This window comes from Cryptomeria japonica, chromosome 7, assembly GCF_030272615.1.
Source record: "Cryptomeria japonica chromosome 7, Sugi_1.0, whole genome shotgun sequence".
Classification (NCBI taxonomy): domain Eukaryota; kingdom Viridiplantae; phylum Streptophyta; class Pinopsida; order Cupressales; family Cupressaceae; genus Cryptomeria; species Cryptomeria japonica.
In genome coordinates this window covers 395,653,040-395,725,128 of record NC_081411.1, presented here as the reverse complement: position 1 = coordinate 395,725,128, position 72,089 = coordinate 395,653,040, and the positions used below count along the sequence as shown (strand labels likewise).

At 35.8% G+C, this 72,089-nt stretch overlaps 1 pseudogene; it reads left to right on the top strand.

The window, feature by feature from the left end:
* Positions 1 to 18,180: 18,180 nt before the first annotated feature.
* LOC131033982 (1-Cys peroxiredoxin PER1-like) lies at positions 18,181 to 39,036 on the top strand (annotated as a pseudogene).
* Positions 39,037 to 72,089: the final 33,053 nt, after the last annotated feature.

The following is a 72,089-nucleotide window of genomic DNA, read 5'->3' as shown; positions in this document are numbered from 1 at the left end:
TTTGGGTTAGTTGTGTGTTGATAGGCACTTCACTAGCATCAACACTGACACCGGCACAGACAGGATAAAAGGATTTCTTTGTTTACCTGCAATGCAAACTGACATGGCTTAGAATCAAGTTATCGGTATTGGAGGCCGACATCTTTTGGATCAGGCATCGGCAATTGTTTTTGATATTCATGTATTTATATTATCGACAATTATTTTTGATATTCATGTATTCATGTTATGTAATATCTTTGTAAGCAAACATAAGGCATGATAAATTGTATAGGGTATATAGGTCAGTTGGATTAAATCATTTGTGATATCATGATGTGAATATGTAATTGGAAGGAAATAATGAAGAAGATGTGAAATATATTAGAGAGATCATGTATGTGAGGATATTATTGTAAAGGGTTATTCCAGTAAAGGATTTAGGGTTTCAGACCTGAATAGACAAAGCTTAACCAAAATTGTATCCTTGCATAGAAGATGTTATCTCAGCAGTTCACACACTTCTTTGGATTGTAGTTTAGATTTATATGTAGTCAATGAGGCTCCTTTTGTGATTGAACAGTGTGCTCTAGGCTGTAAGCCTTCTTGCAAGTGCAGGCCCCTTATATTTTGTAATATCTCATCATATGGCCAATGAATTGATAGTGTGGGTCACAAATCCCATCGTGGTTTTGCATCTTTGAGGTTTTTCATGTATAATTATGTGTGTTATGGTGTTCATTTATGTGATTGGCTTATTGGTTGCTTTACTTCTTTCAATTCTTTATGTACTGGTATATCAGTTGGTGTATGCATGTTTTAATAAGGTTAAAATTTATCATACTGGTAGAACACTAATTCACCACCCCCCTCTCAGTGTTCTTGGATTCCAACAATTGGTATCAGAACCTTGTGCCTCAGACGAAGTTTAATAGCTTGAGGGAGATCCTGAATCCGGAATCCATGGATATGGGTTTGGAGAAGCAACTTGAGATGGCACTTGAAGATTATGATGCTGAAAGGATAAAGAACTTAAAGCTAAAAGATGAATTGAATTTTGCTAAGGAATTCATTCTTGTCCTACAAGAGAGGTTGTCATCTGTTGAGGCTAGGAGGAAGGGACTTTTTCAAAATCAAGATGATGAAGAGAAACATGCACTTAAGGAATAGTGTCAGAAGCTGAGTCAGGAGAACATGGTCATGAAAAAATGAAATGCAAGCTATAACCATGATAATGTCTAAAGAGATTGAGGACCAGAAGAAAAAGGAAGAAAATCTTGCTATATCTTTGAAGAATGTGGTAGGTTGGTTCATGAGAATGATATGTTGAGAATTTTAGTACAATCCCAAAGTAATGAACAAGATCTCGAGAGAAAAATGATAATTCTAAGAGATGATCTGACTATTGCAAGTGAGTATAAAGAAAAATTCAAGATTAGTTCAGCACAACTAGATGAGTTATTGAAGAGACAAAGGCAGAATGGAGATTCCAGTGAACTTGGATTTGAGCAAGGATAGAGTTCTGGTATTGCTAGTGAAGATCAAAACCATAAGGCACTGGTAAGGCAGTTTAATGCTTGTAAATTTAATGGTAGATGTTTTGTTTGCAATAAATTTGGTCACATAGCTAGGCAATGTAGAAACAGAGCAAATCAGAACTCTGATTATGCTCCCAGTCAATGTTCTAAATGTAATAAGTATGGTCATAAGATAAAAGATTGCATAATGAATGTAAAATGCTATGCATGTGGAAAATTTGGACATATGGCTAATCAATCCAGGTTAAATAATTATACCGGTTTTAGCAAAGTAATTCAAAGGAACAATGTTGCATGTTATGCATGTAATGAGTAGAAGCAGAAATCCACCGGTTGGTAATGGAGGATCAAATAAGAAAGGGAAAGAGAAGGTTAATAAAATCTGACAAGATCATACCCAGAGATGGGTTAGGAAGACTAAAGATAAATCTGTAGATGGGAATGCACTGATTACTTATCCAGCAGAGGAGGTTTCTCCTACATCAACAGGTAGCTCATCTAGTAACTGAGGCAGATGCCTTAGGGGTAGGGAAAATTCATGAAGATGCTTCATATGCCCCGAGAAGAGGTTATGGAAGATGTTTCAGACATCAAAGATGCTTATCCAGCATGGAGATGTTCAATAGAGATCCGATATATTTCACAAAAAGTCATTGATGTCAATGAAAGATTAGGGTTTTTCTTAGAGAATAAAAGGTTGAATCTACTTCATTTTTTATCACCTTGCATTTAGTGCGATTAAGAGCGATTAAGAGTGATTAAAGGCGATTCAGTGCGATCAGATATCTTCTTGAGTGATTTCACCGATGACTGAAAGAGTTTCTTAGGGTTTCACAAGCAGCAATCAACAGGTACTTATCTTTAATCATGGAAGTAGGATCATCATCTATTCCTATCTTTGTTGCAAACCATCCCAGGCCAACTTTCAAGCAATATCCACATGTGGCTACCCTAGATGACTCAGTTGGAGCATTTTCCCATGTTTCAGAAGGTGTTGTTTATGTTGAAGATGTTAGGGCATACATACATTATCATATTGAGGATTTGGGGACATCTGATATAAAGGGCATGCACATGAGTGAGCTTATGGGAAATTCTGGAAAGACCAAACTTGAATACAAGCACATTGAAGACTTAGGGTTTACCAACATTCTAGACATTCCGGAATTCAAAGATGAAATAGTTAGGTATGCTTTAAGCATAGTACATGGGGAGTTTATCTGGTTGGACAGGCCATACAAGATCATCAAGTAATCCATCAGGGCAATCATCGGTTTACCATAGGTTGGGCAATGTCCAAAAAAGAAGGTTTATAATGATTATCTAAATAAAATCACTGGCACTACATCTGATAGGCGATCCATGAGAGTCAACACTATTACCGACACAAACATCAGATTTGGTATCCTAGTCATCAGTTATAAGGTAACTCAGTCAAACCAACTGAATTTTGTTTCTAGCTCCTGCATTTTTGCAGCTTACAAGATGATGAGAGAAAATGAGAAATTGGATCTATGTGCTTGGATGTTAGATGAATTATTGATAAACCTAGGAAAATTAAAGGAGAAAGTAAAGGAACTTTCCGGTATGGAAACTTAATTGTCTGTTTAATGCTATTTTTCATAAATGAGACTCCCGGTTTTGGGAAGAGGCAAAGGGCATTTGATATCCTGGTAGGGAGGCAACTGAAACAATCAATTGCTACATTAGGCACTCAAAGAGATGATAAAGTATGGGGATATTTTAAAGCATTCCAGAAGTCTATGAAATCTAGAGAAAGGGTTCCAAAGCATATTGTTGAAAAATAATCAACTGACATATGCTTCATGGTGAACAAAGATGAAACACTTACGGAAGCGGTTAAGCCCTGAAAGATCTAGATAGAGGAAATGGGCTATGAAGTTGATGGATAGATTTTAGATGCTTATGCAAAAATGTTGGTTGATGCTCCTATTGATGAAGCTGAGAAACCTTGTAGTACTGCAAAGCAAAAGACACAAGAAGTTGAAACAAAGTTCAACCAGAAGAAAAGAGAGAAGTAGGAAGGAAAGTCAAGTAAGTTTGTTGATAAGGTCTCACAGGGCATCAAAGCATTGATTGATGTTGTCCTGGAGAAAGGTAGGAAGAGAAAGGAACCAGAAGTGTTCATTGAGCCTATTGCAAAAGAGTTTAAATCTAAGGATGACACACCCCTAGCTTTCAAAAGGATTATAAGAAAGAAAACAGAGGAAACCAAGGTAGAGGCTAAAAAGAAACCGGTTAGGAAAGTTAAATTCAAGTTACCGGCACAAAAGCAAGCACCAAAAGTAACACCTTAAGCTCTATCTGGTACTGCAAGAAGGAAGAAGAAGATTGACATTGATCTGGTAATTTAATGTGGTAATGTAACTATCGTTCCACCAAAAAATTAAGCAGAATTAGTTGATGAGATCACTAAAGATGGTATGTTAAAAAACGTATAGTTTTATTATGAAAATTTAGAGGATGATGAACAAAGAGAGATAGAGGAAGCAATTTTGTTATATTTGGATATTTATAAGAAAACCTTAATAGAGATTGAAAACCAAATATTGGCAGAATTGTATAAAATATGTTAGATGCTAGGAGACTATCAGCAATTCAAGAAGACATGCATATAAAGATACAAGAGTTGTTATCTATTTGTGTTTCTATTACTCCAAAGGAAATGGATAAGACACTTGAGGTGGCAGATAGAAAAGTCTTTAACAACAAACATAGAATAACTAGTCTTATGCGAGGTAGGGTAAATAAGACAATAAAGGAAACCCACAAGGCATGGGTTAAGTTATTTGAAGAGAACCAAGGTTTCTTTACTTCACCGGAATCAAAGACAAACACTGCAGACATCCTAGTTGAAGGGAAAGGAAAGGGTATTTGTAGACACTTAAAAATGGTCAACGCTTGCGGAGTCATACTTTAACATTTGCGCATTGCCTCATTTTAGGTTTTTGCATCACATTAACATTTCTCCTATGTCACACACTTGGTTTTTATCATTTGTGAGCATCAAGTCATTCTTCTACACTCTTCATTTGTCTCATTTTCGAATTTGGTCTTGTTGATAAAAATCTTCAGTCATGATTTTGGTCGATCTTATCCTATTGCATCAATGTGCGTATTCATTTGTCATCATTTTGGACATCATCAATCCTAATTAGGGTTTTGTCCTCTTATCAATCTTGTCATTTTGTGATCGATTTGTCATCGATCGTTGTCCTCTTATCAATCTTGTCATTTTGCGATCGATCGTCGTCCTCTTTTCAATCTTATCATTTTGCGACCGATTTGTCATCAATCATTGTTGTTTTCGATCTTATCATTTTGCGATTGATTTGTCATCGATCATGGTCATTTTCAATCTTGTCGTCTTGCAATCTATTTTGTCATCGATCCTTGTCCTCTTGTCAACTTTGTCATTTTGAGATCAATTTGTCATCGATCGTCGTCCTTCTCAATCATGTCAATTTGGATCAATTAGTCATTGTTCCTTGTCAATTGGCACATTTATCAATCAAATCATTCATCAGCATTGGTCATTTATCAATTCAAAATCATGATCAAATCGACATTAATTATCTTTTATCATGACCTAATTGTCATCCTTGCATTGCTAATTCATCTTCTAGGGTTTCATGATTTAATCATTTAACCTTGTTTGTCATTTTTTCCTCTAGGATTAATAAATTATTTATTTATCCTAAGTCTTCGTGTCACAATTAAATCTTCATTTAATTGGCTAATTACTCCTCTTTTTGTGAATTAATTAATAAATGACAAATTATTAATTAATTTACCTAATTTCTCCTAGCTCCTAATTTCCTAATTTTCATCAATTTCTTAATTCCTAATTTTCCTCTTTTTCTAATTCATCTAATTTCATGGGAATGACATTTCAATTTGTCATAATTGACAATCAATCAATTTTGACATAGAAATGTGTCATAAATTGTCATGAATTGACAATCAATCAATTTTGACATAGAAAAGTGTCATAAATTGTTATGAATTATCAATCAATCAATTTTGCATAGTAAGTGCAAAATTTATCATAATTTGTCATAATTGACATTTTTTATTTGCAATTTCTATTTGAGTTTATTCATGCTAATCTTGTCATTTCTCCAATTTGTCTATAAATTGGATGAATTTCTTCAATCCCAGCTAATAATCACTTTTTCGAATCACTTTGTCAAATCAATCACGCTTCGAGTACTCTTGCGCCACTATCTTGTCTACTTGCTTTCATCTCATGTGTATGCACTTGAAGGTGAGATCCACAAACAAAGGCTATTTGGAGAAGAAAGAAGGACAATGGAGCCGCATGAAGGAAGCATTCAGATCTACATTTGGTTTGCTTAGTTTTTAGTTTTGAATGTTTTGTTTTTCATGTCTTTATTGAGTGTGTTTAGGATTGATCATTGCATTTGAGCTTTTGTGATTGGGCTAGATTAGTATTGATTTTGCTTGTGATGATTCCCGAATTCCTAGCTACATTAAATGGTGAACTCGACATGAACTAACCCTCTAATCATGCTTTTGAGTGCTTTTTAGTTGATTTGTAGGTCAAAAACCCAAGAAACAGGGTAATGCAGGGCTTTCTGGGGACTTCTGCGCCTGTGTGAGACAACCTGCACCTGTGTCAAGCATCCTGTGCTTGTGTCAAGGACATTCTGTGCCTATGTTCAACATTTTGCGCCTATGTAAGTCCAAAAACAGAGGTACAAAAAGCAGTGTTTTACTTGAAAATTGTTTTGTTTTTGCATTCTGTTTCTGCTTTTTTGGTTTTTGGTATTGATTCTCTGTGCAGCACCTTGGCAATACGCATGGAAAAGACAACAAATGAAACTAATAACATGTTTTATGCAGGTTCGATAGTCGAAGACTAAACATATCAAACTTCTAACTTGGGTTTTGCAGGTTGCCTTGGATTACAACTAAACTTTGTGTTTGCAATTAATATTTAGGCACCTAGTATGATTTCTAAATAGGATGGAATGAATATATGTTTGCTTTTATTGTTGAGTTTGACATTGGAGTAGGAGAGTATGCTCTCATCCTTCTTAGGGTGATCAGAAATCCAGATCTTCGTTACCATGCTCATGTTTTTGATTGTGTGTCACCTTTAGAGGGCCTGTCTTCCCGACCATTTGCTTTTGCAAGCAAGTGATAATCGTGAGAAGGGAATGACCCAAAGTGAGTATGGCTAGAATACCTTGGCATTCTAACTCACTATAAACAAATACCTGATGAGCGAAAGCTTTGAAGGAAGGGTTACGTGGGAATTGTAGTTACTTGGGAAGTGATGACCCTTGAACTCTTTCTCATATCAACATCTAAGTAGGACCTCATGGTCTAAATCATGCTTGTGCGACTACATTTTTTTGGTATCTTGGTGGGCTTAATGTCTCAATCACGCTTGCATGACATCAAGGAGTAACACTTAACAGAAATCCTTACTAAACACCTTGTTTTTAGAGGCCAAAAACCCTTCTAGTTGCTTGAGAAGGACAAGTTCGGATACTTGGAAGAGATACTAAGTTTGCCATGGGGAGATTTCCATGGGGACTGATGCTTGGCTGCCCTGAGAAGTGAGTGTCATGGAGGGGAGCCCATGGGGTCAAGCATCTATGTATTCACCTTGAATCTCATAATGAGTCTGCCTCTCAAGTACCTAATGTCCTTGCCTACCATAAGAAATGTGGGAATGAGCATGATTGTCTTGAGTCTAAGTTGAAATATCTTGTCTTCTTTGCTTGTCAAAAGTTGAATTGCATCTCATTTCAAAGCAAGACAAATTGATTCAAAACAAGGTTAAGCACAAGAACATTTCATCCAACAAAGTTCCAAACATCTTCAAACAAGGTTGTCAAACATTGTTTCAAAATCTTGTATCAACATTCATGTCACTTAGGTTTAGGTTCATCCTAGATTTGCATTTTGCAAGTTCATTGTCAACTATCAAGGTTAAGTCTCATCTAAGTCATACTCCTTTGCATGTCAATAAGGGTCATCCATTTGCATGTGTCCTCTTGTGTTAGAGTAATACCATTGTCATACATTCACATTTGCATGCCCTAAGTTTCTTCATTAAACTTAGGTCATTATCATATCATATTAGGGTCATTTGCATACTAATAGTCCCTTTGCATATAGTGTTAAAGCTAGGTTTTGTCATACTTGAGTAATCCAAATCTTTGATAAACCCTAAGTCATTGTTAAGAAGTCTTGACCTTATCAAACTTTTATCTTTTGTCATCTCGTCAAACCTAGCTTAGTATCGAAGCATATAGGTGAGACATTGTCAATTTGTCCTTTTGTCACTTGGTCCTTTTGTCCTTTGAGGTCTAGACATCATTTCAAATTTCCTAAGGGTCTCTTTTAGATTTGCATTCAAAAGTTTGTCAAAATCTTTAAAAACAACCAAAAACATAGATTGCATTCTTGCCATAGATTGCATTTTCATCTATTTAGTTTGCATTTAGTTACATATCATATATTATCCTTGAAAAATTCCAAAAATATTGCATTTGCATAGTGACATGCCTGTTGAAACAAGGTCAAAATCTAAGAAGATGGGCGAACCAACGTATCAACCCATTGACAACATAGCAAATTCACAGTTTCAAACTAGTCAAACAGTGCAAATTGAAGGTTCATCAAACACATCATTACCACCATATGGAATGGTTCAACTTGGACCACCTCCATTATATGAACCAGTATTTGTACCCATGAAACCAGGACATGGGAGTGTTCCACCAACACCAAAAGGAAATGCACCTTTCAATTAGAATCAACCAAACCTGCAACATGACATTCAAACTCAAACATTACATGAGGAACAAACTCTTTCACAAGGATTTGGTTCAGACCAAACCGTTCAACAAGAAACAAATCCAAATGTCCAACCAGATTCTTCATCAGATTCTGATGCTTCTGATGATGTTGACATGTTCCTTCAAGATCCAAAGTTGACAAAAAAGATGGATAAATTCTTGAACAAGGTCTTTAAGATGTTCCCACAAAAATATCTCAACATGATGAGTAATGTGGCTTCCTCAAATGAGCAAATTAATGTGCAAATGCAACAAGGCAGTGAGTTGTTAAGTTTCTCTCTGCATCCAAATGAAGAAAATGTGCAACAGGAAGTTCAACCTACCTTGATGAGTAAACGTGTTTCAAAGGCATTGACAGTGACTATTCCTCAAAAGTCACCATTTGAAACAATAAATAATCCGTTATTCAACACAACACCTATAACACAAGATCAAATGAAGATCACACAAATATTGACAATGGTTCCTCAATAAGAAGTGGTTCCTCACATGCATAAAGTTGGATCAAAGTCTAAGATGCAAGAAAGCTTCACGACTGGAATGCTTGATATCACCAATGTTCAAAACAATTGCACAATGCAACAAAGTTCTTATGCCCCATTAAGCTCAATATATTTGCCAAACACTATGGTGACAGATCCTTTAATAATGGCAACACAAAGAGCTATGGATAGTGGTTTGCACCAACAACAAATGTTGCAACAATTGAGTAATACACAAATGGTACAATCGAATGTGCAAACAAACAATGCACAACATCAACAATATTGCATTCGACAACAAATTGCAGCGCCTTCTACCTCATTATAAGTTAATGCAAACTTGCAACCACCACAATGGATTGGACAAACAACACAACAAGTTAATGCAAGTGCGATACCCCATCTTAAGGAAAAACAACAAAAACCACCCAAACAAAGTTGTTTGCAAATGATGGGATTTACACCGCGACGACAACAATTGGCACAAGGTCCGCAAATTCTGATTCATCAGCATCAACAACAACATGTGCCTCAATATGTGCCAAGACAAACAAGCTATCATACTTCACAACCACAATTGGCGCCTATGCAATATCAACAACACCCTCAATTGCAATATCAACCTAGGCTACAAGAAGTACAGCAACAAGGTCAATATCAAGGCATGGCACAACCACAACCACAAGAGATGTACCAAGAACATTATATGCCGAAGACACCAAAGATGGCAATTTCAGAGTATCAACAACCGATTGAAAACATGATGTATCGACAAAGAGTACCCACTAGGATTAATGATGGACCTCCAAAATCTGATACAATTGTGCAACAACTTGAGAAGTTGCAACGACAAGTTGACGCATTGGAAACCAAAAGAACAAAGAAGCTATATACGGATCAAGATTTATGTCCTAATCCATTTGACAAGAGCTTATACATGCCTCCATTCCCTAAGCATTTTGAGGCACCTAATTTTGAGAAATATAAAGGGAATGGCAATCCAAAAGATCACATTCGAGCATTTTTTGTGGCATGTACTGAAGTGAGTTATGAGGAAACATATTTAATGCGCTTATTTGCACGAAGTCTCACGGGACAAGCCATGGATTGGTATTCGCATCTGCTAGGAAACATAAAGACTTGGTCGGAACTGGCTCAAAAGTTTATATCTCATTTCGCGTTCAACATCGAAAGTGACGTGACCATGTCAGATTTATGTAACACCAAGCAAAAGCAAGGTGAACCATTAGTGACTTTCTTGCAACGATGGCGAAACTTGTATAGTCATTCTTCCCTAGATATACCTGAAGAACAACAAGTGAATCTGTTTATCCAAAATTTGGTCCCAGAAATGATGTATGAGCTGAAACTGAAAAGTCCCAGTACTATTGAGAAACTCATTAAGAAAGGGATGAATATTGAAACTGCTCTTGTAGCTAAAGGAATTATTAAGCTCAATAAAGATAGTGACAACGCAAATAATTCAGGGGACCGAAATAGATTTTGGTATAAAAACAAGAATGTCACTAATGATGGTGTTGTTGATGCAAGAGCGGTGAATGCAAATCAACCCCCATTCACAATCAAGTCCTAGTACTATTGAGAAACTCATTAAGAAAGGGATGAATATTGAAACTGCTCTTGTAGCTAAAGGAATTATTAAGCTCAATAAAGACAGTGACAACGCAAATAATTCAGGGGACCGAAATAGATTTTGGTATAAAAACAAGAATGTCACTAATGATGGTGTTGTTGATGCAAGAGCGGTGAATGCAAATCAACCCCCATTCACAATCAAGAAATTGAGTGTTCCTAATATGTCAACTATGGAACAAAATCAAAAACCAATGAGCAATGTTACTCAATAGCCGCAATACCAACAACATGCTCAACAATACACTTAGCCATATAATCAACAACAAGGTCAACAACAAAACCAGCAACGCAAACCTTTTCGATCAAGAGATGGACCTCCGCGATAGTTTACGCCATTGGGAGAGCCTATTGAATCAGTAATGAAACAATTAATACAAGCGAAATTCATCAAGCTACCAGATATCAAGGCAGAACCAGTGGTAAAACCGCATTGGTGGAATGATAATGCATATTGTGAGTACCATCGATCAAAAGGACATAAAACCACGTCATGTTTTCAATTGAAACATATGATTCAAGACTTGTTAGAACAAGGAGTAATTGAGGTAGATCTTCCCAACGTGACCTCTAATACTGATCATACCATTTTCAAAACTGCTTTGCTTGATCATGACAAGGGTAAAGCATCTTCTTCAAACCCCACCCAAATAGAAAATTATGCAAACACTGGTTATAACAATGTCATCAATTTTTTTCGAGTGTCAAATGAGTATGTTTCCACCATACGAATAAAGGAACAAGATCCTTCTTGCGTAGTCACCACTCGTCGATCCAAAATAGTCTTGAAAGGAGCTCCTGCAGCTCCTCCCAAACCAACTCCTGCAAGTCAGTATAATCTCTTGGATCATCTAGGAAAGACACCTGCACAAATATCAATCCTTGAGTTGTTGAAAATGTCCCCCATGCATCATTCCATCCTAGATAAAGCTTTAATTGAGTCCACTATCCCGACAGACATTGATGTTGACCAGTTTCAAGCCCGAATTGGACATCTAGTTGTTTCCCAAAATGTCGCATTTTCTGATAATGATATCTCGCCTGATAAGCTCCCTCATAATGATCCTTTACATCTTGAAGTCTTTGTCCATAATTGCAAAATCCGATGAGTCTTGATAGATGGCAGAGCGGGTCTTAATATTTGTACCTTGAGAGTTGTCATTGGCCTTGGTTATATAGAAAATGACATTGATGCTTCCAAAAGAATAACAATCAAAGCATATGATGATGTTGAGCACCCATCTAAAGGGATAATTACATTACCTATCAGAGTCGGTCCAGTGATAGAAAACACTTTCTTGTAGGTCTTAGGCCTTGATCTCCCTTACAATATGATTCTTGGTCGTCCATGGATCCATGCAATGAAAGCAATTCCATCCACCAATCATCAATGTTTAAAATATCCTTACAATGGAGCTGAGATAACAATTCTAGGAGATCCTAATCCATTTCAATTTTGTGCTACTCTAAAGGATTCCCCTCAGCAGCAAGTCCCAATCAATAGAGAGGCCCACTCAAATAGCTATGTGGATCCTAATGAATTGTTAGATGCTGTCAAAGGAAAATTGAAGATACAGGACCAAGGATGCAGAGAATATTCAATGGATCAAACATTCCTCATCAGGAATTTACCAATATCTCCAAAATCATATGGCAAACCACATTTGTTGCAAAAGGAACCTAAAGTAGTCATTCAATATCAACCTCCCACCACATTTACAAGATGGGGTGAACTTGACAAAGAAACTTTAGATGATGATGTCATAGGCTGGCTTTATAAGGATCCAAGTGAGACCCCTCCTGTCAGGTTTCTAGTGGAATGGTATGGCAAAGGATTTATTATGCTGCAAAAGAAAGGATATGACGGTTGCAGTGGCTTAGGCCCGGACAAGAAGGGAAGGCTAGAACCTATTATACCCAAGATGCGGCCTCCAACTTTAGGGTTAGGTTTTGTGCCATTGTGAATTGGATCCTCATCTACCAAAGTGACCACGTGTGGAAAAGGGCATAACTCTGATGATGAAATAACACCTGAGGATACCCGACCCAAAACTGATTCCAATGAATGGGAGTGGAGTTCTTTCTCTTCTAGCTCCTATGCCCTTGACAATATTTTCCTTGATCCTGATAATTTGCTTATGGAAGATAAACATGAAATAACTCCCCTTCCTAAAACATGTCCTAATGCTTGGATAGAGTCATTCTGGGACCCAAGGTCCGAATCAGATACGAGCAATTCTAAGAGTGATACCATGGATGTTTACATCTTTACCATCTCATCCCTCTCTCTCCTAAAAACTAATGATGACATGCCCCTCGTTTATCCCCAGCTTATCCAACATGACCAACAAGAACCACTCACATTGGATTGTTTTCAAAATGATGAAGAAATTGTAGAATTCCTTGGACTACGGGAAGGCATACCACAAGGTGATCATAAGGAAGGATTTTCTATTGATTTGGATTCCACAACATATTTTGGGGAGTCAACTCCATCTTCTAGTCATCAAAATGAAAAAAGAAAAGAAAAAGAAAAAAATCAAAAGAATAGGTCTTTGAGTGAAAACCGTAAGGCACTCTCTGATCATACAAAAGTAAAAATAAAAGATGTACCTGTGGGTGAAAACCTCTCTAAGGCGCCCAAAGGTGGAAGAGTGGACATACCCCTATCAAGTCAGGACAAATCAACATTGCTTGTGGAAATGACTGAGGAAATCAATTTGGGTACACCTGACAACCCTAAGGTCATTCATTTTGCTGCTTCTCTATCAAAACAGGAAAAGATAGATTTTGTCAATTTCTTTCTTGAGAAGAAGATCAACTTTGCATGGTCCTATGCAGATATGCCTGGCCTCGATCCAGAATTAGTCCTTCATCACTTGCCAATGAAAGCAGATGCCAAGCCTGTCAAACAAAAACTTAGAAAGATGCATCCCCAGGCGGCTCTTTTCGTCAAGGTGGAACTGAAAAAATTACTAGATGTAGGCTTCATTAGACCCATTGATTATGTAGACTGGATTTCAAATTTGGTACCAGTTAGCAAAGTAACTGGGGGCATCAGAATCTATACAGATTTTAGGGATCTCAATAAAGCATGCCCTAAAGATGATTTTCCACTGCCAAACATAGACATCATAGTCGACATGACTGCTAGATATGAGATGCTCTCATTGATGGATGGTTTCTCCGGCTATAACCAAATTTGCATTGCTCCTGAAGATCAACATAAGACAACATTCACCTATGATTGGGGTACCTATTGCTAGAATGTGATGCCCTTTGGCCTTAAAAATGCAAGTGCAACATATCAAAGAGCGATGACGACAATTTTTCATGATTTCATGCATACTTTGATGGAGGACTATGTTGATGACTTGTTATGCAAATCTATCACAAGAGATAGTCATTTAGCCATCCAGGGCAATCAAGATATGGCCTCCATGTGAACTCTCTCAATCTGTCTAGCTCATGTCGCCAATACAATATGTATCCAAAAGGACCCTGTCTCAGTGCTCCCCCATAGTAGTACACATATGGTTGATGTGGTACTACCTGTCTCTCTGTAATCAGTCAACATATAGCTATGTGCTCAAATGCCCATACCTGTAACAATGTGACTCCACAGCTCAAAGTTTGAACTCCCTGATATGCTATCTGAAGCAACTGAAAATATAGCATAGCCAGTACACATGGTCCCCATGCGTACACCATCCCCTCTGTCGCCATCCACTCTAGCACTCTTCCCCATCCAATAGGGAATCCATGTCCTCATTTGTCCCCTACCAGTAGGCATGCTATCACCACTGCTATCACCACATATCATCGATCATACTCTGATGCCATGCTCTCCCAGCCAATCTCCCTCTCGATAATATCCAAATCCTCTACGTCGCACTCAAATAATCTGCATAACGCGTCTCTCCCTATCACTGGGTCATACTCTACCATCTCCCCATGAATCAGAATGTGGAGGATGCACCATATGTCCTTTAGTGTCACAGTCGCCTCTCCAATCGCCAGATGGAAGGAGGAAGTCTTTGAATGCCATCACTCTGCCAATGCGGTAAGCAATCCTGTGTTTGCCCTAATCTTGGGCATGAATGTGATGTAATATATCCCAAGTCTTGCTAATGTATCTATGTCCGTGCTCCTGAGTCTATGTCGTAGCATGAAGCAGTTTGGTCGGTTCTCCCGCGTGATCAATGGATACTGTCGACTCTACATCACAATTGGGGCATATTTTGTCAGTATTAGGGTTTTCTCCTATGGGCTGCATTTCCTTGTTTTATGGCCAAATTAGGGTGTTTTTACTCTATTTTGACCTATCCTACCCTTATCCCCCCTTTTTGGATCATTCGCATGTCGTTTTGGACCAAAATTGAGTTGCTAATGCACAACTGCACCTGTGTCAAGCAACCTGCACCTGTGTCATGTAACCCGCACCTATGTACCCTACACAAGTGTAGAAGACCTCACACAAGCACAAAATTCGCACTACACAAGCACATAAGTCAGTTTCTGCATCCCCTATGGGCCCCGCAATGTCCCACAAGCAAGTCAAATTCATGAAATTGAAAATATGGGTTTTTGAGATACATACCATTGCTCCTGCATCGTCTGATCATTTGCAGGTGCATACACATTCTCCTAGGTGATCCACCATTGGAATGTTTTCCATCTCTCTGCAAGTGTCCTTTTCCAGAGCAACAAATTCTCCTCTTTGGCTAGTGCAAATGAGCAATTTTCACTCTCTTGGTCTCATTTATAGATCTTTGTCAGTGCATAGATGGACGTGCACCCTTTCCATCTTATGCTGGTCACGGTCTTTTGTACCATCAATTGCTTATCCTTCATGCATCTGATCTCCGATTGTCAGTCCATTCGATCCTATCATTTTTATCAATTAATTGGCCTCTTTTCTGCATGTTTCCGGCCAATTCCTCGAGGGGGCATGCATGTCATTGTCATTGTCTGGGGCATTTTCATTTAAGTTCTTTGAAACAATGCTTAAAATCGCATTGTCTCAAAGAGGGGCAAAATGTAGACACCTAAAAATGGTCAACGCTTGCGGAGTCATACTTTAACATTTGCGCATTACCTCATTTTAGGTTTTTGCATCGCATTAACATTTCTCCTATGTCATGCACTTGGTTTTTATCATTTGCGAGCATCAAGTCATTCTTCTACTTTCTTCATTTGTCTCGTTTTTGAATTTGGTCTTGTTGATAACAATCTTCAATCATGATTTTGGTCGATCTTATCCTATTGCATCAATGTGCGTATTCATTTGTCATCATTTTGGACATCGTCAATCCTAATTAGGGTTTTGTCCTCTTATCAATCTTGTCGTTTTGTGATTGATTTGTCATCGATCGTTGTCCTCTTATCAATCTTGTCGTTTTGCAATCAATCATCGTCCTCTTTTCAATCTTATCATTTTGCAACCGATTTGTCATCAATCGTTGTTGTTTTCGATCTTATCATTTTGCGATCGATTTGTCATCGATCGTGGTCATTTTCAATCTTGTCGTCTTGCAATATATTTTTTCATCGATCCTTGTCCTCTTGTCAACTTTGTCATTTTGAGATCAATTTGTCATCGATCGTCGTCCTTTTCAATCATGTCAATTTGGATCGATTAGTCATTGTTCCTCGTCAATTGGCTCATTTATCAATCAAATCATTTATCAGCATTGGTCATTTATCAATTCAAAATCATGATCAAATCAACATTAATTATCTTTTATCATGACCTAATTGTCATCCTTGCATTGCTAATTCATCTTCTAGGGTTTCATGATTTAATCATTTAACCTTGTTTGTCATTTCTTCCTCTAGGATTAATAAATTATTTATTTATCCTAAGTCTTCGTGTCACAATTAAATCTTCATTTAATTGGCTAATTACTCCTCTTTTTGTGAATCAATTAATAAATGACAAATTATTAATTAATTTACCTAATTTCTTCTAGCTCCTAATTTCCTAATTTTCATCAATTTCTTAATTCCTAATTTTCCTCTTTTTCTAATTCATCTAATTTCAATTCCCTCCTATTTTTCTCCTAATTTCATGGGAATGACATTTCAATTTGTCATAATTTGTCATAATTGACAATCAATCAATTTTGACATAGAAATGTGTCATAAATTGTCATGAATTGGCAATCAATCAATTTTGACATAGAAATGTGTCATAAATTGTTATGAATTATCAATCAATCAATTTTGCATAGTAAGTGCAAAATTTGTCATAATTTGTCATAATTTGTCATAATTGACATTTTTGATTTGCAATTTCTATTCGAGTTTATTCATGCTAATCTTGTCATTTCTCCAATTTGTCTATAAATTGGATAAATTTCTTCAATCCCAGCTAATAATCACTTTTTCGAATCACTTTGTCAAATCAATCACATTCCCCTTTACGATTTCCAATTTTGTATTTTACTATGTACTAGTTACTAGTAAATAATGTTTTCTACCATATTCGTATTATAATAAAAAAAATTGATAAATAGAAGAAAAAAAAATACTTTTGCAAGTAGGTTATACTCAGAAGAACACCTATGTTCTATCTACATAAAGTTCCTTTTTCCAGAGATATATAAAAATGATTAGTTTCGCTTTTTTAATCAGGTATTGATAAAAAAGTACCCATGAAACAAATGATAATTTAGATCTACTTATACTACCCCAAACGTCAGACTGCATTTTCCAACTAAAATGAAATATTACTACCGAAATTGCATTGTACATCCAGAATAATCCTAGGAAGACATGATCCCAGGCAGATACTTGACATGTTCCTCCTCTACCAAGCCCATCGCAAGGAAAACGAAAACCAAGATTCGCTTTATCGGGTATTAAATGAGAACTGCGAGCAAATAAAACACCTTTCAGTAATATTAATACAGTCACATGGATAGTAAATGCATGAATATGGTGTACTAAAAAATACTCTTGCGCCACTATCTTGTCTACTTGCTTTCATCTCATGTGTATGCACTTGAAGGTGAGATCCACAAACAAAGGCTATTTGGAGAAGAAAGAAGGACAATGGAGCCGCATGAAGGAAGCATTCAGATCTACATTTGGTTTGCTTAGTTTTTAGTTTTGAATGTTTTGTTTTTCATGTCTTTATTGAGTGTGTTTAGGATTGATCATTGCATTTGAGCTTTTGTGATTGGGCTAGATTAGTATTGATTTGCTTGTAATGATTCCCAAATTCCTAGCTACAGTATTATGGGTACTTCACCCTCAATTTTGAAAAATATTAAGATAGTGGAACTTAAGCCCCCGATAGATACAAATGTACAGACAAATGTTGAGATACCGGCAAATACAGAGAGTATAAAGGATGATAATGTACAAGATACTAATGTTGAGGATAACAGTCCTCCAGATATAGATGTACAGGATGAGGTTACAGTTCCTAGGGAGGAACCGACAGTTACTGAGACTGCACCAAGTGGTGAAGCCACTGGTGCAAGTGAGGAATCTATAAAGGATAAATCATCAGAGGAGAAGAAAGGGGAATTCGACAGGGAACCGGTAGTGACTCCATCATTATTGTCAATGAACACCTCACATGTTGTAAAGAAAAACATAACTGAGATGAGTTCTATTGAACTCATGATGATGACTGCACATAAATTGATGAAGGAGCGATCTATGGATAAAGGAATTATTGATCAGTCTATCACTGTTTTGCATGGAGTAGTTCCAGATTCCAAGTTTAACAGAGAAGCGAGCCCATCCAGTAAGCTTAAGACAATTACAAAGCACATTTCAAAGGATTTTCAATCCTTGCAAAAAATTTCAAACCGGCAAGCATTGGAGAGGTTCACACAGGCTAAAAGAGATGCATTTGATCAAATGATTGAGTCTGAGAGAAAGGAAATTGATAGATAATTCTTTGAGGCAGTGTACAAATATATATAGAGTATGTTGTAACATAGATGCTCTTACATTTAATTTGGATAAGAAGATTAAGGAATTCCAAGAGAAAATTGCAAGTATAGCTAATTCTTTTGATGGATTGACTTCATTAACTACATCCATTGATGGTCAAATTTTCATTTTGAAAGCCCAAATTTTTGTTTTTGAGAAAGAAAAAGACAAAATCATAAGAAGAGTCAAAAGTCTGATAAGTTTGGTGAGTCCCCGGTTGGATTCACTCAGTGTACATAAGAAGGAATGTATGGATATGGTTGGAAAGCCCACACTGGTAGAGTTAAGTGAGAAAGAGTCCTTTGCCCATATGCTAAATGGACTTGCATCTATTTCAGGCACTTTCAAATATGGTTGGGATACTTATCTTGAGCTTTTGGAGAAGGCATACCTAGATATTTTCAAATATATTAAGCTCCGATAAGATATTTTTGGGATATTCATTGTACAATATCTTTCATTCTTTGTCTCAATTTTGGATCTTTGGCATCTTCTTTGGAAATTTTGATGGCATTGATGTCAAAGGGGGAGTGATATAAATGTGAAAAAGAAAAAAGGGAGTTGCATACATTAGGGGGAGTATGGAGTATTTTGTATTGATGAATATTTAGCTTAGGGGGAGCAGGCAGGATGAAACCATGATCATTTTTCACATGAGTGTGTCATCAATGCCAAAGGGGAAGATTGTTGGCAATTGACACTCAATTGGTTGGTTTCACTATGTTGTCATTGATGGCAACATGATATCTTGTTGCGACTTCATATTTTGGGTCAGTTGTGTGCCGACAAGCACTTCACTGGCAGGCACTTCACCGACACCGGCACAGGCATAGGCACATGCAGGATAAAAGGATTTTTTTGGTTACCGACAATGCAAACCAACTTGGTTTAGAATCAGGTTATCGGTATTGGAGGCCAACATCTTTTGGATCTGGCATCGACAATTGTTTTTGATATTCATGTATTTATGTTATCTAGCTAACATGTATATTCATATTATAAATATCTTTGTAAGCCGACATAAGGCATGATAAATTGTATAGGGTATATAGGTCAGTTGGATTAGATCATTTGTGATATCATGATGTGAATATGTAATTGGAAGGAAACAATGACAGAGATGTGAAATATATCAGAGAGATCATGTATGTGAGGATATTATTCTAAAGGGTTATTCTGGTAAAGGGTTTAGGGGTTTAAACCAGAACAGACAAAGCTTAACAGGAACTATATCCTAGCATAGAAGATGTTATCTCAGTAGTTCACACACTTCTCTGGATTGTAGTCATGATTTATATGTAGTTAGTGAGGCTTCTTTTGTGATTGAGCAGTGTGCTCTAGGCTGTAAGCCTTCCTGCAAGTGCAAACCCCTTATATTTTGTAATATCTCTTCATATGGCCAATGAATTGATATTGTGGGTCACACACTATGATTTTTCCTCTTTGAAGTTTTCCGCGTATAATTCGGTGTGTTATGGTGTTCATTTATGTGATTGTCTTATTGGTTGCTTTACTTCTTTCAATTCTTTATGTACGGGTCTACTGGTTGGTGTATGCATGTTTTAATAAGGTTAAAATTGATCATATTGGTAGAACATTGATTCACCCCCTCCCCTCTTAGTGTTCTTGGAATCCAACAAGACTATCCCCCTTTCGGAGGTGAATCGGGTAGCTTCTATCTTAGGGTTCATAGTAAGGATTTATGTCTGGAATTACCCCTTGCATTCGCGCAAGCGCGATTGAGGCCTATAGCCCAACAAGGTACCGAAAAAAGAAGTAGTCACACAAGCATGATTGAGACCATGAGGCCCTACTAAGTGTTCGATATGAGAGATCTTAAAAGAGAAAACTCAAATAATCCCATCCTCCAAGACTTTAATTCCGAGAGGCCTATTTTTTAGAGTGAGTCGGAATGCTTAGGTCTAGCTATACTCACTTGGGTTGTTCTCATAGTGTGATTACTTTTTCCGACTATGACAGGCCTGCTAAAGGTATTCAAATCTCAAATATAGAAGTGCATCAAGGGTCAGGATTTTTGATTGTCCATACGGACAAGAGCATACTCTCCTACCTTTTAGACAGCTTCTCAAGAATAGAAAAAAAGATTGTTCATTTATCAATAGCAAATTAAGTGTGCCTAGAAAACTTTAAGAATGCACAAAGTTTGGTTGGGTTCCCTTAGGCAACCTGCAAAACAAATACATTAGTAATCATTTTGTTTTGGAGTAATTGATTCTTTGGCAAGCGTAATCTTTGACAATCATCTTGTAAAAACCAGTTAGGTTGCTAGAAAAATGACAAACAGACCAGGGTTATCATTAGTGATATCAAATTTCAAGCACAAAAACCCTAAAATGCAATCTGTTTTGAAACAACAGAAGCAGAAAATCGTACAAGTTTTCTCACCTGATAGTACGAGTATTCCAACATACCTGCATGAGTGCACAAAGAAACTCGTACGGTTCTGTAAAGGTACTCGTACGAGATTCTGAAGTAGATACGACTAGAAACCCATGAGATTAAAGATTTTGATGATGCAAGGGGCCAAAAATGATATTTCAGGCCCCACGGTGGGCGCCAGAATGTCGTGTGTGTGAAGTAGAGTACCTGTAGTGAGAACACAAACACTCAATAGATCATTACAATCATGGTTAGAAAATTGAAATCAAATGAAAGATAAACCATGAAAAAGTGACCCATCACCTCCTAAGAGATGCGTGTGGATTTTCTCTTAGATCGACATGAGCAATCCCAGTGACTTGACTACACCAAGAAACAAGATTTAAAATGATATGATGTGTAAGCTAGATGAATGTATGATTAAACTAGATTGATCCAAGAAGCTAATTATGCTAATGATATGCATTGATTGTGCTAAATGATGATGCAATTAAGCTAGATGAGATATGGATTAGGTTATATGATTAAACAATTATGCTAGAGGATGATCAAATTAAGCTAGATCTCAGATGCAATAAATGATAACAATACTAAACTAGAATGCTAGAAATGATATGCCTATAATAACCATGCTTGAGATGAGATGAGATAGGATCCATTGTGCTCCAAAATGGGAGATATTTATAGGATTTCCAAGGCCAGGGGTGAGGTGGTAGGAATCAACGGTCAAGATTGAGTCTAAAGATATCAAGGGTCAAAATGGGGGAGGTTGGAGAAGAGGTTGGAGGGAGGGAAACTTGTCATCTCTGTGGTGACAAGTGTCAAGGAGCCTTGCTCATGAGAGGGCAAGTGTCCAAGGGAGGAGACATGTGGCATAAGTGCCATGTGTCTCAAGGGGAGAATATCCAACTCCTATGAAGTTAGGATAAGGAGGTTAGGATGTGCAAGAGGATAGGGTTAGTTAGACCCTAGGATTAGATGGAATGGGTTAGGTTAGGGGGTGGTTAGGTTAGGTGGTTAGAAGTTAGGAGGCATGTGGGAAATTTGAATTTAAAAATTCAAATAATAGGAAAAGTCTAATTAACTTTCAACAATTCATAAATTGGTTTGTTTTAAATAATTAGGGGATTAGAATAAATGAATTAAATGGGGGGAGGATTAATTAATCAAAGGGACTATTGAAACAAACTTATTAAATAAATCCTTAGATTTATTAATAAGTAGATGAATGAGGAATCTAATCAAATTTCTATTGAATTCAATTAAATTGGGAAGGGGGATTAATTAAATAATTGCTTATTTAATTAATTATCTTCAAACCATTTTTTAGGTGTATATAATTACAATGTGGAGCAATGCAGATCAAAATACCAAACACTGGTATCATTGAACAACTAAAGAACTGGCCACAACATAGATACTCAAATCATCACGTGGACCTCTGCAAATTTAAATGAATCAACTATAGTCATCCCACTAAAAACCCTTTAATATGCAACAATAGATCATCAATATATAGCACAAACCAACTAAATGAAAACCACTGCATTACTACACCCGACCAAGAAATATGTTGACATCAATGTCAACGCATCTCTCAATCATCCTCAAATATATCACAAGCACATACTTGCAACACTCATTCAACAATATCCAACAATCTCCCCCTTTGGCATTGATGGCAACATGTGATGTGAAAAACAATCAATGACAAAGAAAGATTCTCTCTCCCCCAAATTATGAAGAAGGAAGGATTAGCAACTCCCGCTTTGACCTTGCATATTACATTACGATTTTTCACATGATTCTCTCCCCCTTTGACATCAATGGAAAAGACACATATTTTCAACAAACTACAAAACTCACAAATCTGAACATTTGACTACTTCGCCTGAGTAGCAACCACCTCATCAATCTGGATCACAAGATATGACTATGAAATGCACCAAACTGGTGCATACCAATGCACCTTAGTTCTGATCTGGAGGGGAAATCACCCCTAACTTATTTATGAGATACTCAAAAGTATCCTTAGGCAAAGGCTTTGTGAAAATATCTACAATTTGTTCCTTTGTGGATACATATTCCAGCCTGATTTCCTTCTCATTTACCTTGTCTCTCAGAAAGTGAAACTTGATAGATATATGCTTAGTCTTAGAATGCAACACCGAATTCTTAGAAATGTTAATAACACTTGAATTATCACAATAAATAGCAATAGGCTCATCACACACTACTCTGACATCCTTCAACATTTGCTTCATCCAAACTACCTGAGTACAATTGTTAGAAACAACAATATACTTTGCCTTTGTAGTAGATAATGAAATAGAATTTTTCTTCTTACTTAGCCAAGAAACCAATCTCTTACCCAAGAAAAATGCACCATGACTAGTACTCTTCTGCTCATCAACATCACCTATCCAATCAACATCAATAAAAGAACTAAAAGTAAAATCATCATCTTTAGGATACCATAAACCAAAATGAACTATGCCCTTCAAATATCTGAAAATTCTTTTCATAGAAACAACATGATAATCCTTAGGATCAACTTGAAATATAGCAACAAGACATACAACATTCATGATATCAAGTCTAGTCCAAGTCAAATAAAGTAATCCACCAATCATTGATATGTATCTGGTCTGATTTGATTCAGGCGAATCATCATCCTTAGTCAAATTGCATCCAATCACCATAGAAGTACCAACTAGCTTTGAATCATCTAATCCAAACTTATTCAACAATTCCTTCACATACTTGGACTAAGATATGAAAATACCTTTTTTTTACTATGTAATTTGCAATCCCGAAAAGAATTTCATCTCACCGATCATAGACATGATAAATTCATTCTGCATCTCATCAATAAGATTCTTCCACAAACTATCATTTCCTCCAAAAATAATATCATCGACAAAAACTTCAACAATAAAAATGTTATCATGATCAATCTTGAAATATAAATTACTATCAACAATACCTTTGTTGAATCCTAGCTTCAACAAATACTTATCCAATCTGGCATGCCATGCTCTTGGGGCTTGCTTCAATCCATACAATGCTTTCCTCAACTGGAAAACCATGTCTTCTTGATCAATTAGTTGAAATCCATCTGGTTGCTCAATGTACACCTCTTCTTCCAATTCACCATTTGGGAATGTTGACTTGGCATCCATCTGATAGACTTTGAAAACTTTGTAAGCAACATAAGCAAGAAATAATATCACAACTTCAATCCTTGCCACCGAAGCAAAAGTCTCCTCAAAATCAATTCCTTCCATCTGAGAATAACATTTACAAACAAGTCTTGCCTTATTCCTAACAACTTCACCTTTCTCATTCAATTTTTTCCAGAAGACCCATTTTGTTCCAATTACATTTTTGTCCTTAGGTCTAAGAAAAAAATCCCATGTGTTGTTCTTCTCAATCTGATTCAATTCCTCTTCCATAGCTTTTACCCAATGTTCATCTTTACAAGCTTCATTCATATCTTTAGGTTCAATCTTAGAAATCAAACAATACTCAACTTTATTTTCTACAATTCTTCTCCTAGTTTGAACACCTTTATTCTTATCTCCTATAATCTGATTTTCTAAATGATTCAATCTTACATACCTAGGAGTCTTGGGATTTTCTTGATTTTTAGACTCTTGTGTTCTTTATTTTGCACTTGCACTAGCTCCTTGATTCTTTGGATTCACCAAAACTATCTGAACTTGATTTTGATTCTAAGTTTGCTTCCCATTACTTTAACTATCATTTTGATCATCTGAATCATATCCGCAAGATCTAGGTTGATACTCGTTACCTTCATCAACCTTGACATTTGCACTTTCAACTATCTTTCTCAATCTCTTATTGTAACAGAGGTAGGCTTTTATTTTAGTAGAATAACCAAGAAATATTCCTTCATCACATCTAGTATCAAACTTCCCTAAATCTTCATCTCTTTTGATATAGAATTTACTTTCAAAAATTCTGAAATATCTAATAGTATCAGTATGACCATACCATAATTCATAAGGAGTCTTACCAGTATCACCTTTGATATGTACCCGGTTAAGAGTGTAAACAATAGTACTCACAACTTCTCTCCAATAGACATGCAAAACATTTCCTTCAATCATCATTGTCCTAGAAGCTTCCTGAATTGTTCTATTCTTCATTTCCACCACTCCATTCTGTTGATGGGTTCTCAGAGCAGATATATGTCTCTTTATCCCATGCTCTTCACAATATGTATTGAACTCACCAGAAGTGAATTCACCACCTTTGCCAGATCTCAGACCCTTCAACTTCAAACCTATCTCAGTCTCAACCATAGCTTTGAAGATCTTGAATTTCTCTAAGGCTTCAGACTTTTCCCTTAAGAAAGTAACCCACATCATCCTAGAATAGTCATCAATAAGCAACATGAAATATATATCTCCTTGCAAGCTTCTGACTCTAGATGGACCACATAAATCAGTATGCACAAGATCTAGTAATCCATTAGAAAAATGTTTTTTTACTCTTGAAAGAAACTCTGGATTACTTCCCTAATTGACATTCCTTGCATATAGAGTTAGTAGGTTTCATCAACTTAGGAAGATCTCTCATGGTCTAAGTATAACTTATCTTAACCATACTATCAAAATTCACATGACACATTCTTCTATGCCATAACCAACTTTCATCAATCTGACCAATCAAACATCTTTTACCAGCACTATTCAAATGAAAGATATTACCTTTAGTCTTTGTACCTAATACAATCTCAATACCGGTCCTACCCAATATTCTACACTTGTCATTCTTAAATTGAAGATCATATCCCTTGTCAACCATCTGACCAACACTTAAAATATTATGCTTTAGACCTTCTACATATAAGACATCATTAGTATTATTCTTACCATCAAGAGAAATAGAACCTCTACCACAAATTATACCAGCTTTGTCATCACCAAACCTAACAACACCACCATCATACTTTTCCAAGCTCACAAACCTACTCTTATCACCTCGCATATGATGAGAGCATCCGCTATCAATCACCCATTCATCTTTCTCTTCAACTTGTGCAGCCAAAGCTTTTTCCACATTCCTGCAGCTAGTAGGATCACTAGGTTTTGGATCATCTTCCTTGATAGCAATAAACACCCATTCATTATCACTTGAATTCCCTTTCCCAGATTCGTCATCCGTCACACCTTCATTAGTAGCATAATAACATTTCTTCTGAAATTTAGGCTTGTATTTCTTCCTAAGAACTCTTTCCGGACACCTTGAAGTAAAATGCCCTATCTTATTACATGAAAAACATTTAAGAGGCAACTTTCCTTCATACTTATCAGCTCCCTTAGGTAATCTTTTGGCAATAAGCGGTTCAAGCTCCTCAAGCTCTTTCTCTTCTTCCTCAAGTTCCTTCATCTCTTCCTCAACTAAGGATATCTTCCTTAAATAAATTTCACCTAGATCATATCTTTGATTATCCTTTCTAGAAATAGAGGCTTTGAATGTAGATTCTACCTTAGGAAGAGATTCACCAAATTCACTTAACTCAAAGGCTGAGAACTTACCAATCGACATATCCCTAGTGACATTAGTCATAGTCTGAATCTCCTTAATAGAAGCAACTTTGTGTTGGTATGATGCAAGTAAGGATATGAGCACTTTAGCAGTAATCTTTGATTCTTCCAATGTTCCACTAGCACAACTGATATTGCACACAAGATCATTCACTTTTTGCATAAAAGAAGTGATATTCTCATCTTTAAGTTCTCATATTTACCCTTAAGACTCTACAACTTGGAAATCTTCACATAGTTGTCTCCTTCATACAAGGTTTCCAACTTCTTCTAGATCTCATCAGTAGTCTACAAATCCATAACATTTGTCATTCTTGAATCCGTCAGAGCACTCAACAAATCTTCTTTAGCCCTGATGTTGTATTCAACTTCCTTTATCTCATTTAGAGTTGAAGGATCATTTGCAGGAATAATATATTTGTCTTTGGTAATTTTCCAGTAATCTTCGCCAATGCATCTCAAGTGACACTCCATCTGATTCTTCCAAAGTGAGTAGTTAGTTCTATCAAATCTCAGACTATCCTTCTCAAAGGTCGCCATCCCAAATCACCTCAAGCTATTAAACTTCACTGGAGGAACCTGCTCTGATACCAATTGATGAAATTAGGGCAGACAACTAAGAGGGGGGGTGAATAAGTTGTCACCATATCTTGCAACAATTTACTTTAAACTTGGATTTGATAAATAACAACAAAAGCATGAAACATCAACACAACATGAACACACATAACACTAAGATTTTTGAAATGGAAAATCTAATCAAGGGAAAAAACACGATGGGAACCTTCCCACAATATGATGATACCCTATTAGAAGTATATGAAATATTGCAATGGGGAATGCACATGCATTCAGGCACACTACATAGAGTTCACTGCTCAAAACACATAATAAGGAGGGCTACAACCCTTAGGAAGACTCACTGTCTTACAAATAGATTCAGATAACATCCGAAAAATCATGAACTGAGAAATAACATCTTCAATGCCTAGTTACAGTTCTGGTTAAGCACAAAACAACCTTCACTTACTTTCCAACACTCATGCTCTACAACCGAATGACTAATAAAATATTTGCACACTCATGATACCTCACACATGATTGTTACATTTATTTATACATGGCATCAACCGATTAATCTTTATCTAAGGTCAACTCAACACACATCACCTAATTACAAAATATAACCATACACGACACAATATCATATGTGAACCAAAACAATGTTGGCTAAGACATAACATGGACCTAAATCACCACCATGAACACGAAACACCTCCAATAATTAAGCCTCGTACATTGGCAACATGCTACAATCATCATGTTGGCCAAGAACATGAAGAATAGCACCTGATCGAAGAAATCATCAATAACATGCACAATAATCAATGTGGGCCACCAACACGAATGACACACAATTTAGAAACATCCACAAGCACCATGAATTGCTACAACAACATCCACACCAACTCAAATTACTAGAGACATCGATATCATCATACCAGACCTCAAGAACACCAACCGAACTGACTGTCAACTTGAAATATTCACTTGCGGACCTCCAAATCATGAACCACTTGAATTGAGGACACACATCAACATCCCAAACATATTCCACACATCTACATAACAAGATATTACAATGCAGATCAATGTAGATCAAAATACCGAACAGTGACATCATTGAACAACTGAAGAACTGGCCACAACACAAATACTCAAATCATTATGCGAACCTCTGCAAAAATTGAAATGAATCAACTACAGACATCCCACTAAAAAACCTTTAATTCACAATAATAGATCATCAATATATAGCACAAACCAACTAACTGAACACCACTACATTATTGCACCAACCAGAGAAATATGTTGACATCAATGACAAAACATCTCTCAGTCATCCTCAAATATCTCACAAGCACATATTTGCAACACTCATCCAACAATATCCTACAGACCCCATAACACATCAAACAATATTCCACAAATCATATCTAGACCTAATGATAGGTCTAACATAGAATATCACAACCAGCTATGAATAATGCCACAACACCTGGAGAACACAACGATATTTCCAAACCACAAAATTATCATATCCACGATACCAAAACTATATCCAAAGAAGATAATTATAGCAAACAACATTAGAAACACTTTCTAGATCTGAACACTTCCAAAACAACCAATAGAATAGCCGCCACACCGACACAATAAGATATCTTTGAACCACAGGCATTCCAAACCAACACCAATCCAGAACAACAAGTTTGACATCAATGACAACCACAACAACACCTACTTCCAATAGATGAAAACTATCATTTCAACCTATTTGATTCTATTTCTTTCATTCTTCATTTAAAATTTGCATAGTCATAGTCCTCCACAACGAAGGACCACTTAATCCACTTTGTGCTTAAGTCATCTTGAGCCTAGTGGATCATTCTCCTTCCAATGTAACTAGTAGTATGAAATAGATTCCTAGTTTGCATGCATACACTTGTGAAGCCTATTTCCCCCACCTCATAATATGATGGTAGTAGGCTTAGAAGAAGTTTATAATTGGCTCAATCTATCCTAGAACCTTAACTAGTATGAAGCTAAATGGTCCCATAGGTTGCTCCATATGTAGAAAAACTCAATATAACCCAAAAAAAATTGGTTTCTCATTCACATAAAAAATATTGTTGGACATGTATTGCATTAATATGATTTATCTACAAGAACATGCGACCTTTGTGATATGCCTAAAACTTTTGAACATTATTTTTTTAATTGAAAATATGCCATTAACATTTGGTCTTTACTTTTTGGTCAGCCTGTGAATTGGAATGATAAGCTTGGTTTCTCTTGCCATGAGATTCTTGTTGGGCATGTTGATGCTTTCAACTTTGACTTGAATAAATTTTGGCTTGTTCTTACTAATGAGATTTTGTGGTTGATATAGAAGAGAGGAATGATGAGGTCTTCAAGGGCAAAATGGGGCATCTTAATGAGTTCTATAGTGAACTTACCTATCTCACTATCATGTTTCAAGTCTCTACAACATTGGAGATTCCAAAACACCATTTCATGATCTTGTTGATAGAGGGCATCACAATAGTTTACAAAACAAAAATCTTCACACACTTCTTCCTGTAGGGTAGAAACAACTTGAATGAAGAAGAGATTGAGTTGTTGAATAAGCACTTGGAGGAGAAAAAGATCAACAAACTAGTTCTTGAAGACGAACTTAAGAAGCAAAAAATAGGATTCTAATTTGAACCCAAAGATAGTGATCCTAACTTGATTGTGCCACCTATTAACACATACAAATCATTTATTGGCTAAGTTTACTTGATATACTCTTGTACATTCTCCTTATAATGTATTTCTATTTTGATAAACTATACTCAATAAAAAAAACATATCTTTCATCTTATTATGGTTTTATAGCTTTGGTGAATTTAATACCAAGTCATCATCATAGTACCCACTCTTCATTTTCTTTCATGTCACCATCATATTTTTGATTTCTTAGATATTCTTAAACTTTGTCTCTTTGTGATTCTCTATCTATCCGAATAATTTAATCTAGATCGGTTTATGTTGTACATAATTTATTTAATTAATATAAATTATATTTAAATTTAATTTCCAATTTATTTAATTATTAATATGACTTATATGTAAAAATATTTTCTAATTTATTTATTTATCCTATTAAGTTTAGTTATAGCAATTCTTATCTAAATTAACTATCATATTAATATCTTTTGCATTTAAGTCATTTTAATTTGTTTTTGTTCATCCAGTGTTTAGTGGAGCATGATTTAATAGCTTTAATCAAAATTAGAGCACACAATGCTAAATGTATATTTGTTAGCTATGTTGTTGGTGTGAAAGGGTATAAGCTTTGGGATCTTATAGATGCGAAATTTCTACATAACATAACTACTTTAAAGATATCAAGTATTCTCTTATTATTTTGCAAATAAAGGAGGATAATAAGAAAGATGTGCTCCAAATAAGCTCCTAGATTAATAAAGTTTATCTATAATCTCATGAAGGACCTAAAGAAGATAATAAGTTCTCATATAGTTCAAATAATTTCAAACCAAAGGTAGAACCTCCATGCCATCTCATGAGGATGTCCACTTGATACAAACAACAACTAGACATGTGTACTCCTCTTGATTGGAGATGCAGTTTTTCTTTGATTGCTAACATAAATGAGATTATAAATACGAAGAAGGTATTAAGTATGGATGATTTTGAGTCTTGAAGAATGGTTATGGATGAGAAGATGGATACATTGAAAAAAAAAAAAAAGTACGACTTAGTACATTGCCTTAATGTTTATTTATTTTTAGTTGTAAATTGATGTTTGAAGGGAAGATCAATTCTATGTGAATTTTGATAAATATAAGGTTAGAATTGTTGCAATGAGATATTCCTAAGTTGAGGGAATTGACTATAGTGATATTTTTCTTTCAATCGTTAAGCTAAAATCCACTTGGTTCTTATTATCTTTTACAACATCCTTTGATTTTAAGATTGAGAAAGTGGATGTGAAGAGAGCTTTCCTTCATGATGATTTTGAAGGAAGATTTGTTTATGCGACACAACCAAAACATTATGGAAAGAAGAGAAATATCATTTAGTATGTAAGTTAAAAATATTTATATGCTCTCAAACAATTTCCTAGGATGTGGTAGGTTAGAATCTTGATTCATTTGTGTTGGGTTAATTTGTGGGATCCAAATAAAATAAGTGTATCTATTATAAGATGGATGTTGATTAATTTATTGTTATTGCATTGTATGTTGATGATATATTATTTTTTTGGTAATAGTAAGGATATGGTTTGACTTGAAATATGAGCTTTTATTATAGTTTGAGATGGATTTAAGATATTTTTCAAGGGTAGAGATTAGAAGAGATAGAGTGAGCATAAAGATTTGGTTAGGTTAGAAAAACTATGTGAATTTAGTATTACATAGATTCAAAATGACGACATGTAGACAGTTTTTTACATTTCTTTATAATGTGACAACTTGTAGATCATGTTTTAGATTCAACCATCATGTTTTATAATATTTTTTCACAAATATTTTTAATTTTAATTTAGCATTTAACTTACAAATTCATATTAATTTAAGTTTTATTTTATTGCATAATTGAACATTTATATTATTTGAAGTCTTAATCTCCCAACTCAATTATAAATTTATTTAAATTTAAGCTTAATTTGTCACCTCATTTAAAATTTATGAATGTTCTAGACTTAAATTGTGACGAAAAATTTATGAAAACTTCAAACTTGATTGACAACTTTTATTCCCCCTTTTTTTTAACTAACTTATTTCTAAATAAATTATGTTGTAAACAAAAGTAATTTATTTAATTGATTTAAGGTTATTTTTCAATTTATTCTTTTCCATGTGAATTGGTAAGTTTGTAACTTAAAGATAATTTTTTTGAAGAAAATGTGTTCCCGTGATTTTTTCTCCAGGTTCATCGAGATTTAGTGGAGTGGAGTCTGGGCCAACGGCTCTGAGAGATTTCTTCATTGCTGTTGGCTCTTAAGGTGGGGAAAAAAGCATTGTTACCGTTAAAGGAGTTTCATGCAGGTTCAATGGATTGGAAAGTTGGCAACGGCAATGAAGGAATGTCTAAAAAAACACTGTTACCGTTGATGCTTTCAGTTACACCTCCTATATATTAAGATAATCTGTTTGTTTAATTTGTCTGTGGCATCTGCTTGTTGATTTCTCTTCAAATTGAAATGTATGTCAGGCTTTGAGGAATTAAGCTTTATGACTACAATGGGGACAGCCGGACCATTATCTTCTCACACCCTGGTCAGTTCTCAAAACTCTTCAAATTATCATTTTGTTTCTATGTTTTTGTCTGATTTATGTTTTCATTCTTTTTTGGGTCAGCTGATTTTACACCAGTCTGTACTAACATACTAACAAACTGGGAAGGATTGTAGTTATCATTCTGTTTTTTATGTTTTTGTTTAACTTATGCCTTCATTCTTCTTTTGGGTTAGATGATTTTATATCAGGGATTGTAGTTATCATTTTGTTTCTACGTCTTTCTCTAACTTATGCTTTTATTCTTGTTTTGGGTCAGCTGATTTTACACCAGTCTGTACTACAGAGCTGGGAAGGATTGTAGTTATCATTCTATTTCTATGTTTTTATTTAACATACCTTCATTCTTCTTTTGGGTCAGCTGGAATTTAGTTATCATTTTGTTTCTATGTTTTTCTCTTAACTCATGCTTTCATTCTTCTTTTGGATCAGCTGATTTTACACCAGTTTGTACTACCAAGCTGGAAAGGATTGTAGTTATCATTCTGTTTCTATTTTTTTTTGTTTTAACTTATGTATATTCTTCGTTTGAGTCAGCTGATTTTACACTATTCTGTACTAACAGGCTGGGAAGGATTGTAGTTATCATTCTGTTTCTATGTTTTGTTTAATTTATGCCTTCATTCCTGTTTTGGGTCTGCTGATTTTCTATGCTTTTGTTTAACATATACTTTCATTCTTGTTTTGGGTCAGATAATTTTACACCAGTCTGTACGACTAAGCTGGGAAGGAATTCCAATTACATTGGGGAGTTTGAGAAGCGTGGAGTTTAGGTTTTGAGCTTGTCCTCTGATGAAGTGGATTCACACAAAGCATGGCTGCCTGATGTTGAAGCATGTAACCCTGGAAGTAAGGTTACATACCCAATATTGGCTGTTGCCAAAACAGAGATCATGGTGAAGCTTGATATGTTGGACTCAGATGAGAAAGGTGAAATTGGAAAGCCATTGGCATCCAGAACCCTGCATATTGTTGGCTCTGACAACAAGGTATATATGCAATTAGATTTTGTTTTAGGGTTTTTTTGTAGCTGTATAAAATAGGCTGTTTTACTTAGGTGAATGTATTTGCTTATTTGTATTCAGTTGAAGTTGAGCTTTTTTGTTTGTTTGCTTCTAGTATAGAAGAAGATGATTTGATGTGCATGAAATTTATATCAAGGTTTGAGGAATTATATGGTTTTCAACTTGTGTTCATTGCGTGGGTCAATATATTCCGTAAAGATTCTACTGAAAGTGTATTATGGGTATGTAGAGTTTGGAATGTTGTTTAGGTCTGCAAGCGGACAAGGCAAATGCTAGTGCAATTTTAGTAGGTGATGTTGTTGTTAACTGAATATGAATGTGTAAGGTTTTCGTTAGTTTTTCCTGCTGCTTTTGTTGTCCATCCTATGCCTGTGTGCCTGCAGCTGTTTGGGAAGTTTTTGCATTTTGTATCCGGTGATTTATGAATTCTCTGTCTCGGTTTTGACCACCCGGATGCCCTAACAATCCACTATAATAAATCAATCGATTTGTGGGAGTTTTCTGCAAATGTTTGTCACTGTTGAAGTATTTAACATTTGTTCCACATTGTGGGTGTATGGGTCTCTATCTCATGAATTTGTGCACCTAGAGTGGTCAAGGAATTGTGTTAATTTTTTCATATCCATAGTTCAGTGTGTTGCCTCTGTATTCTCAATTTGGTTTCTCAAGGCAACCTCTTCTGAATATGATTTTGTTTAATTTTCTTGTGATGTACTTTGAAATGTGCTTTGGATTCTTGATGCCTGTATAAGTGTGCATGTCTAGGTTTGAGGCTTCTAGTATTGATTATGTCTCCATTTGTCAGTCAATATATGTATTCATTTCTCTTTATCAATGTATATTTGGATATTTGTATCTATATGGGTTTGGGAGGTTTTTGTACATTTGCATGGTTTTTGGTACTTTTGCTTGTGGTTTGCAAATTACGGCTCCTCGTAACTTTCATGAGGGTGCATTGCAGGTATAGCTAGAGACCAGCCACTGTTACCTACCGCTGTGATTCTTGGAAATCTTTTTCTTCTTTCCAATGAAATCTCCTCCATCTAGTGCATTGCTTGTGAGCTACTGTTTAGATTTTGCAGTCAATGGATTGGATGCCGCATTGGTATCTCGAAGCACTTTGCTTTATATCGTAGGGAACAATCTGTCCTCTCATCCCAAATCCTCTGCCATTTTACTCTAGGGATTCAACAGACTGCTTCACAAAATTAATCTTTATTGCGTCCAGGAGGACAATTCAGATCATCTTCTGCTTGGCCTTCAACTTACCATTGTATTCATTTCTCTTTATCAATTTATGTCTGGATATTTGTATCTATATGGGTTTGGGAGGTTTTTGTTCATTTGCATGGTTTTTGGCTAAGTCACAAAGTTCGAATTCGAATTCGAATTCGACAGCCCTGAAATTCGGATGAAATTTGACAAGGGAAAAATTCGAAAAAAAAATTTGGATAAAATTCGCCTTCTATAATTTTGTTTATTTTTAAATATATTTTACTTCTAATAAATTATCAGAATAGGAACCCTTGTTGGAGAAAATCCGAGGGTGACCCAGCAGTTGCAGACACCCATGACCCAATAGATACAAAACATATACAAAGAATTCCCATGACCCAATAGATACAAAACATATACAAAGAATACCCACGACCAGCTGAGTTGTGTTTAGAGGCGGATGGCAGTGCTTTATAGAGGAAAGTCGATTAAATTCGATTTTTTTTATAGAAGTTTGAAATCCGATTAAATTCGAACCTCATCCATGAAAATTGCCATATCCTGTGACTTAGGTTTTTGGTACTTTTGCTTGTGGTTTGGGAGGTTTTTGGTACTTTTGCTTGTGGTTTGCAAATTATGGCTCCTCCTAACTTTCATGAGGGTACATTGCAGGAATAGATAGAGACCAACCACTGTTACCTATCGCTGTGATTCTTCGAAATGTTTTTCTTCTTTCCAATGAAATCTCCTCCATCTAGTGCATTGCTTGTGAGCTACTGTTTAGATTTGCAGTCAATGGATTGGATGCCGCATTGGTATCTTGAAGCTACTATATCATAGGGAACAATCCACCCTCTCATTCCAAATCCTCTGCCATTTTGCTCTAGGGATTCAACAGACTGCTTCACAAAATTAATCTTTATTAAATCCAGGAGGACAATTCAGATCATCTTCTGCTTGGCCTTCAACTTACCATTGACTCATGGGATGACCAGGTATGCCTTCCCTAATCAGATGGCTATATCTCTTGATTTGACTAACTAAAATTAGCCAAGATTTATATAGAATTTGCTAGAGCTTATTACTTAAAGTAAATACCCTGTATTTTACCCTTATTTAATATTAATCAAGATAGATTTGAAAATCATTTTTTTGTTTGCTTCTCTCCCCAATAGCTCAAGTATGCTCATGGATAATGAACATTAATTTTTGTTATTAGTTATTAGTTATAGAATGGCTTCTCACGCTAGAATGGCTTTGAAAAACATAAAGAGTCTTTCAAGGATAATGAACATTAATTTTTGTAATTAGTTATTAGTTATAGATGTAAATTTCAGTTATATTCTCAATTCTATATACAGTAATGTATTTTCAGAATGTTATGAAAAAAATAATGTAATAGAAATTATTGAATCATCACTAATTATTCTATATTACTTCAGCCAGTGCCCTCCACTCAATCGCTACATGGCACTGCTGAAGAAATATTGTTTTTTCCTTCTTATTCTTAGCCTCTGCTGCCTTGAAAATAAGTCAAGGTAAAGTAGTGTTACAGTTTATGAAACAAATTTATACTGTGTCTTTAGTTGAATTGCAGTTCTTGATAGTATAAATTTTCTTTTCATGTATCTAGATAGCTTTCAGTGTGAAACTTCTCTCTCTATATATATATTAAAAATAAACAGAACAAATTAACTCTTCTATCATACCGTAAACAAACTCTGTCCAAACAAACCAAATAAAATAATTCAATACATTAGGGTAGCACATATACATGGCACCAACATCCCAAATTTATCAACTATCTTCTCCAGGCATACACAGGCTCTTTATCATCAATCCACTTGTGTCTAATTTAATATCTCCCAATGGGAAGATTGAGTGAGTGACAAGGTAGTTTGGTCGACCTGTCAGCTTAGCAGGAACCCAAAATTCAAGAGGCCCCATAAGTCCCGTCACTTATAAAGAGTCCCCAAGGAAAACAATCCCTTAAATTGTCAAACAATCACCCATTGTTTTCATTGGTTTTAGTCATTACAAATTCATATGGTGCTTTTCCTGATAGAAGCATCTGCCAGGCTGCCCAGGCTCTATTTCCTTACACGGAAGAAGAGCTATTGGCCTCTGTTGCAAATGCAGTCAAGAAGCAGCAAACGAACTGGTATGCCCGGAGGCGAGTCAGGACTCATCTTCAGTTCTAGTGATTTGAACCATGTTGTATCTGTAGTTGAATCTTCCATGAGAATGAGTGTTGAGAGTGGCACGGGCTTGAAAGATTTGATTGACACTGACAGTGCTGCTAAACATGGGCTTGCTCTGCCTCATTCTCCATGCTGGTTGGGAGTAACTGTTGGAGGCATGTTAGACACTGGGGCTCATGGCAGCTCTCTGTTTGGGAAAGGCAGTGCAGTTCATGAATATGTTGTGAGGATGAGATTGGTAGTCCCTGCTTCTGAAGAAGGATATGATAAACAAAAATCACACAATAGTGGCTTTGGGCTCATGGCAGCTCTCTGTTTGGGAAAGGCAGTGCAGTTCATGCATATGTTGTGAGGATGAGATTGGTAGTGCCTTCTTCTGAAGAAGGATATGATAAACAAAAATCACACTATAGTGACTTTAAAATCCATAAGAATCTGTCAAGAATGATGAACATTAATTTTTGTAATAAGTTATTCGATATAGGTAGTTGTAAATTTCAGTTATATTCTCAACTCTATATACAGTAATATATTCTCAGAATGTTATGAAAAAATAATGTAATAGAAATTATTGTATCATCATTCATTATTCTATATTCTTTCAATCAGGACCTTCTGAGAAAACTAAAGACTCTACCTAATCGGTACATGGCACTGCTGAAGAAATATTTTTTGCTTTTCATTCTTAGGCTCTGCTGACTTGAAAAACACAGCTCTCCAACTTTTTCATATTCTTCTCTTTATATTTACTGTTATCAGTAATCTGGTTGAGTCTGAGTGAAAGCGAGGCTTCTCACAGTTTTTATATATTGCTTTGAAAATGTTTGTACCAGTATTGTTTTGACTGTGAGAAAGCAAAGCTTTGCAAATTTTCTATGTTCTTCTTTAGATTGCCGTTATTGTGATAATGGTAGTAGGAAAAAAGCCAGGAGCAGCTACTATTTAGGGGTGGCATGTCTAGCTGGTGCTCTGAGGTAACATTGAAAGTTCTCAGAATCTTTTGAAAATATTTAGTTGTCAAGTGGCAGTAATGTAGTCTAAATCTAGGATTCCTCATAATTTCCAGTTACTCTAAATTGTAGAGAGACTTTCGAAATCCTATAGTAGAGCTGACATATCACATGAAACCTTTTTATTTCAAAAGAAGCTTCCAACTTTTGTATATGCTTCTTGGGTCATATACTCGTGGTTACAGCTGTGGTATGCACTGGGAAAGACACTATTGGAGAGGACAGCATGGACTCTAGCCATGGGCAGCGGCGTAAATATGGTGACAATTGTTTATGGTTGTTTTAATTTATTGGATTCAATGTCATCAGCTGTTTTTCCTCTGTTTCACTAAAGTTGTATTGAGAGAAACCCTTTAGCTGAAAGATTTGGTGGTTGAATCCATTATCAATTGTTTTGTTGGGTTTTAAGATTGATGTATCAGTGGTAATGTGGCAGCATCTTTGATTGAATTTATAAGTAGCGCATCTTTTATTTAAGTTTTCTGTGAGCTCTCTCATTCATCATTCATTATCAAGGAAACTGGTTTTTACCTTTTTTTTTTAATAAATTATGACTCAGTAATTATTCTTGTGATGTTAGGAGGGGAGCTACATGCGCTACATATGGTGACAATTGTTTATGGTTGTTTTAATTTATTGGATTCAATGTCATCAGCTGTTTTTCCTCTGTTTCACTAAAGTTGTATTGAGAGAAACCTTTTAGCTGAAAGATTTGGTGGTTGAATCCATTATCAATTGTTTTGTTGGGTTTTAAGATTGATGTATCAGTGGTAATGTGGCAGCATCTTTGATTGAATTTATAAGTAGCGCATCTTTTATTTAAGTTTTCTGTGAGCTCTCTCATTCATTATCAAGGAAACTGGTTTTTACCTTTTTTTTTTAATAAATTATGACTCAGTAATTATTCTTGTGATGTTAGGAGAGGAGCTACATGCTGATCAAGTATGCAGATTTACTTCAAAAACATTTCGATCAGCTTGCAACATTGAAAACATGAGACGCTGATAATTTCTAGATCTAGTTCTAGATCTGGTTCAAGCATTTGATGTGTCAGAGACAATTGGCATTCTCTGATACTATTGATTACTATAGACATAAATATCTTTGCCATGTTTGTAGACATAAATATCATAGTTATTGCAGTCTATGCAAAACTAATTTTAATTTTAAAGTTGCACTTTTGAATAAAATTGATCAACTAATTTGTAAGTTGATATGTAAATGGATTTGTTGTTTAATATAAATTTTTTTATTTAGGAGGGGTTGAATTTGCCCCCTCCTTTAGACATAAATATCTTTGCCATGTTTGTAGACATAAATATCATAGTTATTGCAGTCCATGCAAAACTAATTTTAATTTTAAAGTTGTACTTTTGAATAAAATCGATCAACTAATTTGTAAGTTGATATGTAAATGGATTTGTTGTTTAATATAAATTTTTTTATTTAGGAGGGGTTGAATTTGCCCCCTCCTTTAGATTGGAGGGAATGGTCATTGATCATGGTCATTCTTTTCAGTCTAAAATCTCTGTGTTGATTTTAATATTTTAATATTGTATAATATTCAAATGTACATTTTATTTATTTTATTTTTACTTCATTACATTTAAATTTTTTTTGGTGTAGTGTAATTATTTAATTATTACAATATCTTAACATTACGTTGTGATCTAATTGTTGTGTGTTCTTGAAATGACATTTCATACTTTGCTATCTGTATTCTATACCACTGTTGTTTTCAGTTTTCACCGTTGCTAGTTTATCCTTCTACACTTGGTAGCTAAATATCTTTTTTCTCCTTAAGCATTTTTTTGCAATTTCTAGTAATTTGGGAAGATCTGAAAAACATATTTTGTCTTTGAGCATTTGTGTTCAATTCTGTAAAGTTATATTCTCTTCAATCTTGAAGAGGAATTGTGTGTTCTATAATTTCTGCAAGTTGTTGTCTTCTGTGTCTTCAAATCTGATTTTCTGAGGTTTTTGGTGGGAAAAACATCCTACTGAAGACGAAGACTTCCTAAAATAAACCACCTTTGATGAAAATAACGATGAAAGAACCTTGAAATACAGTTGCCTTTGTTGCCTTTGATGAGAAATACTACTGTAAGTGTCTGAAAACAACAAAGACTGCTGATTTATGATATTAAAATTTTCTCAATGATAAAAGCTGCAGCTGGAATAATGCTGCTGATTTACTGCCCCGTATTGTTTTCTTCTCTTTAGAGTCTGTTTGCCTGTTGCTGGGAAGGTCTGCTCTAATTACTTTAATGGTAGTTAAACGTTGCTATATAATGAAATTGCCACGGTGCCGAAGATTGCTGTTACCTGTTTTTATACAGTGTCCTGCTATTTTGGATTTTTACTTTGTAACTTGCTATGGCGTTCTACTTTGCTTGCAGAAAACTTACATAATATAGATTTATACTTAAACAAAGCCCACACCTAAATCAGGTGCCTTTTAATGCTAAAATACATGTGATCTAGTTTCAAATCTGCTATGAATACTAATTTCTGCTATTATAAGATTGAGTTGCATTCTGGTGTACCTTCAAATAGGATTATTCCATATTTGGAAAATGGACTTTCTTGAATGGGTGCCGTTCACAAGCAGAGTTAGCCCTGTCAGTGTCACGACCTGTTATGTGCCTACAGATGGTATTCATCTGAGTAAATGCCTTCGTATCAGCGTGCCCCTCATAACATGATTTCATGTAGATTTGAAACATAATTCCTCCTTGCTTAGGCACACAGTTGTGCATGCATTTTGAATCTTTGATTTTAACTTTGGTCTCTTTACCCAAACACTTTGTATATGTGAATGTAGCATAGAAAAGGTAAAAATTTTCCAAAATTACCTAGGTGCTGTTGCCTGTGCACTATTGAGCCTAGATGCAAACCAAAGTTATGTCAAGGCCACAAAAGTGCAACATAAACTATATGCAACCTAAAGGTCGTCTCAAACCAACCAAACTCTGATTTTACAACCACCAAATGAGCTACGATATGTAATGCAATCAAATGATGATTGAAACTAAGCTAACCAGTGCAATAAGACTTGAAAACTGTGTAAATGCTATGATATTTTATGGAAAAGTAGGGTAGGGAGGGTCAAGATGCATCTAGATTAAAAATGGTCAGCTAGGAAAAGTTTTGGAAATTTATTCTGGAGCATCTGGTAAAATCTACAGAGTGGTGGCTAAAGGTGGATGGCCTATAGGAAGGCCAAGTTCATTGTTGAATGGCCAAAAGGAAAGGCCAGGTCTTCACTGAATGGCTGGTGATTGGTGGAGGTTAGAAACTAGTGGCTTTTTGGGTTTGTAAGGACCTGTCAGATGCACACTCTTATTAGTTTAAACCTATAATTTGTGAGTCCATGTATTATGATGAGAGGCCTTTCAATTGCAGCTCAATTGCTGCAATGGCTTCGGATAGAACTGCCATTTGATAATGGGTAGTTATTGAGACCACACAAATTAGATTTGACGGTAGGTAGAGTATTGTACGAGTAGGAATCATTGCTTTTAAAACTTGTTGGGAAGGATCTTTATACAACCTTGGAGTATATCCTCTGTAATGGTTTCAAAAGTGACCCAAGAAAAGTTTGAATGATCTACAGGTCAATAAGATTTCCTGAAGATGGTGGTAGTAACCTGATTTGCCTAAATTCTTTTTGACAAGAAATTGTGCATGCTTTAAAAATCTCACTCTTTGATTACAATTGCAAGGAATGACATATGACATGAAAAGGAACAAGAGACTCATGGTTCATAACAGTCAAGAATATAGTTGACAATGTATTCTTTTATGAAAAAGATCATTAAAAAAGAGACAGACATAGAAACAATAAATAAGGTTGTAGGATTGAATGATTTAGTTTCAAATGGTTCCTCCTTCAGTTGTTCTCACGAAGAAGGATATCATTATTACTGCTATTGCATGGTACATCTTTAAAGGTTTCTCTTATCAACTCTGCGTCTTAAGGAATAGTTTGCCTAGTCTTGTTAATCAATGGGGAAGTCCACTCCAATCTAGTCAAGGGCTCAATAGCTACCTCAGCAAGCAAAGAGAATGCAAATTGCAAAGAACAAAATGCCTCCTTCCAACAGCAAATACGGCTCTCAAAGGATTCAAAAATGTCTTCCAACAACAAATCAATGCAAGTAAATGCCCTTTTAAAAATACCTCAACACGACACGAAAGGTGGCTCGAGGACCAAAAAAAATGGGTTATGGGATCCAAAATGGGTTCACTTTCAAACTGGGAAAAAATCAGTGAGCCAACACAAAACTAGCTCAAGCAAGCAAATTTCTATGTCAAATACAGGTCGAACAAAAAACCACGCCCCATAGAGGATTTATATTGCTTCAAGACTGGCATTTACAATGTAAATGTAAAAAAAAAAAAAACTAACGCCTTGTAGAGACAGATCAGAACACACAAATAATTTGCCTTTTATCCAACCTGTCAAAGTAGTGTTTGACTAAAAAATGATATAGAAACATTTCATATTTTTAGGAAACAACAATGAAAAATCATTTCCTCAAAGTTGTGGTCTAATTGGAGATAAAAACACCAGCTCTCTTTGTTCTGTGCCTGAAAATCAGGGTTAACAACAAATCTCAGAAAAATCCAAGATAGCAAGAATGTTAAATAAGATTGATAGACAGTCAAAATAGAAATCAACTTTCAGACCATTTAATTCCTTACTATTATAGAATATGCACAACTCTAAATCACACATGTTGCCTTCTTATTATAGAATATACACAACTCTTATGGTTCAATGTAGTCTTGAAGTTTTGCACATACAATTTTTGTAGCAATTTGTAATAGCCCTATATATGAAACATAGACATATATCATCCTTGGAGTTGGTCTAGATAACAAATTGATGACTCTTAACACTGATATAGTGGTTTTTAAATAACAACAATGTCTAGGGAAAAAAAAAGTACAAGAATAAAGTCAAAAGTGAAAACAAAAGTCAATTTTATTAACCATGAACATAGATAGTCTTGCATTAGACATGTTGGATAAATAAATTTTTTTAATGATTACAAGTTCATAAAAAAATTATACGAGACTAAAATTCTCTCTAATTTTGGCCCAAATGTTCTCTCTTATCTATCTAGTTTACTTTGACCAATATACTTACCTATCTTCTTTTTAGGTAATCTCCTTATCTTCATTTTAGGCAACAATTACATCCACCTCCAATTATACTTATAATCTTTAATTTTTATTTTCTCTCTCATAAGAGAGAATACCATATTAAAATTTGGTTAATCCTTTATTCCTTTAAATATCTCCATCCCATAAACACTAGTTATTAACTTCCTTAAGACCCTACATGGTTTTATTACCTTGTATTTTAGTAGAATTTAGAGTAATCCCTTAAGTCTTCCTTCAAATGTTTGATAATTTTTTACATATAACCACACCCTTCTATATTATTTGAACTCCTCAAAATTTTCACTTCTTTTGAGTCACACCTTAGTTGTTTAATTATTTACAATAATTTTTTTTCACTCAAACATATTTATATTATGGCCTTTATTAGAAGACTGATGGAACTCCATAGTCATAAGATAACGTAACAAGACATGATGGAACTCCATAGTCATAAGATAACATAGCATAAATTCTCATAATTTTAAGAATCAATTTATAAAATCACTAAGCATTAGCATTTTACCATAATTTGATATTCATTTATAACTACAAAACCTTATATGGGGTTGGATGATCATTTAGTTTTAAACCTAAGGGTGTTTGCAAGAAGTTGAGTCCACTTTTTTGCCAAAGAATGGAAGCATTGCCCCCGTTTTTTAGAATTTGTCCTATTCGACATAAATTGGAAGCACTTAAAAGAATGAATCTTGAAAAAAGTTAGTAATAGAAAATGTAGTGCTCGAAGTCTAGTTTTTAAATATGTAATTTATTTTAATATCCATATGATAGAAATTAAGTTTGATTATGTATTTCTAAAACTTATATTTTAAAAGTCAGTTTTTCAAGACCATCACATGCTCGTGTATGACAAGCATAATTTGACTTAAATGAAAGTATTTTTTTGACTTATATGGGGTTGGATGATCATTTAGTTTTAAACCTAAGGGTGTTTGCAAAAAGTTGAGTCCACTTTTTTGCTAAAAAGTGGAAGTGTTTTCCCCATTTTTTAGAATTTGTTTTGTTTTGACCTAAAAATTGGAAGCACTTAAAAGAATGAATCTTGAAAAAAGTTAGTAATAGAAAATGTAGTGCTCGAAGTCTAGTTTCTAAATATGTAATTTATTTTAATACCCATATGATAGAAATTAAGTTTGAGTAGGTATTTTTAAAACTTAGATTTTAAAAGTCACTTTTTCAATACCATACCATGCCCGTGTATGACAAACATAATTTGACTTAAATGAAAGTATTTTTTTGAATCATAAGGATATTTTTTGTAAATTTTTTTTGACATAATTGTTTTTTGAAAAACCCTCCCGTGCAACAAGCATGTTGACATTTTTTGCTTTTTTTTTTTTTGAAACTGTGTAGAATTATCTGTAGTTTGATACCCTATATAATTTGTTTTTTAAAACTTAAAAGCAAAAAAGTTATTAAAAAACTAAAAAACCTTGTTATTTCACATTTATGGATCTTTTTCATTAGAAATTATTTTAAAAATAAAAAAAATTAATCCAATTTTAAAACAAATTACATATTTGAAATCTAGATAGTCTCTTCTATAGTGAGTTTTCATTGTTTAAAAAAATTCAAAAAAATTGGTGTTCAGATATGTTCAAAGTCATTATTTTGTATGGACACTAATATGACCTTCAAGTTGCAGGTCAAACTAGGTCCAAGGCTAAGGGTTGACACTCCAAGCTATTTTCCAAACCAAAATTCAAAAGACAAATCGGGTCAAAATTTGAATTTTTTATGAACGGGATCTCGTTTATAAATTGGAATTTTGTTTAGGATTTGGGATCTCGTTCATTTTTTAAAAATAATTAAAAATACATATTACAAACAAATCGGGATCCTAATTAATAAATGGGATCCCATTCTTTTTTTACCTTTTTAATTTATTTATTTTGTATTAATAGAAATTATTTTCACTAATATGACATGTCCTATTATATGGCGTTTAATGCATTATTTTATGGTTCTTGTCTTTTGGATTCTCTTTTCTTGCAATTTTATATCCATTTTTTGAAGGTGTCAATCATTGCATACTTTTAAAGTCGTAATTTATTAATCATGGGATCTAAATAATGTCAAAAGAAGAAACAAAGCGGGGACATGATCGCAAAGGAAATTCAAGCACAAAGAGAGGAGACAAAATGTCAAAGAGATAGAAGAACGAGGATTTGAGAAATGAATAATCCTGATGCTTGTTGATCCACGACAATGGGAGAGACAAACATTCAAGATGATCCCATGGGGGATAAGATGGATGTAGATGATGCAATTATGGAAGATGTTTATGTGCAGGATAATATGATTATAGAGACTAATCCTACTACATCCTCAAATCTAGGTACATCTTAAAATCTTTGTTTGAAAGACATGGATAATATGATTATAGATGATATTCACGGTGATGATTTATTAGAAGCTGGATATAACAATGTTGAGATTGATATTGTTCATGACAAAATGGAACAACTTAGAGGCATTGAAAATGAAAACTCGTGTTGATGAAGGTGAAATTCCTTTGGATGTTGAAAATAAAAATCCTTCTGAACATGGTGAAAATGAAAATCCTCCTATTGTTGAAGATCAAGAATTTTTTTTTTTTTAATTTTAAAAAATGTTATGAATAATCTTCCTGGTAAGATTTCTTGGAGACAGATAAGAACTTATGCCACTAGAATATACAAAGATTTTTTTTATCAAAAAAACTAACAATTCAATGTCAACTAATGATGCAATTGATGAGAATGTGGAAAATGAGAAAAGTGATGAAAAAATTAAGCATCTTTATGAAACCAACAAAAAAAGATGAATCGGTTAAGCATGCTATGTCTATTGTTGCAAGTGCCATTGAATCTACTTGAAAAAAAGAGTCGATCTAAAGATAAGGACGTTGTACGACAAGCCATAACAACTGTTATAGTGAGTAAAACAACCTTGAATAAAAGTGAAATTTTAAAGATGCATCCTAAAATATTGGTAAGAGCAACAAAGAGAAGAGAAAATATTGAAAATGATCCAATCAATCAAAGTTAGAGTTTTGGCGATCAACTTCCAAGGTTAGATATGAAATTGAATATTGAAGCGAGATCTTTGGTTGAAAAGTATTGGCATGATAATACTTATTGTCTAATGCTAGAGATGTTTTGAAGTTGAGAGTGGGGTCGAAAATTCACGATCCTCATCCAAAACACCTATTAGACACAACTCAAACTGAATTTTATAGAATATTTTTGGATGATGTTTTGTTACCTGGAAATATTACCATAATTCAAAGATCATTTGAGAAATACAAGCCTTGGTATGTGAAAATTAATAAGCAACGAATCTTTTGTTGTTGTAAAATGCATGTGCAATTTCGTTATTATTATGATGTTTTTAGATATATACCTTGTGTTTTGCATAGTAACATGCTTATCCAGGAATGTGGTATTGATATGCCACTTGAAACAATCAAGGAGTTTGTAGCAAGTTTATTTTGTGAAATATCTAATGGGCAATTATTTTATTTAAGTTCATGTATCTTTGGACAAATATCTAGTTGTGGCAATTTTTCATTATTAGTAAAATGTATGCATGAGAGTAGTGAAAAAGATTTTGGACAACTAGTGGATGTTAGAAGATTTAAGAGTACTGAGTACCCCTTAAAGGATTGGAAAATAGGAAAGCATGCCGATTTAATCACGGAAAAAATTAGTGTACATGCATTCATGTCAGAATTTAAGAGTAATATTGTACCAAAATATGTGAGACACTCTCAACATGCTAGATGGTTTGATATTTAGTTTTGCACATGTAGAAATTCATTTCTAGTTAGAAGCATACTACCAGTGGCAGACTTTGCAAAAAATTACTCTTAACCCACAAAAGGAAATTCAATCTCAGTACTACAATTCCACTTAGGTTGCTATTTTTGTTCATATTGTTTATAGACATACAGATGATAGTACATAGGATGATAATAATTTTTTAATAAAGTGTCATTTCTATGTGAGAGATGATTGAATGCACTCGTCAAAGTTTGTTCAATATTGTTTCAACATATTTTAATACAAATCTAAGAAAAAGAGGAATCCATATGAAATAACATTTAATATGGTTAGATAATTGTACAAGACAATTCAAGAATGCTCAAATGTTTTATTGGTTAAGTAGGGCTCACAAGAAATACAATATCCAACATATATGGAGTTTTTTTGAAGTTGAACAAGGTAAAGGAGAGCATGATGGAGCTAGTGCATGTGTTAAGAGAGTTCTTGCTAGAGAGCAATTAAAATTTGAGGATAATGCAAAATTTAAAGATGCATGTGCAATTGTGGATTGGTGCAATACAACATTATCTACTGGATCAACTGTGAACTCTACAATTCAGTGATTCTTTTGGTTAGTTGAAGAAGAAACATTGTGTCAAGACTTGTTTGTGGGACAATTAGTGGATCAACAAAATGACATTCATTTAAGAGTTCAAATGCAAGCGCATGGACTATCTCGACAAAGAAGCTTGCATGGTTTTGTCACTTTTGTATTTCGGATGATTCTAATGTATTTGAGAATACTGAATGGGTTGAAGAGTAGAATCAAAGATCGCTGACACCTACTCAAACACAAGATCAGATTGACACAACAATTGAATAAAATGATCAATTGTTTGCATCATATGATTATGACCATGTTTTAGACCTTGTACAAAAAGGTAATTTAATTATTTTATTTCAATTTATGATGAACATGTTTAGTTAATTTCTTTTTTTGTATAATGTAGATTGGTGAAATTTATTAAAAATTGATTAAATTAATTTTATTTTTAGGACATGTGTATGTTGTTGTTGCAACTGAGGACAATGAAGATGAAACAGAATATTGGTTGGCTCAATGTGTTGAGACTAAACACAAGTTAATTAAACCTCAACAAGATGATGATGGCTATCATTATCCGACTAGTTTAGTGGTGGTTGTTGGAACTTGGCTAAGGAAATATTTGGCAAGGAAGAATGGTTTGCTTGCTTTCAAAGATTAAGAAACGCATAAGAAGATTATACACTACTCACATTTGATTGTTGCAATAAATATACAACTAGTGAGATATCGCAGGAGACTTGCTAATAAAGAGTTGTGGACAATTTCTATGGAAGATCATGAGCCATCCCCTTAAGAGCTTACTTGATGGTACAATGGAATAAGTAAATAGATGTATGTATAAATTTTTAAATTTACATGTTTTTCAATATTATTGATAGTGCTTTAATACATGGTTAAAATTTATTTATTGTCATTTTGTACTTTTGTAGATTCTAATTTTATGTTCCCTTAAGCCATGTCCTAATTAGGTTCATCCCCTTAAGACACATGTCCTACTTAGGTCCATCCCCCTTAAGCCATGTCCTAATTAGGTCCATCCCCCTTAAGCTATGTCCTAATTAGGTCCTGAATGCATGCAAATGTATCAAATGGAATATGCATATAACTTAGCCCATTCAAACAAGAACATGCAAACCTCAAAATGATTAATGCTTGGTATGTTGATGATTGGTTGGATGTGGTTTCTCATTGATCCATCAACACGATGGTATGATAAGGATGATTAAATGATAACATTGACAACATAATGATAGCACATGAAGGGATGATTAAAATGAGACAAGAGGCCTCAATTTATAGATTTTTCATGAGGAAAATCAAGGGCCAAGATTGAATGTTGAATTGGATGGTTAGGATTGAATAGGAGTGTGGTCCCAAATTTGGAGTCTTAACCTTGTGACACTTGTCATAAGGAGAAGTGAGGTGCAAGGGTAAGTGTGCTCACACATGTGCGAGCACACATGGGGAAGCTCATGAATGGGACATGTCTATGACATGTGTAAGAGGTGAGGTGGCTATATTGGGAAAATCATTCTCACACGTGTGAGCACCCATGGTCAAAGAGTGAGGTGGAGAGGTGAAAATGACTTGTGCATGCAAGTCATTTATGAGGGGAGTCACATGTGGACTTGGGTAGGTGTGTAACATTTAAAAATAGAATAAATGTTAATAGAGATTAGGCTTAGGTTAATTAGCTTAATGAAGGGGGATTAAAAGGTAGGTTTGTAGGAATCACCATATTAATTTAATTAATTGGGATTGAGAGGGAGATTGACATATTGCCTAAGGTTGAGCTTGATTTATTGAAATAAATCAAAATTTATAGGAAAATGAGACATACATAATTAATTTATAAATCAATTATATGGATGGAAGGGAGGAATTTATTAAATGTGATTTAATTAATTTGTGGATAATAAAGGGCTAACATGATTAATAAGATTAATCATGCGACATGGGGTAATTAATTAAATATTAATTTAATTAATTTTATGTGTCTATAGGTCCATCCCCTTAAGTCATCCTAATTAGGTCCACCCCCTTAAGCCATGTCCTAATTAGGTTCATCCCCCTAAGTCATCCTAATTAGGTCCCCTTGAGACATCATGGATGAGTTCATCCATTTAAGCCATGCCCTAATTAGTTTCATCCCCTTAGGCCATGTCTTGATTAGTTTCACCCCCTTAGGTTCTATTTTTTTATATATCTAACTAATTTTTTTGTTTTAGGTCCTATACTTTGATATCTATTCTAATTAGATATATCCCCCTAAGCCATCCCTTTAAGCAATGTATATCCTATTTTAATATCTAACTAAGTTTTGTTGTAGGTAGGTGGCACGTTAACGAGTTTGTGAATTTAATTAAATCAAGAATTCCAATAAAATGGTAAGCATAAAATTTTGTTGAATGTTTAATTAATTTTTATTTTTAGTGTGTGTGCTTAATTTAATTCTAATTAGCTCATTTTTTATTGCATGGGTCTCCTACATCCAAAATCGTCTCTACGAGGATCAATTTTAATGTTATTTCTTAGATAAAGTGAACTTTTTAACAATGTGTATGAATTTTAAACATCGAGTTCTATTTTTAAGACGTGGATCAAATTTTTAATGTTTTAAATTGAATCATAGATCTATAATTTATTGCTTCATTTTTAATTTAATTTAAACGTGTATATTATTTAATATGTGTACATTATTTATTGCTTCATTATATATATGTGTGTATATATTATATAATCTATTGCTTTATTTGTAAACTTAATGTCTGTATATTATTTATTGCTTCATTTATAATGAATGTTTATATATTATAATATATTGCTTCATTTGGAATCTTAATGTGTGTGTATTATTTAATTTAAATGTGTACATATTATCTAATATACATGTATATTATTTATTATTTCATGTTTACAATGAACTAACTAATTATATGTGTAAATATATATTATAACTATCAATTTTGCTTCATTTGTAATGTTTTAATTGCTTCATTTGTAATATTTTAATTGCTTCATTTGTAATCTATCAATTACTTAAATTGTAAGATCTATCCCCTTAAGCCATGTCCTAATTAGTTTCATCCCCTTAAGTCATCCCAATTAGGTCAATCCCCTTAAGCTATGTGCTAATTAGTTCATCCCCTTAAAAGCCATGCCCTAATTAGTTTCATCCCCTTAAGTTGTCCTAATTAGGTCCCCTTGAGCCATCATGGATGAGTTCATCCTCTTAAGCCATGTCATGGTTAGTTCATCCCCTTAAGCCATGCCCTAATTAGTCCATCCCCTTAAGCCACGTCCTAACATTTGTGTGTATATATTTAATTTAAATGTGTACGCATATTATCTAATATACATGTATATTATTTATCGCTTCATATTTGTAATGAGCTAACTAATTATATGTGTACATATATTATAATCTATCAAAATTGCTTCATTTGTAATGTTTTAATGTGTTTATATTTAATTTAAACGTGTATAGCATTAATTTATGTGTTTATTATGTATTTCTTCATTTGTAATCAAGATACAAGCATTGTTAGAATCAATAAAACATGTATATAAGAAGACATTATAAAGCCTATACATGTAGATCAAAGTACTAGAGAAAGCATAGTGTCCATGAAATGTAAGTTTAGAAAGCACATACAATTATAATCTATCAATTGCTTCATTTGTAATATTTTTATGCATGCATTTTTTATTTAAATTTGTATAGTATTTAATTTATGTGATTATTTGTTATTCTTTCATTTGTAATCAAGGTACGAGCATTGTTAGAAATCAATAATTAATGCATACATAAGAAGACATATAAAGTCTATTCATACATAGAAAGCATAATGTCCATACATGTGTAGTAAACATAATGTCTATGAGATAAGTATAATGTAGGTCATGAAATGTACTAAAGCATAACGTCCATGAAATGTACTAAAGCACATACTTTAATAAAGTCAAACTAGTTGTACGTACTGAAATAAGTCTGTGAAACACATGTACACATACACATAAGAACAAGTCCATGATTAAACAAACTATGAAACATGTACTAAATCTATATCCATCCCCTAAACTCAAGAGGACTCCCTAAAATCTAGACTCCTCTTCAACCCACATGAACCACGACGAAGAGAATCACCCTATCGGACAAAAATGAACTTGAAACCAAAATTTTAAAACTATTTAGAATGATTTAAAATATTTAATTCAATTTTTAATTTAAATTATAAAATCAAAACTAACTAAAATGTACCATGTGTGTGGTCATCTCCTCTTTCATCTGGGTGCTCTGCATCTCCAGGTTCTATGGGGACTCTCAAATTCTCTCCTCTCATGCTATAGAATAAAAAAGAAACAAAAATATTTATTTAATGATTATAAATAAAAATAGGTCCTAGAATTACTAGGGACCCATCCCCTAAGCCGCATGTCCTAATTAGGTGCTTTAAAATTTGTAAAATCACATACAAATATATCGTGTACCTGATCATCTCCTCCACGCACATCCAAGTTCTCTACATTAGTATGTGTAGGTGTTGTGACCATGGTCGTACCTATCTCAACCTATAGTTCAATAATCTAAGTAAATTAAATATTTGTGTTCAAATTTATGAACATGTCGATAAATAAATAAATTTTATTATTTATATATATAATCAAAATTAAAAAATATCACAGGTTGTTGCTCTTCTTGAGACATGGTTTGAGTGGCTCTATTAGGAGCAAAAGTGGTATTAACAAGGTCCTATAAGGTAAAAAAGATCACATACATCGATGTCTACTACAATATCTATACATGGTGTTGGCAAGAGACACTACACAGGTCATCAGATGTTGTCATTGATAGAAACTCTAGTAAGAGATTCTATCCACAATTCATAAACTTCCTATACTAGAAGTCAAATTGTAGATTTGGTTAAGTTCGGTAAAGTTAGAACATGGCATCTGGTGTTGGTAGAGTTCAACATTTCAGCTGGTATTTCATCTCAGTCAAATATTTTGCGTTGTAGAGATATGGGAAGCTTGATAGATGTCTAGAGTACCTTATCCCATGATCTTAGCCTTCAGTGACATGTGTTGTGCAAGTTTGAAGGTTCGATACATCATTTTTGGGTATAACAATATAGTATGGCCGACTTGTGTGGTTGATCATTGTGCAGAATTGTTGGAGCTAATTTGGTGATTGTTTTTTTATTTGAGGATGTTTAGCTAACTTATGGGAAGCATGTGGATAATTCTTTTTGGTTCGCATATGCATTGGAGATCAGATTCAATTAACTATTCACATGTTTGGTGAATATGGTAAATATTCTTGAGCTGACATGTAGCCAATATGATTTTGTGTTGCGGATAAATAAGATTGATGTAATTGATCATTTTGGGTATTGAAAAGTGTTAGCAATCAGTGGTGCATAATTTCACGTGCGCAAGTCAGAGATTTGTGTTCCAGATTAATACAAAACAACGAATCAGAGCAGTATAAGGCAGAGTATGAAATATTTGTAAATGTGCTTAACCAGAACTATTTTCAGGCATTTGTAGATGATATCTTTTAGTTCAAAAGCCTCTGTGATATTTTATAATTGTTCTAAAGGTAGTGAGCCTAACTCTTTGAGCAGTGAGCTCTAGGCAGTGTGCCTAAATGCATTTGCATTCCCAACTGTAATATTTCTATACTTTTGCAGAGTATATTTATATTGTGGGTTCATCCCCATCGTGGTTTTTCCCTTAACTGGGTTTCCACGTATAAAATCTTGGTGTTATGGTGTTGTGGATATTTGGTTTATGTTTTTGCATCTTTCTTTTATTCATATTCATTAAATGGTTGAAGTATCAAATTAGTAAAGTTAAAAATTGCAGAACACTGATTCACCCCCCCTCTCAATGTTCCTTGATTCCAACCCATGGTACAAATTTTAAATAAAAAAAAATAAAATTGTTCACTTGAAATGCAACCAATGTCTTTAGAAATCAACCAGGAGGACCATATGGGTGTGAAAAAACCATCCTCATAGTCATATCTGCCTACAAAATTCAATTTTTAAGTTTAAGTTAAATACATGTATATATATAGCCACAACTGCATGTGGTTGATCCGACATGGAAGTCGGTGTCACTCCCTAAACATGTACCAACATCAATATATTTAAAAATTTATCAAGTGTGATAAAAAAACAAAAGTTACGACTTAAAATCAATCGTTTAATTTAAAACATCAATTGAATTAAATATACCCCAAAAGGTGCACTGAGATCCAGGTGTTGATAGTAGATTAAATCAATCAATAGATGAAGTCGACGTACTCCTAGCCATGACCTAGAGACACAATTTACATGTATGAAGTTATTAAATATAACTTTTATTTAAATAAATTATATTTAATTTATATGAAGTTATTAAATATAACTTTTATTTAATTTATATGTATTTACCTATCTATCATGGTGATCCATTGGATTATCGCCAACACATTGAAAATCAACATATGAACCAATATTATAATGACTGGATGCTCCATGTGCAGCTGAAGTGGATAGATCATATGCACTTGAAGTAGATGCACCTAGATCATCGAGGCCATAACATAATTGATTACAACTTGTACAAAAAATGGGGTGTTGATGTGCGAGGAATGGATGTGATGTTGCCATCTCACGCTCCTCCATCATCAGGGCAAATTGCCAAATTAGATGTCAGCGCAGTAAGGTTAGTAGTGAGTGCAGTCAATGCTTCCAATGTCAATATCATGGAACATTGATGAATAGGAATAGGAACAACAAAAAGGGGACCTACGATAGGCTAACGAGGGATAGGCCGATTGGGGTCAACACATGCCCCCAACCTTTGTTGTGGCATGATGCCACCAACATGTAGTGCCCCTCCCTGATTCATTTTGCCTTTCTGTACTCTAGATGATTATATTGATCTAGCTTAGTCTACTTTATGATGATTTGTTGGCATCATGCTATGTACTAACCCTATTTCATGATTGAATTGGATGTGAAGATGGATCTACATTCAATGATTTATATGTGTTCATTATTCATGATGAATCATATTGCTTACGGGATTTTAAGGATATTATGATTACGCTTCTCCTACTCTATGATTGTGATGTTTGAATTGATGTTACGATGATTGAGATTGTCTTCTATTGTCTTCGTGATTAGAGACGATGTCATATCACTCATTGCGAGCATGATATGATGTTGTGATTCTCTATCACTAGCATGACCATTTATGATGTATATGTGTTGTATATGTTGCATTATGTGTAGTGGTGGATGCAAGATTGTAGGTAGTAGACATCAACTCCACCTGCTCTCACAGGTCTAAGTGTGTATTATCCCAATAGCAAGTTGTCAGAGATGGCATGTGTTTCCCTCTCATACTTTAGTCTTAAGTTGTCTACCTTGTCAATTGTGTCATGGTGCAAATTAGTGGTTAGAGTCTTGTGTCGATGTTCGACCCTACGTGGGGTTGCTTGAGGTGTTGTGAGTATGTGATTTATGCGTAATTAATATTTGATTAGTATAGTATTAATATTATAGGTGATTTATTTGATGGTTTGATTATTTGATTATCACTTGGTTGGTTATTTTATTTTATTTTATTTTTAATAGGCAATTGGCTGAAGCCTAAATAGCTTTTGACTGGAGCTATGAACCAATGGGGCCACAGTAGGGGGCCCCATCCCCATTACATATCTTTGAATTATTATTATTATTATTATTATTATTATTATTATTATTATGTTTGATTAGATTGACCCCAAGACCTTCCCCATCCTATGGAAGGCCATGAGTCACAACTTAGAATTCCACTTTAGATGTCCCTATTGGGAATTGAACTTGGGTCTCCACAATGAGAACCTATTGTTTTAACCAATTAAGCTCAACCCCTTGGACTATTTAATATTTATTTTTATTAGCTTGGTTAATGGTTAATTGATCTTGATTTATTAATTAATTGACTTATTGTTTATTGGATATTTATTTATTTGGTTTATTTATTGTTTAATTGATTATTTCATATTTATTTATTGTTGAGATTTTATATTTATTTAATTGAGTTGATTTATTTGATTTATTGATTTAATGCTTTATTGGTTTATTAATTATTATTTAATAATTATTTATTTATTATTTAATATTTATGCTTTATTGTTGATTTGATATTATATTTAATATTGAGTTTCTATTTATATAAGCTTTTGATTATTTAATTATTAGTGGGATTTGATTTGTTATTATCCCATTTATGTTTATACTATTGCATTATTATTATTTGCATAATTGGTTATATTATAAGTTTACCCGTTGACGACTGTTTTGAAACACCCGCCAATAGCTCGGTAGCCAATGTGAACACTCACCACCTCTCTTGAAAAGCAATGAATTTGGGAAAACTCACTACCCCAAGGTCTCTATAGTCAGGTCACGACGGTGATGGGTAGCCCAATGGTTGATGTGGTTGTACTTGTAAAGGGGCCTGCTGGTTGGAACTAAATCTCGCTGGTTGTGGATAACTGCACTTCCTTTCTTTTTTGTGTTTTTATGGTTTAAGATTCTCTGGGAAATAAAATGCGAAGGTAAAGGGGAACAAGAAAATAACAATAAAAACTAATATAATAACAACTTAATGAACTACTCAATTAGTTCCATGCAATCCAAGAAATTATCAAATATTATCCAAGTTAGCATTCAACAACGGACCTCCAGAAAACCTGCAAAATCATCAATTTCACAAATTTATGGAAATAAAATCATCAACAATATAGCCTATCACAATAATTCTCATACACCACTAATGTGCGCAATATGATTCAAAAAAAGATAAACAAAAAGATTAAACCATGTTGCTAACTCCAAATAATAGACATTACTAGATTACACAGAATAGTTTGGTAGAATATAGACGTAGATCAGGCAATCTACAAGCTTCTTTTCATATTAATCTCAATGAATGTATAACAAAAATAACTCAAACTTCTTAACAATCTGCAAAATATTCTAAAATCTCTAAGTGGGCCACAAATCATCAATTCGGGACCCTTACAAATGAATCCAACTTCTCAATTTATAGTTCTCTGCCCTATTATCTAGGAAATAAACCTACCCTAAATTAAGAACTGAAACTAGGAGTCGCAGTTAACTTGCAAGTTTCTGCCTTGACACTCCACTTAACAACTATGAAACGGGGACTGCATGAGCACAATGAAGACCATGCTGGGTGAGCCATGTTTTTTGTAGTCATGCAAAATTTCTCTCAAAATTAGAACTTGAGTAGGATCTGCAGTTGAAAATACAAGATTAAGGCTTTATGAAAAAGCTTTGCCATCTTTAGCAATTATGCGTTTATTCCTTATTTCTTGGTAAAAGCTCTATAATTAACTACTATACATGCAACTACTTGAACTGGAGGATCAGCTACGTGCTTAACTCTAAATTTATATTTCTTCAAAACTTCATCTGCATGTGTTCTTCCCTCCTCTAACTCCTTCATCGTGCCTACCACCTCCTGACACTGAGTAATCAGATATGTATACCTATCAATTTGGGTGACATCAAATTGGGCCGAGGGTCCTAGGTGTTGCGCCTCATATGCATCCCACTAATCCAAAACTTGTTGTTGCTCCATTATTCCTATATTAGCTAATCCAAGGCCAAAAAATCCTAGCATATCCTTTACAAAGCTCTCATACGACAAAATTTCCCTAAGGAGAGGGTCCCGAATCTTCGTCATATCCTTGGTATATTGCTGAAGCATTTCAATCTTCAGCTCTAATATGTACACATATGACAGCAAGTTTTCGTAACTGTCACCCCCTAAAAGGCCCTCCTCCATTATCGTCTCTTCCCCTAGCTGCAATATCTTTTTCAAAATTCGGAATTGTTTACTGAAAATGTTCGACTTTCGTTCCCATTGTGTGGAATAGGAAGCCAAAGCTCCACTTGCCTGTACTGCCTTATGATCTCCACAGTATTTTGCAAAAATAATCCTATCTTGGCTGCATTTACTTGGGCCCATGACTTGGCTACAGCGGCCACCCGTCTCACCTCCATTACTGCTTTTACTTCTTCCTCTGGCGACAATGAGGTAGAAGATAGGTCATCAGCTTTGCACGAGTCCAGGGGTTTGCTCATTTCAATTAGCAGTTTTTTATATTGCCCTAGTTACGCTTTGAGCTCCATGTTGGAAGTATGCTCCTTCTCTACACACCCTCTGACGTTGCTCGTGGCTAACTCCAAAGTATCTAGCTCCCCCCACTTGGTTTGTTTACCCAAATTTATCTAGGATATTTGATATTTAGGGGAAGCTTGTCCCTCAGCTTGGGATGGAACTCCCACATCTGCAATCACTTCACCAGAACCAATTTTTTACAGATGATGAACAGTTTTCAGCTTCTTAAGCTTTGGTGGCTCCTCTGTGATTGCTTGTTGTAGAGTGACCTTAGCGAGCTCTACTTTTCTCTTTTTCTTCTCAAATGTAAACTCCAGCCATTGCAGTATATCTTCATCCTTGTCACCTTGATGTGACACTATATCCGCAGTCATAACATGGACCTTTGCCTGCTCCTCTGCTTCGTCTCTCACTTCTGTTTCTATTTGCCCGGGGTCTTGAGGTGGGATAATTTGACAGGCTAGATTGGCTTGGAGAGCCTGTTGCTTATGTAGCTCTCCTAGTTTGCCATTGACCTTCTCATTAAATGTTGTCTCTTTCCCACCTGCCCCTATTTCACCTTGCCCAGCTGCAATATCCTTGAGGAGGTCCTCTTGATCTTGAGGGGTTAGCACTATCTTTCATTCAATAGGTCTCTTGCATCATCCCCTTCTTGCTCGCTTTCTAGCGGTCACTGTTTCTCAAGATCTTCTTCCTCCTGATCTAAATCCGACTCGATGTTTCTAACTTTTATTCCTTCAGTGGTAGACCTGAAGCCTTGCACTCCAGGTTGCCTTGTGGATATATTGACTGGTGGTACAGGGGCGTTTGTGCCTGGAGCATGTGTGACATCTGTTCAAGGGGGCTGAGTAGGTATATCCTCAGTAATGCCGAAAAATGCCAAGGAAAGCTCGAAAGTCCGGAGGTTCGTAGCTTGGAGCTAGGGAGGAGGAGTTCTGAATGCACAAATGAACTTTAAAATTCCATCATCCCTATTTATATCTCTTCCCAAGCCCATCTGTACAAAGGCTTTAAACACGACCTTCGGACTCCGGGGTCCCGGGGTTCCGAGCTCGACACAAGAAAGGAAAGACCCCACCCCAGAACTCCGGGGGTCCGGAGTTTCGAAGTAAGCAGAAGGAGGTTCCACCTCGGGACTTCGGAGTTCCGAGGCAGAAGACACAAAACCTCAGGACTCCGAAGTTTCGAGGTTCCGAAAACCAAAGAAAACAAAGGGATCTCAGGACTCCGGGACTCCGGAGTTCCGAGGTCAAAAACCAAAAAGAACAAAGGGACCTCGGGACTCCGAGACTTTGGAGTTCTGAGGTCAAAAACCAAAAAGAACAAAGGGACCTCGAGACTCTGGAGTTTCGAGGTTAAAAAGAAAAGAAAAAAAAACAAAAGGGACCCAAATTTCGATGCAAGGAGACTAATGGGGAAATAGATATGCATGGCATAACAAATGGCGACTATCTGGGAAAAATGACTATAGGCAATTTAGAACTTCAGAATCTCTAGTTAACCTGATGCCTAAGGCTATAATCATTCAAAAGGATGTATAAGAGAAAAAGATGAGTGAACCAATGAACAAACAACCAAGAAGAGAAATAGACATGATTAACTCTTAAGTGTGTATGTATGATTTATTACTCCATCATTTCAATAATGCAGATAATTAGAGGAAACTAGACACAAGCTACGTAGATGAAGTCATCAATCGTGTTTCATGCAAGGTCATCCTAGGCATAGCTCTGCTGCCAGTCAGGCATGTATAGCCGTGACAAAGATCCTCTGGTTCCCGTTAAGCAGTGCTCCATTGCCAGCCAGGCATTTATAGCGTCAATGGAGGTTACTTGAAACACCCATTTGAGTTGCTTAAGAGGATTATTTCTTTTCTCTCTCTCTCTCTTTTTTTCTGAAAACATTATAGGATATAGAATGACTTATTTCTTTAATAACCTTTTAAGCAACTTTTAAACATGGAAGTTTGATAACTGGATTGGGACCCACGATGGATAACAAAACGCCCTGACTTCGGATTTTTCACTTGAAAACCAGTTTATCTGATATCTTACAAAGCTTTATGATGTATCTTAATGTGACATTTGTGTTGACTTTATCAAGCTAGCCTTTTGCAATGGAAAGCTAAAAACTCAAATCATATTTAAATGATTATATACCACTTTGAACGAGTATAGACAAAAGTTTCAAAATTAACCAAATGACAATGAAGTCGTAAATAGCAAAGAGTTGAAGTCTCAGAATTTGGCAAGATGTTATGCAAAGGATACCTTCCTTTTAGAATCTTTCAGAACAAAATATGTATATCCCAACTCAACAAACAAACAAACAAACAAAATGAAAGGGAAACAAGCACACAGCAAAAAAAAAAACACAACAAACAAACAAAAACCCAAAGAAACAACGAAGCAAAATAAAAGAAACAACTAATCTATTATATACAACAAGTCAAGCTTCACTGAGGATTAATCGAAGTAATGCTTGAGGAACTAACCATTGACGGGCAATGGTACAAGTTCTCCAGTCAAAGAGCTTAACCTAAAAGTGTTTTCGCCTAAAATTTCAGCTATTTGGTAAGGACCTAACCACAATCTTTCAAATTTGTGGTGATCACCTTTCTTGTCCTTGGCCTTGTCCCATAATAGGACTAGGTCAGAGATCTGAAAAGATTTCACATTGGCCCTCTTATCAAACCATCTCTTAATAGCAACTTGGTGCTTGGCAAAGTGTTGTAGAGTATTAATCCTTTTTTCATCAAGTCTTAATAAATTTAAGAGGCGAACCTCTATCTGATCCTCAATGTCAAGTTCTTTCATTAATTGGAGGACCGATATTTGTAAGTTGATTGGGAAGACAGGGGTCTGGCCGTAGACAAGGTACTACAGAGAAGTTCCCAAGGCGGCTTTTACTCTAGTTCGATCAACCCATAAGGCGTATCTTAATTGATTATACCAGTCCCTGGGGTTTTACTCAAGTAGTTTCTTAATGACATCTAGGATGTTCTTGTTCATAGATTTAGCTACTCCATTACCTTGTGGGTAATAGTTGGATGAAAATTTTAATATCACTTTATATTCGTATGACCATTGCATCAATTGTGCAGAAGTAAAAGCAGGGCCATTGTCACATACCAAAGTGAATGACATACCAAACTTGGTGACGATGTGCTCTTCAATAAATTTCAAGACTACCTTAGTAGTAGCATTCCGACATGCAATGGCTTCTGTCCACTGGGTGCAATAATCCGTCATAGTAAGAATAAACTTATGTCCTGCAAATGAGTTAGGATTAATAACACCTACGAAATCCAATGCCCATTGAGCAAAAGGTCTTACCTCGAACATTGGTTGGAGAGGCATGGCAAGATTTCTTTCTCTAGAGGCTGCAGTTTGGCACATATGAAAGTGATGCACATGCTCATAAGTATCCTTAAAAATGCTAGGCCAATAATATCCAGCCTTCAAGATTTGATGTGCAGTGGTATCCGTTGACCCATGACCTGTACCATATTTCCCGTGAAATTCCTCAATCATATTATGGGTTTCTTGATGATCAAGACACCAAAGGTAAATACCTTCATAATTCTTTCTATAAAGTGTTGAATCCTTGATCATATAATTGGCACTTTTGATCCTTAATGCTCATTTTTGTGTGGTTGTCAACCCCTCAAGACATCTATTATTCAGCAATATAAATACCAAATCTGTGTACTAGGGGTCCTGAGTGAATGACTCCAACGTATACTATTGGCACTGGATTTGAGGGATGTCAGTCGCCATGACCTGAGACAATCCTTGGCCTCGGACCAACTTCATTGGATGCATCTCTAAATCAAATTCTTGCAATATTGCCATCCATTTCCATTGATGTTCTCCCAGCTCGAACTGCATGAGTAGTGACTTCACCGCTTGATCAAGGACAATTGCATAAATTTTACTCCTCAGGATGTAATGTCTAAATATCTTGACTTCTCTTGAGTAGAATATCTAACCTCAGCACTTTTGAAAGGAGAGCTCATAAATGCAATAGGTTTCTCATCTCCTGCTTGCTTCTGCATCAAAATAATCACTCTTGAGTGTAGCGAAGCAAAATAATATATGTAAAGTGACAGAGTGTAATCAGGGCTAGTTAGAACAGGAGCTTCCGCGATGGATTTCTTAATCTAGGCAAAAGCCTCTTTTTCTTCAGTTGTCCATTCAACCTTAGCATCCTTCTTCATCATTTCATTCAATGGCTTGACTATCTCTACAAACCCAGTAATAAACTTTCTGACAAAATTGATTTTCCCAAAGAAAGATCTCATCTCCTTTTTACTGTCAAGCATTTATAACTTCAATAATGCTTCTACCTGATCTGGGTCTATAGATATCCCCCTCTCAAAGATTATGTGGCCAAGTAGCTTTCCTTCAGCCACTCCAAACACACATTTCTTGGGGTTAAGGGAAATCCCATATCTGTGACATCTTTCCAATACCTTTTGGAGGTGGTCTGGGTGGTCTTCTCTGACCTTGGAAAATATCGTCAAGTCGTCCATATAGATAATAATGCATTTTCCAATCAATTCCTTAAAAGTCATATCCATCGCTCGTTGGAAGCTCGCCCCAGCATTAATCAACCCAAATGGCATTCTTTTGTATGCATATGTTCCCCACTTCGTCCTAAACGTTGTCTTCATACGATCCTCATAATTCACCAATACTTGTTTATATCCTGAATAACTATCTAAGAACGACATCATTTGCGAACCATTTACTATTTGTAGTACTTAATCCAAAGAAGGAAGCGGGTAATTATCTTTCTCAGAGGCTTTGTTGAGACTGCGAAAGTCCACACAAAGTCGTATTTCTCCATTCTTTTTTCATACTAGTACCAAATTAGCAACCCAAGTAGAATGTCTACTGGAAAAATAATCTTGGCGGAGAGTAACTTTTGTACTTCCTTGAAAATCAAGGGTTCTATTAGTGAATTGGTCAGTTGTTGCTTTTGCCGGAACAACTTTATGTTAGGTTTTAGGGGGATCACATGGGTGATGATCGTTGTATCGAATGTCTTTAAATCTTCATACCCCCATGCTATTACATCAATGAACTCTTTCAAGATTTGTATCAGTTTTTCTCTTTCATTTTGAGTGCAAATCTTCCCAATATAGACAATCCTCTCTTGTCCTTCTGGACCAATATGATGGGGCTCGTACTTTTTGGCATTTGAATATGTTGTTAGCCTCTCCTTTACTCCAGGGTCAGAATCAAAAAGTCTCTCTAAGGTGACCATCCCTTTAGGAATAATGTTAGTTGGTAAATCCAAAATATCAGCATTACTTTCGACATTAAGATCATCCAATTTATCTTCCTCATCAATAATTTGCTCTTCAAAAGCCCCTGAATTGGCCAGAAAGGCTAGAATGCGGGCATCATCTCGGAAGACTTGGAAGCGTTTGATATTATCAGGTACAACAGGTATAGAGATTAATTCCACAGAGAACTTATTCAAAGGGGATTGGCTTACTGGTTCTAATGTATTGGCAGCTACGGCCAGTGCATCAGGAATTTCGTTTACTTTCCTAGGTACCAACTGAATGTCGAAAGCATCAAAATCCTCAATCAGATCCCACACTCTATTCTGATATGCTGCTAACCTTTTGTCATGGCACGCATATTGGCTTCGCACTTGTTTAACCACCAGCTCAGAATCTCCTTGCACCTTCAAGCATTTTGCCCCCTTCTTATGGGCAAAAAGTAATCCTCTAACTAAGGCCTCGTACTCCGTCATTTTATTAGTACAAGGGAATTGGATTCGGTAAGAAGCTAAGAGGGTTTTCCCTTTTGGGTTGGTTAGCTCTACGCCCACTCCACTGCCTTTCTTAGATTTTGACCCATCAAACTTTAAAAACCATATTTCATCTTTTGGTCTCTTTACATTTTTCACCTTAGGGTCAATAATCAAATCAACTTCCAAAGATGATTGTTGCTTCTCTGACTCAAAGTGTTGTGATAATTGAGATTGTTCCATTCTTGGTTGCATGAATGCTTCATTAGTGTTAAGAACAATTTGTTCTGATTGAGGTTGAAGTTGAGATTGTGTTTTATCATTCTCTTGCTCAAGAGAGATACCTTCCTTCCCATTTTTGACAATCTCAACTGCAAGAATCTCCTGGTTGTATTCTTTAGGTTAGGTATTCTTACTTATAGAATCTATTGTTTGGGGCTCTAATCCTTCACAACTTAGACCTTCAACTTCTTCCATATTGATGGTATGATCATCTTCTTCGTATGAAACCAGACTCATCAATTTCGTAATCTCATTCTGACACTGGATACATGAAATCTCTTAGTGCTCCTCATGATGTATCCGACACCATTTCAGAAGCAACAAATCTTGTATCTTCATAGTGTCCCCCAACAAACACAATCCTTTTTGTACTACTGTAGCGAAACCTTTGACTCGCCTTTTATATGAGATCATATCTGCTCAAAATAACTAGAAAGGAGTTGGTGCACAGAAAGTGAGAATCTCATTGACCCTGTAAACTCCTGGACTCACTTCAGAAAATGCCACTTCATTGGGAGCACCATAATCCATTACCAACTTTTTCAACTTAGGTTCACTATCGATTTGGATCTAGTTGCTTACCCTCTTCCATGGAAGCCACAGGTATGTAAAACAAGTCAAGAAATATCCTCCCAAAGTCTTTGACCAATCCCTACTAAGGAGCATCCCATATACTTCCAGAATATCCACTACTTGAATGTCAATATAACGAGATATTCGGGGATCAGCACCTAATTGGATGTATACATCTTTCAATTCTCTGATTACGTTAACCTCAGTTTTGTCTAGTTGTACCACCTTACTATTTGCACGTACTAGTTGAAGTCCAAACTTCTGACATATAGAGTAGGGCATTATGTTTCCTGAAGCCCCTGAATCTACCAAATAGTTATGTAAATTATTTCCACATATCCTCAAACTCAGTAAAAATGGTGGATTTTCTATTGCATCACTGCTGGCGTTGGCGTTGACTTCATTAAGGTCTGCCATCTTAACCTCATTGCTCTGTGACTCTAACAATTCCAACTTTCTAAGGAGGGCCCTCTTCTGTTCAACGCAATATCTCAATACTTCCATCAAGGACATAGTGCTGGCAGTCATTTTTATCTCCTTAGTAACGTCAAATGATCCTTTTAGAATATAATATTGCCCTTGAGCTTGTCTAGGGTGTGCTCCTTGGAAAGCTTGAGGAGGGTGAGGATTGTTAGTGCATTCGCATCAGAAGGTACAAACCCACCCATCGGGGGAGGTGGCTCCATTAATGGAGCTTTTCCTTGACTCCTAAGATTGTAGTTGTTTCTGGCTTGAAAGGCCTAAGCATTGTATACACATGGTTCACCTTCAGCCTCAGCCTGAAATTCTTTGCACAAGAAGGTATTGACTAGCATGGCAATATTAACCTTATCGGGTTCATCATTGGAACAATCTTTTGGCTAAGAGTCAGCTTGAGCTATTCTTATGATTTTCTCGAACTAAGCACAATTAATCTCAGCATGCGCAGCTATGTCATGCAACCTGCACCAATTTGTTAGCAAATTCATGTCCGCAAGGCTAACACTTTGTGTGTGGTTTGGGTTATCTTGTGCATTGGGGTGATCATGGTTCACCCCACCGTTACTCGGACCTGTATTCCTCTGCCTATTATAAGGTTTGTTGTTATACCTTTGATTTTGGTTCTGGTTATTGTAGTTCCACTGATTATTATATGGCTGGGATTGACCCTCCCGGAGGATTCATTTTTAGCTGGCTCAAGTCTGAAGTAACCTGTGAGATCATTTTCTTCAAGGCTTCTACTTCAACAGATATATGAGATCCTTGATTCTCAAGCGCCATGGTTGGAGGTTGGTTTGCTGAGTTAGTATTGTCAAATTTTTTACTTCCCCCTTGCGCTTGACCAACATATTGTGTTTGAGTGGGGGCGGTATTGGTACCATTTTTCCAAGTCAAAGCTTGGGCAGTAAACTATTGATTTGCCTGAGGTTGGGGTGCATAGATTGGCATAGGGTTCATCGTTGGGGCACCTACAAGTAGAGATGAGGGTACACCTGGGAGTTGATTGTAGTTTCCTTTATTCACCCCTATAGCTAGATTATATCCGATCCCTCCTAGGGTTTGATTCAACTCATGGTTCGTAATTGCTAATGTAAAGACTTTTGCCAAGGTGTCCCTTTGATCTTGAGGAACACTCTTCTTAATAAACATAGCAGTCCAAGGGTCGATAGCACTTAGATATGAGTCGATGGCTACGTTAGGCGCTACCTGGTAAGGAGCTTTTAGCCTCTTGAATGCCCTTTGGAAGCTAGTATTAAAAGTCGTTAATGGCTCATTTGGCAATTTCTTAACAGAAGCAAACTGGTGGTATAATGTCTCGGGGTCTACGTATACTCAGAATTAATCAATGAAGGCCTTCTCCAAGACGTCCCAGTCTGTGATAGAGTTTGCAAGTAAGGTTAAGTACCAATTGTATTCATTCTCCCCAAGTGAATATGGGAAGAGTCTACATACTACATCTTGGTGTTCAATATGATTACAAACGACTGCATCTTTGAATGCTTCAATATGTTCATCAACAATTTGTCCTCCTAAATAGTAAAATTTGCTACAAAATTATCCAGGTTTCTAGGTAGGTCATGTATACCCCCTGGTATGGTTCCTAGTGGTGTGGTGTCTTGGTTAAAATAGGCCATTGAAGGTGGTGACGGTGGACATTGAGTCACGAAAGGTGCAATGATAGGCTAAGGACTAGGAATCGGTTGATCTTCTACGTTGAGTGTGGATGACTGTACTGGTGAGGATGTTGAGGGTTGTTTCTTAGCTTTGTTCCTCTTTCTCCTAGTGGCAGGTCCTAACTATACTAAGTTGGATGGTGAACTCAATTCTCTGGTTAAGGAGGTGGTTGTGGATTTTCTTGTGGGTTTGCCTGAGGATTAAGTTGTCTTTGTACCTCTGCTTCTATGCGTATAGCCTTTTGTCTCTCGTTGTCCAAGACTTGTCATGCCCGTAACCAGTCATTATGATCTCTTGTACTGTCCCAAGCAAAGTCGTATAGTTGGGTAAGAATGTCGTCTTGCGTTGTTGAGGTTAGGTTGGTAAAAGGGCATCAATCCATCTCCTGGAAGTACCTTATGTGGTTAACCAGCAAGGGGATTAGTCTAGGACCTCTTTCTAGTGCCAGTTTCTATTGACAACAATTTTGACACACCTGCCAACAGTCAGGTATCCAAAGTGAACACTCACCACCTCTCCTGAAAAGCAATAAATTTGGGAAAACTCACTACCCTAAGGTCTCTATAGTCAGGTCACGACGGTGATGGGTAGCCCAATGGTTGATGTGGTTGTACCTGTAAAGGGGCCTGCTAGTTGGAACTAAATCTCACTGGTTGCGGATAACTGCACTTCTTTTATTTTTGTGTTTTCTATGGTTTAAGATTCTCTGGAAAATAAAATGCAAAGCGTAAAGGAAAACAAGAAAATAACAATAAAAACCAATATAATAACAACTTAATGAACTACTCAATTAGTTCCTTGCAATCCAAGAAATTATCAAATATTATCCAAGTTCGCATTCAACAACAGACCTCCAAAAAACCTGCAAAATCATCAATTTCACAAATTTATAGAAATAAAATCATCAACAATATGGCATATCACAATAATTCTCATACACCACTGACGTGCACAATATGATTCATAAAGTGATAAACAAAAAGATTAAACCACGTTGCTAACTCCAAATAATAGACATTACCAGATTACACAGAACAGTTTGGTAGAATGTAGACGTAGATCAGGCAATCTACAAGTTGCTTCTCATATTAATCTCAATGAATGTATAACAAAAATAACTCAAACTTCTTAACAATCTGCAAAATATTCTAAAATCTCTAAGGGGGCCACAAATCATCAATTTGGGACCCTTACAAATGAATCCAACTTCTCAATTTATAGAAGTTCTTTGCCCTATTATCTAGGAAATAAACCTACCCTAAATTAAGAACTGAAACTAGGAGTTGCAGTTAACTTGCGAGTTTCTGCCTTGACACTCCACTTAACAACTACAAAACGGGGGTTGCATGAGCACTACAAAGACCATGCTAGGTGAGCCAAGTTTTCATAGTCATGCAGAATTTCTTTCAAAATTGGAATTTGAGTAGGAGCTACAGCTAAAAATACAAGATTAAGGCTTTATGAAAAAGCTTTGCCATCTTTAGCAATTATGAGTTTATTCCTTATTTCTTGGTAAAAGTTCTATAATTATCAACTATACATGCAACTGCTTGAACTGGAGGATCAGAAATGTTCTTAACTCTAAATTTATATTTCTTCAAAACTTCATCCACATGTGTTCTCCCCTCCTCTAACTCCTTCACCGTGCCTGCCACCTCCTGACACTGAGTAATCAGATATGTATATCTGCCCATGAGGATGACATCAAACTGGGCTGACCGTCCTAGGTGTTGTGCCTCATATACATCCCACTGATCCAAAACTTGTTGCTACTCCAGTATTCCTGTATTATCTAATCTGAGGCCAAAAGATCCTAGCATATCCTTTAGAAAACTCTCATATGACAAAATTTCCCTGAGGAGAGGGTCTCGAATCTCTGTCATATCCTTGATATATTGGTGAAGCATTTCAATCTTCATCTCTAATATGTACACATATGACTCCAAGTTTTTGTAATTGTCACCCCCTAAAAGGTCCTCCTCCATTACCGTCTCTTCCCCTAGTTGCAATATCTTTTTCAAAATTTGGAATTATTTACTGAAAATGTTCGACTTTCATTCCCATTGTGTGGAATAGGAAGCCAAAGCTCCGCCTTCCTGTACCACCTTACGATATATCTTCGTAGTATTTTGCAAAAATAATCTTATATTGGTTGCATTTACTTGGGCCCATGACTTGGCTGCAGCGGCCACCCGTCTCACCTCCATTAATGCTTTTACTTCTTCCTCTAGCAACAATGAGGTAGAAGGTGGGTCATCATCTCTGCATGATTCCAGGGATTTTCTCATTTCAATTAGCAGCTGCTTATATTGCCCTAGTTGTGCTTTGAGCTCCATGTTGGAAGTATACTCCTTCTCTACACACCCTCTGACGTTGCTCGTGGTTAACTCCAAAGTATCTAGCTCCCCCCACCTAGTTTGTTTGCCCAAATTTATCTGGGATATTTGATATTTAGGGGAAGCTTGTCCCTCGGCTTGGGATGGAACTACCACATCTGCAATCATTTCACCAAAACCAGTTTTTGATAGATGATGAACAATTTTTAGCTTCTTAAGCTTTGGTGGCTCCTCGGTGATTACTTGTTGTAGAGTGACCTTAGGGAGCTCTGATTTTCTCTTTTTCTTCTCAAAAGTAAACTTCATCCATTGCAGTATATCTTCATCCTTGTCACCTTGATGTGACACTATATTCGCAGTCATAACATGGACCTCTGTCTACTCCTCTACTTCGTCTCTCACTTTTGTTTCTGTCTGCCCAGGGTCTTGAGGTGGGATAATTTGATGGGCTACATTGGCTTGGAGAGCCTGTTGCTTATGTATCTCTCCTAGTTTTCCACTGACCTCCTCATTAAATGTTGTCGCTTTCCCACCTGCCCCTATTTCACCTTGCCCGGCTGCTATATCCTTGAGGAGGTCCTCTTGATCTCAAGGGGTTAGCACTAGTCTTTCATTCAATAGGTCTCCTACCTCATCCCCTTCTTGCTTGCCTTCTAGCGATTGTTGTTGCTCAAGATATTCTTCCTCTTGATCTGAATCTGACTCGATGTTTCTAACTTTTATTCCTTCAGTGGTAGACCTGAAGCCTTGCACTACAGGCGGCCCTGCAGGTATATTGATTGGTGGTACAGGGGCGTTGGTGCTTGGAGCATGTGTGGCATCTATTGAAGGGGGCTGAGTAGGTATATCCTCAGTAATTTCTATGTCTACTTCTTACTCTTGAGAACCCTCTTATGCAGTCTCCCCTATAGTCATCCTTGGTGGGAGAACTTTGGCAAGTGGTACCGCTCCCAATCCATCAGTCACTCCCAGGTCCGCTGCTTTCTTTAACAATTCAGAATCCCTCATATTTTCTTGGAGTTTCTTTATTAAGTCCTCAGTACTTTATTGAGGTTTGTCCTCCTCATTTGGATCAGTGGACGCATTTTGCCTCGAGGTTGACCTTGTCTTCCAAACGTACTCCTTATGGCCCCTTGATTGAGGTATGCCTAAAGTGGACTCCTTTTGTTTCGCCTTTGAGACACTGGGCCTTACCCTCTGGCCTAACCACTGCTTGGTCCTATTGATGACCACTTGAGAAACTTATTCCATATTTGTGTATTCACTTGCAGACCACTTTATTGGGGAGAGGGGCCTTTTATCTATCCCTGATTCCCTATAAACTGGATCGAGTAAATCCTTAGCATCCCTAAGGTCTTTAGGGAGGTTAGTCTCAATTCCAAAATCTCTTACTTGTGGCACAGATAACCTGTTATAGCTCTTCTCTCTGACCTCAAAACTATCTTGCAGGTTGGCCCAAAAGTCCTCCAAGTTGGGCTTATGACCCCCATATGCCTTAGGCATAGCTTGTTTAAGTTTCCCGTAGGGATCATAAAACTCCCTAGCATGATCATACTCCTTCAAGTTAAAATCTTGAAGCTCTTGTTCTGCTAAGTTTGCTACTTGTATCTTAGAACATGCAAAGTACCCAATAGATATTGAGAAATTGATACCTACTTTGTGTTTTGATGAAAAAAGTGACTAGATGTAAGGAAGTAAAGTAGCGGAAACAACTTCCTACACTAACCTTGAGAGGAGGGTAATACAAAACTTTTTTCAGATCGTTACAACAGTTACAGAAAATAGAAATAGATATAATAGCATTCATACCACAACACAGTGATTTACGTGGGGAAAACCCTTTCGGGAGAAAAACCCCACACTCCAAAAGCAGCTCAATATTTTATTCAGCAATCAAAAACAGATTACAACATACTTGCAGAGCAAGCTCTTCGCAGGAGTACCATTAATCAGAGATTCAGAGGCAACTCAATAGCCATAGGACTCTTACACACAACCTCTATCTCACACACCTCATAAATAGGAGATACAATACAGGAAACCGTCAAACGGTATTACAAAACCATGGGCTAAGACCACCCAATAAGGTGTAGCTGACCTTATCTCCCTTCTATGACATGTTAAAGCACACATCAACACGTGTCGCTCCCTTTTACAACTCATTTATGTATCCGATACAAATTATTTTTCCTATTTCAGGAGTACAAACTTCCGGAGGCCATAACTTGAGAACCAGGTGTCCGATTGACGAACCGTTTGAAGCGCCGGAAAGCTCGTGAAGTGCTCTATCACCTTGTAACCTGCTTCGCCGGTTACGGCCACTTTTCAGGGCGTTTCAGAGCATCTAAAGTCCCCAAAATTAAGTTTAAACATTTTATTGCACCCCTCCAAGATGAAAACTTTAATATCTTCAAAACTAGTTGTGACCTTGCGACGCAACTTTACCGGAATGCTTATCTAGCCAACCAGAAGCTTCAGGGAGAGTTTCGCACCATTTCGTGCTCAAATGAAAACTTACTATAAATAGTAACTTCGCATAAATGCAAGGTTGAGACACCATTTTTCCCAACACTGGAGGCCCACAAGTTGCCTTACATACTCTAGCAAAATTATCCTATCATTGCAATATCGGGGCAGCAACATTGGGTTCCTTGTGAATCCGCTAACCCTGATGTAAGTAGAGCATGGGTTTTGGATGAACCAACATGCCCACTATCGAATGATAGCCATGGCCTCTGGGCTAATCCGATATCTTGCATCCCCTGTCAATTTGATTATTACTAGGAAAACAAAGGCATCATTAACTCTCTTGAAATGAGCCTTTGCATTGGCTAGAGTGAGTTGGGAGTAATACTCCCATACCTTCTTTTGTCCTTCCTCCTCTCCCAATTGGCCTTCTACCTATAACCCTGGAAACTTTCTATCTCTAGCAACTACCCAAATGACATATGATGTGAAAAAGAACTTTTGGGTATGTTGAACTTCTTTCTTCTGTTTGCAGATATTGTCAGAGAGAATTTGCGGACAATCAAAGTATTGTTTCCCTATTAAAATAGTGCTCATAAATTTGAACATCTAGGGATGAAAATGCTTGCAATCCAGCTTGCCAAAGGCCCTGCTAAGCATAATCATTAAGTCTCTTTGGGGCTCTTTGAAATTCGCCCTCAGGATCTTCGTTGCCTTGAGACCTGTCTTTCTTTCTTCTTGCAACCAGTTTGTATTCATGTACCTCTTACTGGCTGATATTTTATCATTCCATGCCCTTAAGGCCTCTTCTTTGGTTAACAAAAATATCTCCTCCCTGGTTGGGATGCCAAAAACCAACCCGAGCATGTCAGGAGACAAGTCTATGATTGTCTTCCCTTGTGCATTTGTGCACTTTCTAGTCTCTGGGTTATAAAATGGGGCAATGGTCATTATGAATTCTAGTGCCTGCAATGATTGTGGAAAGGTAGTAGCCTCAAGTAGGCCCAACCTCTTGATTCTCCTGT